The sequence below is a fragment of the Sesamum indicum genome, linkage group LG6 (assembly GCF_000512975.1).
Source record: "Sesamum indicum cultivar Zhongzhi No. 13 linkage group LG6, S_indicum_v1.0, whole genome shotgun sequence".
Lineage (NCBI taxonomy): Eukaryota > Viridiplantae > Streptophyta > Magnoliopsida > Lamiales > Pedaliaceae > Sesamum > Sesamum indicum.
In genome coordinates, this window is record NC_026150.1 from 4,863,094 (window position 1) to 4,934,254 (window position 71,161).

General features: G+C 34.5%; 7 protein-coding genes across 15 annotated transcripts; 3 read left to right on the forward strand and 4 right to left on the reverse strand.

Annotated features, from left to right (window-relative positions):
• On the forward strand, positions 1,646 to 9,513 carry LOC105163756. Of its 3 annotated transcripts, none has more exons than XM_011082207.2 (6): positions 1,646 to 2,203; positions 3,469 to 4,745; positions 5,215 to 5,286; positions 7,593 to 7,807; positions 8,078 to 8,292; positions 8,576 to 9,513. In XM_011082207.2, exons 2-6 carry the CDS (start codon positions 3,551 to 3,553, stop codon positions 9,258 to 9,260), a joined length of 2,382 nt encoding a protein of 793 aa, XP_011080509.1. In that variant the 5' UTR covers positions 1,646 to 2,203; positions 3,469 to 3,550; the 3' UTR covers positions 9,261 to 9,513. The 3 variants fall into 3 exon arrangements, with proteins under 3 accessions (XP_011080509.1, XP_011080510.1, XP_011080511.1); XM_011082208.2 differs by having other exon boundaries at positions 3,482 to 4,745; XM_011082209.2 differs by having other exon boundaries at positions 1,646 to 2,037.
• Positions 12,770 to 13,819, reverse strand: LOC105163758 (NDR1/HIN1-like protein 13). Its single transcript, XM_011082210.2, has one exon. It carries the CDS (start codon positions 13,716 to 13,718, stop codon positions 12,906 to 12,908), a length of 813 nt encoding a protein of 270 aa, XP_011080512.1. The 5' UTR covers positions 13,719 to 13,819; the 3' UTR covers positions 12,770 to 12,905.
• Positions 19,344 to 24,059, reverse strand: LOC105163759 (probable inactive receptor kinase At5g10020). Its single transcript, XM_011082211.2, has 4 exons — positions 22,238 to 24,059; positions 20,985 to 21,893; positions 20,358 to 20,900; positions 19,344 to 20,149 (listed from the first exon to the last, which is right to left on the reverse strand). The coding sequence occupies exons 1-4, from the start codon at positions 23,142 to 23,144 to the stop codon at positions 19,560 to 19,562; spliced, it is 2,949 nt and encodes a 982-aa protein (XP_011080513.1). The 5' UTR covers positions 23,145 to 24,059; the 3' UTR covers positions 19,344 to 19,559.
• On the reverse strand, positions 30,173 to 33,873 carry LOC105163760 (protein ETHYLENE INSENSITIVE 3). Its single transcript, XM_011082212.2, has 2 exons — positions 33,681 to 33,873; positions 30,173 to 32,805 (listed from the first exon to the last, which is right to left on the reverse strand). Exon 2 carries the CDS (start codon positions 32,651 to 32,653, stop codon positions 30,803 to 30,805), a length of 1,851 nt encoding a protein of 616 aa, XP_011080514.1. The 5' UTR covers positions 32,654 to 32,805; positions 33,681 to 33,873; the 3' UTR covers positions 30,173 to 30,802.
• On the reverse strand, positions 40,093 to 41,478 carry LOC105163761 (inactive protein RESTRICTED TEV MOVEMENT 2). Its single transcript, XM_011082215.2, has 2 exons — positions 41,277 to 41,478; positions 40,093 to 40,876 (listed from the first exon to the last, which is right to left on the reverse strand). The coding sequence occupies exons 1-2, from the start codon at positions 41,380 to 41,382 to the stop codon at positions 40,209 to 40,211; spliced, it is 774 nt and encodes a 257-aa protein (XP_011080517.1). The 5' UTR covers positions 41,383 to 41,478; the 3' UTR covers positions 40,093 to 40,208.
• Positions 43,359 to 57,174, forward strand: LOC105163762. 7 transcript variants are annotated; one of them, XM_011082216.2, is made up of 14 exons: positions 43,359 to 43,659; positions 44,501 to 45,175; positions 45,778 to 45,984; positions 46,080 to 46,388; positions 46,875 to 46,999; positions 47,172 to 48,263; positions 49,189 to 49,330; positions 49,400 to 49,559; positions 50,223 to 50,386; positions 50,703 to 50,764; positions 52,354 to 52,453; positions 54,053 to 54,114; positions 54,759 to 54,918; positions 56,364 to 57,172. In XM_011082216.2, exons 1-14 carry the CDS (start codon positions 43,489 to 43,491, stop codon positions 56,538 to 56,540), a joined length of 3,606 nt encoding a protein of 1,201 aa, XP_011080518.1. In that variant the 5' UTR covers positions 43,359 to 43,488; the 3' UTR covers positions 56,541 to 57,172. The 7 variants fall into 7 exon arrangements, 6 of the variants coding, with proteins under 6 accessions (XP_011080518.1, XP_011080519.1, XP_011080520.1 ...); XM_011082217.2 differs by having other exon boundaries at positions 47,175 to 48,263; positions 56,364 to 57,171; XM_020694855.1 differs by having other exon boundaries at positions 43,542 to 43,659; positions 44,509 to 45,175.
• On the forward strand, positions 59,873 to 69,096 carry LOC105163763 (indole-3-acetaldehyde oxidase). The gene is made up of 10 exons (XM_011082219.2): positions 59,873 to 60,336; positions 61,407 to 63,098; positions 63,832 to 64,079; positions 64,194 to 64,403; positions 64,761 to 64,979; positions 65,467 to 66,432; positions 67,239 to 67,334; positions 67,558 to 67,656; positions 67,843 to 68,032; positions 68,426 to 69,096. Exons 1-10 carry the CDS (start codon positions 60,162 to 60,164, stop codon positions 68,641 to 68,643), a joined length of 4,113 nt encoding a protein of 1,370 aa, XP_011080521.1. The 5' UTR covers positions 59,873 to 60,161; the 3' UTR covers positions 68,644 to 69,096.

The following is a 71,161-nucleotide window of genomic DNA, read 5'->3' on the forward strand; positions in this document are numbered from 1 at the left end:
AAGAGGGTAATTTGCTCATTTAGGGGTTGCTTACATTTTTTCCTATTTTATTGTAAAGGGGTTAAAGTGAACTATATATTGCAATTAATAGTTGCAGGTATTTTGGTCCATATATTTTGAATTCAATGGATTATTTAAAAGATAAGGGTCCAATTGAAATTTTTTATAAACCTGTGGTGATAATTAGTGATATTGATATAGTTCAGGGGTGTAAATTGTATTTAATCCTATAATACACACAATGATAACTACTCTTTTTTCTTACATTGGGTAAATTTAAAATTCACCCCCTCAAGAAGTAGAATTTTCAGCAATAAACCCCCAAAGAAAAAATAATATTAGATGTGAATCTTTCATATCTTTCCCCAAAACACACACACACACACACACAAAAGCACTTTAGAGAAAGGGGAAAAGAATCCCCTGGATGCTTCCATTCTTGGATTCTTTTTTACCCATTGGGATTTTAATTAATTTATTATTAAAACCCTGACCATAAAAAATAATTAATATATATATATAATAAATATTAAAGAATCTTTATAAATTAAAAATATTATTTTGGTAGACCATGACATGTGTTGGTGCTAAAGAATCTTTACACATTAAAAATATTATTTTGGTAGACCATGACATGTGTTGGTGCATGTTGGATAAGTCACTTTAATGTGTAAATATATAATAATTAAGCTCTCTATAATTAATAAGTTTATTAAGATATATTTTGTACAAAAATATTAATTGAAAATAGAATATATATTTTTTTAAAAATATTTTGCCTTTTCTTAACATGTAAGTACTGATTGAATAAGGAGTTTAATTTCTAGAGATTCCTTCCCAAAAGTGTCTTTTTCATTAGGTCATGTGATGGTTATAGATGAGGAAATGTTAGGGAAATTAAATTATAGAGTAATTATTGTTATAGACAAAAATTAAATATGAAAAATGATAACTGCACTTCTTACTTACTTTTAAAAATTTTGAGAAGTAAAATAATAAAAAGAGTACAAGAGTAAGTAATAAATATAAATATATGTATATAAAAATAATATTTTAGTGTTTGGTGTGATCCGATGAACTGAATACTAGCTTTTTGAAAGAACGAAATCTGGAAAGTTCAGTTCGATCTCGATATATGTCAATTTTGTAGTTTCGACTCGATTTATTGAATTATGAAGATCTTTAGTCAAGACGTTAAAGACTAATACAATAATTAGGACACATATTTCAAAGATAACAAATAAACAATAAATTCCAAAATTGTGTTTATGGAAAAAGAGGATACATATTTTTCATTACAATATTGGCTTTTAGCTTTATTGATAATCTAATATTTCTACGTACAATTCAATTATTATTGAAATAGTACAGATTATTTCAGTTCGGTATTCAATAAAATTTATGGTGTAAGTACCAAATTTTTTATTTATTAAAATTTCGATTCGATTTAGTTGGGTGAACCCTTCAAACTAAGGCATAAAATCCATGAATCCAACCATGACCTAATAGAAGAGGAATTTAGGTTAAAACATAATATTCTTTGACTATGAGTTAAGAAAATCTGATGGTCCCAATATTCATTCCAACACCCAAACGAGGCTTTTACAAGAGTTGTAACGTCTTTGAATTACTGCGAATAGAAGGTGTGTGGGTGGGCCAATCTCTACTCTTGATCCCTCATTTGCTTGCGGAGGAAGAACAGTAGGAGAGATAGATGCCGATTGCCGCCTCCTCCGCGTAAAAGTGACGCCTTTTCTTCCGTTATTACTTTCTTCCTAGTGTCTTTTCACGTTCAGAGGAAAGCCCTGCTGCAAGAATACAAGAATATTTAATACAAACCACTGCACGGAAAAAATTAACACAACACGACGAATCAAGATTGGCATTTTTACTGGGGGTATTTTTATAGTACTCAAGAGGAAACAGTACAAAATTCCATTACTTTGCTAAGTCAGCGAGGGCCCACTGACCACGCAGCTCTATTGTGTCTCCGTCTGCCCAAATACCCTTTTTTCATTACCATTGCATGCAAACCTGGTACATCGCCCTCCCCTCTATCCCCTCATCCCTGATTTGGTCTGTCACACACTCGTACACAGTCCCCTAAACGGGTTTCTCATTGTGTGTGAAGAATTCTTGCACCGAAATCCAGGACTTGTATTCATAGCCAATTTGAGTTCAGTTTCTGATGAGCTTTTATCAGGTAGAGAAAGGAAATCTTGATGGCCTTGGAGTTTTTTTCTTGATTTTGTAGAATTCTTGGGTTTTCTGGATGTGGCTTCTGTTCAGTCGACTTGCTTATGAATCTATTTGGGTTGGACTTTTGATTGTGGTTTTATGGTGTTTTTGGATGTTGATCGGTTTCTGTGGATTAAAGTTAGGATCTTTTTCATTTCATAGCTGCTGTTTGTTGAGGGGATTGTGTGAATTGATGTTGGACGGTTTTGAGAGCTTGAATTACTTTCTGATCTTTTTACTGGTTTTGGGTCTCGTATTGAATTTCTGGGTTGTGTATTCTTTATCCTTCTTTCTACTGGGTTCTAGTTTTATGGGCACGGCTCTGCTTTTCTTTTTGCCTTTTCCGATGGGCTCTTTATGTTCTCAGATGGATTTATTTGTTTATTCTTCTCCCAATTTGCTTCAGGGCATTGGTTTTGTTTGGTTTTGGTTAACATTGATGAGTTTATGAGGCAATGGTATTTTGAAATTTCCAAGATTTATGTGATATTTTGAATAAGTACCCTTTATGATTTCAAAAGCTTTTGGTTCGAAATAGAGGATGCTGGATATGTCCTTAGCCTCCTTGTTCATCTTGATAAATTACTTCCGTATTTCAGGAATCCTAGGTAAATTTTTTAGGATGGTATGTAGATCGCATTTATCAGATGGCTTAAACTGTTATTAGTCTGGATATGGCGATCCTACGATGTAGAAGGATTACTAAAATCCCCATGCTCTTGGATGGCTTTCCCTTTTCAGCTAAAATTAAGTTCACAGAAATGCTGTTTATTGCAAATGTATGTATCATCTTGTCAAATCAGCTTTTTACTGTGTCCTGGAGATAGAAATCTGGAGAATTTAGTCTGTGTTAACTCTATATTTACCATGATACTGTCTTTTACTCATGAGACTACTTTTCATCAAAATGTCCATATCCTGTATGTTTTCCTTTTCCATTCTAAGTAAAACGTGGTCTTCTCATTTTGGATCCTCAGTTCTTCTCGAACTTTTCATTATAAGCATTGGGTGGAATGGGAAAAGGTGCATGTGTTGGGGAAGCATAAATTTCTGGTGGCAAAGCATATGATTTTTCATGCTCAACCAGATAGCAAATTGTTATTTTGATGCCATATCAGAGCGAGTGTGCTGCTTCTTCGCTTGTCTTTATTGAATCAAGTCATACCATGTTTACTCTTAAAAACTTACCTGATCTCTGCAAACATGTTTGAGTGACTCATGTCATTTCAGTTACATGTTGTAGGACAATTTAAAACGAAGGAAGAAGTCTGTATGCTGAATTGACGGTTGAAAGAAAACCCTGATTGCATTAATGGGAGCTTCAAATTCTAGATTGGAAGAAGACAAGGGCCTGCAGCTTTGCCGTGCAAGGAAGAAATTTATCAAACAAGCACTTAACGGTAGGTGTTCTCTTGCTGCAGCTCATATTGCATATATAGAGGAACTGAAAATTGTCGGAGCTGCTTTAAGGAGATTCGTGGAAACTGATGCTCAAGTTGAAACTGCCGTATATCCTTCAAGAAGTCCGACTCCTGAGCCACGTGCTTTGACAGAGAATTCTGTCTCCCAATTATCTTTGTCATCTCGATCTCTATCACAACATGTGGATGCAGCAACAAATATCCCACCATCTCCTTCAACCCCTGTCTCAATTAAATACCAGTCCCATCATATGAAATTTAGAGGTACATTTTCCAGGAAAGTTGAAGAAAAGCCTCCTGTGCCTGTCACTGTATCAGTTTCTTCAACGACTCCTCCTAGCACCACTCCTCGCTCCACCGAGGCACCGGAAGCATCGTCATTTGAAACTCCTTCTATCCCACCAGAAACTCCACCATGGGATTATTTTGGTCTTTTTCATCCAATTGACAATCATTTGTCTTCACAAGAAGGAAGGGAATTTGATCAGGGATCAGAGAACTCTGATGAGACAAGACATCTTAGAGTAGAGGAGGGAGTTCCTGAAATGGAAGATGTAGAAGACAAGCTCTCCTCTCATGGAATAGAAGAATCTCAGATGTCAGAAGATGAATTTGATGAACCCTCCTCAGCTACCCTTGTTCGAAGTTTTAAAAATGTCAACAGGGAAAATGTTGCCAATGGTGATTCACCCCTTATATCTTCGGAGCATAGAACATCAGAAACCAAGTTTGCAAAATTTGAAAATGTAAATGAAGAAAAAGAAAATCTCATCAGTGGAGATTCACCCATTAGGTCATCCGAAAGTGTAATATCAGAAATCAAGTTTGTGAATGGGAAGAAAAACAACTCTCCTGATTTATCACCGTTACGAACTGCATCCTCAAGATTTGTGCAATTGAATGATGTGAAGATAACACCAATAAAACAAAGTGAAGTTGAAGATAAAGTTGTACCTAAGGACTTCTTTTCGAGCATGAAGGACATCGAACAGCTTTTTGTTAAAGCATCTGAATCAGGAAAAGAAGTTCCGCGGATGCTTGAAGCAAATAAATTCCATTTCCGTCCAGTAGTGCCTGGAAGAGAAAGTAAGCCCCCACACCCCCCACCCACCCCCAAATCAGTACAGATATAATATTCTTATTTACCATGCCATAAACTAGCAGTTGTTCATTTAGGGCGTTCCGGAAATGAAACTTCTAACGAAACTTTGAACAGTGTGATTATATCGCACTTACGCGTTCCGTCATAGAGAGGCCTAAGTCTCGGTTTTGTTCAATGAATTTGGGTATGACAGCATGTTTTAGCCATTAAGGGAGTTGGGGAATAAAGGAAGCAGTTAAGTAACAAAGTTAAAATTAATATAGTCTCAGTTAGTAACTCATAAGTATTTTCTATTTATTGGAAACAACAAATGGAAATACAAGTTGAAGGCCTTTTAATATTAGTGACAATAAAAACGTTTTTTACTCTTTAATATTATGCTTATCTGGATATTGTTGTCTTTCTCATGTGAGGCAGAAGACGGAAGTTAATAGATAATTTTTCTTTTGGCAGGTGGATCAGTTACCTCATCATTACTGAAATCTTGTTTCTCTTGTGGGGAGGATCCAAGTGAGGTTCCACAAGGTAGGTCTTTTCATCTTTCCATATTTTTAAGCAATTGATTAGGCACTCCAACCTGTGAAAGCCAACCTTATGCTTCTCTTGATGGAAAGGACATTAATAAAAGAATTAGTCACACCCACAATAGCTTCTTTATCGGTTTTATGAATGAACAAGTTGCAACTCTTTTGGGATCTTCTGTGGAAATAGAGGGAAATGGACTGGGGAATGTGAAGTATGTTTATTCTTTTTATCAGGAGAATTTTTATCATAGATGTCATCTCATGTAAGTTTTTGACAAGATAAATGGTGTCACTAGATGTTTGCAAGTGGCCCAGCAATCAACCTGGAATATTCATGCTATTGATGTAAGAAACTAACAAAAAGCAGTGACACAAAACTAGGAAAAACGACCAATTCATACGTGAAAGAAAAAGAAACCAATTGCAGCGGTTTTCTACTTCTTGAATGCCTACTCCGATTTACTTGCCTTTCCTCGTGTTTAAATACCATGCTTCAGATATTCCTTAAATAGAAATATTCCTGTTACATTTTAAACCGTGAGATAAAATTCAGCAGAATTCAGGTGAATGAAGGTTAAGACAGATAAGACATGACAACCTTTAACTTATCATAAGAAATGCGAAGGATGGATGTTGACATACTTCGTTTCCATATTTGATATTTATTGTCTCATATTACTTGGACTTTTCCAGGGACTTGTTTTATGAAACTTGTCAAGTTGTAACTCAAAAGTTCAATGTGCTTCACCACATCTTTGTCCTAGTAAATTTAAAGCATCGGAACAGGAGTAGAAAACATTTTATTGTGTACTGGTTTGGAAATGAAAAACCAATTGGATACTTTCAGAAAAAGGATTTGTTGAAGATGTGTTTGATGCTTTTTCTTTTTTTTCAATACTGTTAAATTTGATATCATGTGTCATTTGAAGTTGGGTCAATGTGAACTTACTGGTGTTAAATCATTAAGTTAGTGATGTGTTAATACTTTCAATTCGATAGTGATTACATGGATCATGATATAAGACAATTATTTAATATGCGTTAATAGTTTATTACTCCCTCCCGTCCTAAAATAATGGGTCTAGTTTTATCCAACAAGGAGCTTTAGATGATAGTTGAAACTTTTGAATTTTTGTACTATTTTTCTTAAAGTAAAATCGAGAGTTGCAGTGTCATATCATTACCTTAATTGAGATACTTTGGGGAAGAACAGCTCTTGCCCATAAGCTTGTTTGGCTGACGGTCACATTTCCCTTTTGTGTTTATCATAGATCTTAGTCTGAGATGAGAAAGACCTTTCTACTTTCAAGCGCATATCATCAGCAACATTAGTCATAAATTGATATGAGATGATTGTTGATCTTCCAATTTTATGAATTTGTCTACGAACTTTTCGGACAACTATTGGAAATAACTCTAAGTAGCTCAGTCTTCACAAACAAATGCTGATAGCTGGATGTGGTGATCTGGAAAATGTTTTGTTTAGACTCATTGAGCTTAAGAAACAGTAAAATTTTGCATTAAAAATCACCTCATTCTTGGATTCTTTGTAAGATTAACACTGATATTTCTTGGGATTAACTATCATTTCTTGAAGTTGATTTACACATGTATATATTGCCTTTTCTAAGGTGCTTTATTATGATTACCTGTTAAAATTAGATATCTGCAATGTTGCCAGTTGTCCCTTATCGCCTTCTAGTCACATTGCATTAAACACCTTAAATATTCCGTTCACTTCAAGTTTCCAGAATTGTTTTCTACAAAACTGCTCCCATCTCAGATAATTTGTACAGATACCTGAGCTTGCCTTTTACCTCTTTCTTCTTCTTCTTTTAAAGGATCTGAACTCATCCGTGTTAAACATCAGACATAATCACACAGGCAAAGATATAAAATAGTAGAAGCAGCAGTGCACGATGTGAAAACGAAATTTCCAATATTTTAGAGAAACTTTTGAACAGATCTCCTTGCTTTGACCATTTCCATTGGTTTTCTCTATCTTAACTTTGTGAAAAAAGATGCTTTTGAGAATGGATAGACGCTATGCTAAAGATTAGTAAATAGTGTCCTAATTTCAGTCAGCAGATTGACACAATAAATAAGCTTGTTGAAAACTGAAGATTAGCAACTTATCGTGTGCTAACTCAAAACTTGTGCAATTAATGGTTTCTGATTGGGAAACTTATCGTAGCAACACACTTTTTTTTGTTCAAGTTCTAGTAAGTTTTTCTTCTTATCATATGATTACTTTAGTTATTGTAGTACAATCATGAAGTCGCTCATTTGATTCTTATCTCCATTTAGAGCCGACTCAAACTTCTGTCAAGTACTTAACTTGGCATCGGACAACATCGTCTCGTTCTGCTTCATCTCGGAATCTTCTAGGTGCCAACTCCACTGATGGTGTCGATGATCTTAGTAATAATCTCTTTGACAACTTCTGCATGGTCTCTGGAAGCCATGCCTCAACCTTGGATAGGCTTTATGCATGGGAGAAGAAGCTTTACGACGAAGTTAAGGTATGTGCAGAGCTTGCTTCTGCTTTACTAGCACTATTTATCTTTGAACTATTATTTGTTTTTGTATTTGTAGTTACTGTAATATTTTGTCTCTGAAGTTTTCTCCCTGGGGAATCTTGCATCATCTTCCACAGCATTTAGCCATTCCGTGGTTGTTTTTGAATGGATTTCAGTTTTCTTTTACGTTATTTATACACAAACTTTCGGGTGCATCTCATCAGCATCAACTATAATTTCTTGATCTGATAGTGGGCGTCCCTCCTATTTCAGGCTGGTCAGGTACTTAGAAGCAATTTTGATCAGAAGTGCAAACTTCTTCGGCAGCAAGAATCACGGGGAGAGAATACCGACAAGACACGTGCTGGAGTGAAGGATCTACATTCACGGATCAAAGTAGCAATTCACAGAATCGACTCCATCTCAAAGAAAATTGAAGAAATTAGAGATAAAGAGCTTCAACCACAACTCGAGGAGTTAATTGAAGGGTATGTTTGTATTTCTCTATTATTTTTGTCGGTTACTATAACTGGGATGATTTCATGCTGCCCATGCGGATAGTAACCTGCATAAGGTATGAAAATGTGAGATTATAATCTGATGTCAGAAAGTGAATGATGCATCCTCATATATGATGTGATGGTCTACACCTGAGTTGGTTGCCAACCACAACTGATGCTTGTTTGCAATGTGTATAACAAATGGTACATTCGTTCTTTTGCATAAAAAAGTGGCTCCTCAAATGCTTTCGTCTCTTGTTTCTGATGACAGACTAAGGAAGATGTGGGAAAATATGCTGGAATGCCACAGCCTTCAATTTCATGTCATATCCGTATCTCATACCCCCGCAGGTGCTAAAATCACTATACAGACGGACGCGCGAAGACAGATCACCATCCACCTCGAAAACGAACTGAGCTCTTTATTATCCACCTTCACAAAATGGATCGGTGCACAGAAACTATACGTGGAAACTATTGATAAGTGGCTTTTCAAGTGCGTCTCTCTTCCGCAGACCACGTCCAAGAGGAACAAAAGGATGAAACCTCCGCCTCTAAGAAACTGGGGTCCGCCAATATACATGATATGTGGGGCCTGGCTGGAGATGATCGATGAACTGCCAACTAAAGGCGTTACTGATTCTATCAGGGACTTGGCAGCTGAGGTTGCTCACTTTCTGCCCCATCAAGAGAAGAACCATGGGAAGGCCGGGAATCAGTCTCTGAACGGGCCATCCCTAGCTGGAACCAATGATGACTCAGGTATAAATTTGTTGAGAGACAACGTTGCTGAGGACTGGATACCTGCACTCGATCGTTTCAGGACGAGCTTAGCTGGTTTTCTTGGGCAGCTGAACAACTTCGCCGAGTGTTCTGTGAAGATGTTTACCGACCTGCAGAAATCCATCGAGGAAGCAAAGAATAACTATGAACAGTTCAAATCCCAGCAGCAGTAGTGATAGATTATACAGGTCAAGATTATGGGATAAAATCAGAGGGAAATAAAGAATGAAGTTGATATATAGGTATAGAATGAAGGATGAATAGTGGTATTTGTACATTAGGTGTCAAAAAAATAAAAGGGTATTTGGTATACATATGTTAGTTAAATAGGTTTGAACTTGTGTTGAATCTGAGCTTTTGTGTAAAGCTTCAGACATGGACATCAATTACTTTCCTTAATTTATGCTACATTTTTGTTTTGAGTTGTGCGTTTTGGTCTTAAGTGCCCGTTTGGTCCTGCAATTGACATCCCAAATTTGTGTTTCGTGTGTAAACGTCCCAAATCTGTGTTTCGAGTGTAAACGTAATATTTTATTACGGGGTTTGGTCTTTTTTTTCCTCAAAATTAATTTAGGATTAAATTCTATTATAATCACTTTTTTTTTTAATTTATCAAATCTACTATTTCTAGCTTTAATTCCCATCATAAACATGTCATAATCACTTTTTTTTTTAAAAAATTAATTATTTCAAAATCAATTTTCGTATAATTAATTATACAACCATTTGGCCAAATTGGACCTAAATTGTGTTGTCGTGACATTGTTGCCCTATTGCAACAAAAATAAGTGCAGCCATGTTTGGCATTGTGATTGAACAGTTCGAAAATGTATTTTGCACACAAACGCAATTTCTTGTATTATTTGATAAAAATTATAATTTGTAGTTTTTAATTATATTGCGATTATCTTTTACCCAATAGTCGATCATGTCCAATCCACCGAATAATTTTTAATTTTTTCAAAATAAGGATAATAACTTAACTAATAATCCACATTTGCTTAATTAATTATGAAATTACAAATTCAAATTTTATATATAAATATATTTTTAAAATTAAAATATTCGAAAATAAATTATTTCATTATTAATTATATTATAACAGATTATGCAACTCTGGAGTCATGTTGAGCCAAACTCCAGATAATGAGATCTTGTACCAAATTCTAGATTTGACGGGATCAGAATCAACCAATTTACAATCATTTTTTGTTTGAGTTGTACTCGATTGTAGACTAGAATTTCTCCTTAGGACATGGCTTCGCACTTAAAAAAAGTGTTTTTTTTTTTTTTTTTGGTTTTTAACTCTAAAAAATATTTTTAAGGTATTTAAGATGTCAGCTCCCGCTTTTAAAATAATTGAGAAAAATTCTGTTAAATAAAAAAATAGAAGCATTTTGAAGGTACATTCAACTATTTTGACTATTTTTTTAAAAATAAATTTAACTTCGTCTTTGACTGTTTTATCCTCATTATAATTATTTTAATTTATTTTTATTATTTTTAAAATTGTATATTTAAAGTTGATATTGGAGGTTTTAAATAATTTGAATAATTTAACAATAATAAAAAAATGAATGCTGGAAATTCATTTATCATAAATTAGAATTTTGTTTTTTTCTAATATTAGTGTCAATATAATTATATCCAAATATCAAATTCTAATAAGATGTTCAGATCAAATAATTCCAACATATTTGATGCGCCCCCATTGAATAGCTTAGCAGGTCAGACTTTGCTAGCCCATGAGTAAGGTATTAAGCTTATAACTTGCTTTATCTTTACTAATTTGGCAGACCCAAATAACGAGCCCAATCCAGTAAGACGAGTCAGCATACAACAGGGACAATCTATCAACAGGTTGCTGACACTTTAGGATACATCATCCTAAAAGACCTCCAACTAACTCCAAGTAATCTGGCTAGAATTAACTATTTAATCAGCAAGGAACAGATTCCCCAATTTTTGGACAAGATGGCCAAGCTTCAGTCAAAAGATCATATCTTCGTGTAGATAGTTCAAATCACGAAAGATCATATCTTCATATAGATAAGTTCAAATCACGAAAGATCATATCTTCATATAGATAAGTTCAAATCGCGAACCTTTTTTCCTATTGAGTAGTTGACATATGCTTTTCAAGTGGTGTATAATTCACCGTAACCATTTTTCCAATCTCGATCTGAGGTCGTCTATAAGTGGACTTTTTGTGCAGTCATTTTGGTAACATCTTCCATCACACTTTACCTGTCATCATTGTGTTTGGTTTGTTTTTGGCCCATCTCGTAGATGGGTCAAAACATAATTGATTCTCTCTTGGTCTCTAAGCTACTTTTAGCTTACTTTGTTCACTCCACACGAATTTTCTTACTTTACTATCATATTCAATCATAGTTTTCATATTGATTCAAGTTTTCCCGTTATTTCTATAAAAATATTACTAACTTAAGCATCAGAGTGTTGTCTTCTATTTTGCAGGTTAGTTCCCCATTAATCTTAGAATTTTTGCAAAAGTTCTTTAACCATTATGGTGCTGCTGAACTCAGGTACTTATCAATATTATAAATGATCATACTCAAATATATATAACTATGAACTTTCAAGTAACATATATGCCCTGAAAATACAAACCCGAAACGGAGCCCAACATGAAAAAAACTTAAGACGAATCCAAGGTTATATGGAGTCCAAGGAAAAAAAAAACCTTAACCCCTAAACCTCTCAGGAGAATCCTCTAAGCGAAGAGGCCCAGGAAAGCTTGTAGGGAACACAAGAAGGTGGCAACATGAATAATGTTCTCTAATATATAGCTGAACCTCAATCGGACAACTAGAGGGGGTGACAGTTGCCTTGTCAAAGAGGATGCCCAAAAATCTAGAAAGATTGTTGGACCCTTCTCTTCTTAAGAATTAAGAAAACTTATTCCCCGAAATACCTTATCTTTCTAAAGGATAAGCCCATATCTATTGGTGATTTGAAGATCTTTTCCAAAATAACCAAGCCTATCGCTTGATAACCACATTCTCTAGTCTTTAGAGGACTAGACTCCCTCGACTGAAAAGATATAAAAACTATAAGAGCGGGATTTACCACTTTTGTATATGGAATGTTTTTCTTTAACATTCATACACACGAACAACTAGGTGCTCAAAGCACTCCTGCATTAGATGATCTATCGATTCATGCTTTTTTAATTTTATTCTTAATTTTATTATTATTTATTGACTTGAATATCGTAGTGCTACATATTTTTTCAAATCTCCTATTCAAAACTTGTAAAAAGCCAAACTCAAAGACTTTCTACGGGGCGTATATGAAGAATCAATTGTTTATTCACAAACATAAAATTCAAATCAAACAATTCCAATATGTTATAAGTATCATCCCCAAATACATATAAATATAAACTTCCAAGTAACATATATGTCAGTAAATGACAATAAATAACCCATGAATATAAATGTATCAGATGTAGGATTTTTTTAAAACAATGAATCTTTTTTTTCTTCTGAATTTTTGTAATATTTCAAGAATATCCCCTAAAAAATTTAACATAATATGTATTTTTATCTTTTCTAAAGAAATAATTCAAGACATAAATTGTTTTTTCATGAATTTCTATCCATGTTTTTGAAATTTGATAAAATTGTTTGATCCACCTGAATTGTCAAATAAATCAAGATTTTTGAGAAAATTAAAATATCTTGTAATATCTATTGTATTAGTATATCCAAATCACATACCCATCAACAACTTTTGGTCTATCAAAAAATTGAATCAGAATCATCCTACACCAAAATCACACGGTCTAAATTGCACTACCACAATCTCACACTAAAATCACAATCATGGGACACAATCTGAGCCTTCTGATTCAACCCATCCACGACGATGTCGCATTTCACCTTAACGGTGATTTCCCACGTCTTAACGGACCCCACCTCTATCTTAACGGGCGCTTTTGTTTTAACGAGGAACGGGATCCTCCCTTGATTCTGCGCGTTTCTTAACGCCGTCTTAACGGTGCCGCCCAGTACCACGTCGGATCCGGTTAACGCCGTTTTCAGCACCGTGACGTTCTTCCTCGGCTGGTAGAATGCCGGCAATACGCCGTTGCTGAGCTTCACGTCGTTGTAGAAGACGTTAACGGCGCTGTCTTTCAAGTAGTGTATGCCTACCTTGCTGTTAGGGTTCTCCGCTCTAATGGTGACGTCAAATCCCGGCGAGATCGGCGCCGCAGACGTCAGATTCATCCCCTTGATCGCGAGGTGAGTGACAGTATACTTGGGTGATTTGAACCGGAAAACGAGGTATAGCACTCCGGCGGAAACGGCAGCGGCGATGACGAGGAATACGAGCAGGCAGAGAGTGAAGCAGCAACAGCGGCGGCAGCAGCTCCTACGGTTCTTCCGGCGGGTTAAGGCTTGGAATTTCCTAGCGTTCTCAGGCGGAGGGTAGCGGAGTATTTGTTCTCTGGGGAGCTGGACCACATAAGTCGCCGGGGGAGGGACTGGCTTCGATGGGGGAGGGTTCGGCGGGATGGGATGCTCAGTGGAGTTCTTGGGTGATGAAGACGAGGGCGGAGGCGGATGGGAGTCGGCGGTGGTGGGATGAACCCGGGAGTCAGCCATTCTTTCTTCTGTAGATCACACAACAATCAAAGCATGAAAACGGAGTGAATGAGAAGTGGGTTTGATGAATGTGGAGATTTGCTGGCTAATTTGTGCGTGTTGTGTGTGAATTTAAAAGGAAAGAGAGAGTGTGTGCGTGTGGGTTTTCACTTCACAAACGCGTTGATGCGTTAGGCGCTGCGCAGCGTCAAGAATTGCTTTACAGTTGTTAATTTCAAATTTATATTTATTTGCCTTTTTCTGTATATATGGAAATATTAGGGCTGGATTAATGCCTTGATTTGGGGGGAATTAACACCATTCTTGTTTTTGTTTTCCTTTAAGTAGAAAATACGTCTTCCAATTTTGTGTGAAAAATTAATTAATAAAATTATATCCTATATTGAACTGTAGTGTCATATCAATATATTTCTAACGAGAACGCGCATAAATGATATCTTTTCACTTTAATTACCGTTTCAAAAAATTTTAAACAAAAAAATATATATGTTAAAAAACAAGTAGTAAAGAATAATATTTACCGTACGAATAATCAGGTAAAGAAGCTTATATCATCCTAAATAATAATAATTAAAAAAAAGACATTTCATTAACATGATTTAGGATGCTCGAACACTGTAAATAATAGAATTTTATGGTATCAAAATTCAATTTGAAATTCTGAAAAAGACATTATTATTATTATTAAATTAAATAGTATAAAAGACACATAACAGAATATATAATTGTGCCGGTGGAATTACAATAAAACAGTTGAAAAGGTTGTTGGTTACTGACCAAAACAAACCCACATAAATGCAACAACTAAAGAAAGCAGCAGCAACGGAATACTTCAAATTAAGATAATGACATAATTACATTTACGCTCCTAAGTTACAGTTTATTTTTTTGCATAATTACTGGAACAATAAAAAAATATGAGTAATTTATGTAATAATGATAATATTTTTTACAAATTATGTGTACAATTTGTAAACAATATTAATAATTTATATTAATAATATCGATGGTTTTTACAAATATGTATGAAATTATTAAACAATTAAAAAATTCTTATATAAATAAGAGAATGTAAATATAATTACTTACCACAACAGTTTTTGTTTTGCTCAATAAGACAACATAAGCAATGTGTTGTGTCGGAAATGAAAACAAACAGCAAAATACTAATAAAATGTTTATTTCGGTGGCTTTTGTGCAAACATCTGCGAGAGCTTATTTTAATAGTTTATTCAACTTTATCTAATGTCATTTTATCTTTATTTTATTTTTGTGTTTCGGCCGTTTCCATTTTCGGCCCGTTGGAGGCGTCAACACAACCAGCCAAATGGTAAGCTAAAATAATGTAATAAGTAAATTACAACTGACTTTTTTTTTTAATTTGTTATAATTATAAATATTTTAAAGGATTTTTTGATAGTTTATTGTAAGGGATATTTGTTAGACGATCGTTAATTTTAAAAAAATATATATTTATATTTTTTTAATAATGAGAAAATATTTATAATTACGACAAACTTCAGAAGTAATATTTTAAAATCCAGTCTGGACCGATAAAACCGTCATTCAGTTCGTAAAATAGTTTCGTCTAATTCATAAATTTGAATTAGCCTCAAAATCTTTTTCTTTTTTGAAAACGCTCGAACCATTCGTTAAATCGATGACCCATAATTAAATTAATTATATATTAATAAACGAACAATCTCATTAAGCCCATAATCTAATTAAAATCTTATCTCCTACTATTGCCTAAGTTGCTAAATAAAAATTAAAAAAATATATATGTAAAAATCATCCATCAGCCCTGTAGCATGAATATAATCCCCATCTAGTTTGATTGACACACTCATAACGACCGCAAACTAAACTTATTACAAGTTCACGAGCATCGATTCCCTCATCGTTCTAATAACGTACTAAAATTCGAGATAAATGATTTTAAACATATACAAATATCGACATAAATGAGAGGCACATAAATAATATTAATTGGTAATTGAAAGAAAAGAAAAAGAAAAAGAAATCATGGTACCTGAAATAAGGTGGTGATGGGCGATGGATGCTATCTTGGACAAAAATGGTGGATATGTTAGAAGATTGAGAAAGATGAGGGTTTTGATAGTGTGGGTTTGAGAAGAATGAGTCTTTATATGATGATATAATCCATTTCTTTTTTGGTTTTTTCCTTTTGTGGGTTTCTAACATTTGCATCTAAAATATAATTTTCAATAATTTAATCTATGAATTGAAAATTCAAACCATACTTATGATATATCACTACAAAAAAAAAATAATAATTATTAAATAAGTGCGAAAACTTAAATTTTAGCTACAATTAATTAATATTTTGGCATAATTTTGATTATGACCAGAATATTTATTGTGATTGTCAGTTATTATTAATGTTTTGATTTTATCTGAAAAAATAACGGCTAAATTTGTCATTGTTAGTAGTATTGGTCGCGGTGATTTTCTTTTTTCTTTTGTTGTAATAATGAGCTACAATAAAAAGTTATATTATTTTAAGGTAAATTGCAACTATATTTCTCGAGATTTGACATAACACGAGTATTTTTTTGTTATTTGAGAACTTACAAATACCCACATCAAACAAAAAGTAATTATGTAGTCCCTAAATAGTGAGGTAAAAATTACTGATTTATCCTTGCTGGATTTTTTTTTAATTTTTATTTTAGGAACATTTGGAAAAATATAATAAAATCTGAGGATGTGTAAAGTAAATAATTCACAAATCATATTGTTCCACAAAAATATTTCAAGAAATCTTAAAATATATATATATATATATTATAATATATAATCTGAAAAGGTATTTCGGTTAATTCACTATAAAAATTATATGAAAACCTATCAAATGTTAACGAAATGGGTTCATTGTTAGCCGACATTAAAATTAGGAGAAATATTTATAATTTTTAAAATAATTATAAATATGTCAAATATCAGATAAAGTCATTATAGTTTATTATTATTATTATATTTATAAATATATACAAAGTGTAGAAGGAGTCAAGGCAAACGGCTTTCTTCATGTCTTAAAATTTGTGATTAATATAATATACCAAATGCATGGAAAGAGACAGTTATTGTCGGATCTTTTTATTTAAATCTGTATTTCACAATATTTTCCTTAAACTGAGGAAATTAATGTAATAAATCAATCTGGAAAATAGAATTGATTAATGGTGTGTCCGGCTAAGCAAATTGTGATGCCTGCAACTGCAAGACTATAAATTAAATTAAAATACTCTTTCAAATATAATATTCTATATTTGTTTTTATTTATATATTAATTAATTTAAAAAATTTAGACCTGGCCATAGTTCAACTTGATAGAAATTAGTCAAAAATATTGAAAATAGCAATTCCCAGCTCTACAAGCACGACTACTTCTTCTGATGATGTAAAAGTCTGGCCATTTTTATTATTGAAAAAAAATATATATAAATATTAACTGCCCTTTGATTTTTTTTTTATTATTAAAAATATATAAATATTATGTCGTCAAAGAAGTTATATGTTGGTATTTATTCTTTTATCCACCTATTTTGCCATGAACAAATGTCGGCATTCATAGCGAATCTTGTATCTATACTAATATAAAAAGAAAAGGGACTCATACTCACAAATGACAGTTAATGACACTGTCGTACCAATTTTTTATAAAGTCAAAAATGTCCTTCAACTAATAAGATAACTACCTTATTCAATTTTTTAAAATTATATTTAATCAATAAATAAGTTTTTTTTTTTAATGTAATGTTGTATATTTTGCTCTTATGCATAATATATTTTAAAGCGTAAAAAATTATTTATTATATACATACAGAAAAAGAGTGGCAAAACGATTAGTGTCAATAATGTACATATCAATCCACATGGCATGATTTGCAGCACCCCACCATAAAAATAAAAATTATTACAGACATGCATCCCCTAAACAAACATAAACCTAAGCATCATAACTGCATATATATATATATATATATATTCAGTTACGATAATTATGACTGGTTACGATAATTTTTATTTTTATTTAATTTTATAATTAGGAATTTGTCTGATTTAGTTGATGGATTCTACGTGTCTCCGGCCAACCATATTAATTTTGTATTTATTTAGGTGTTTGCTATGAATTGTACAAGGAAATTTAGTTTTTGAATATGACAAAAATCTCAATCATCTCAATTTTTCAACTACTTTTCTTTAAATGCTGCCAGTTGGTAGGAGCCCTCATTTCAATCTTAAAAAAATTAAATTTTATTTAATTAACAATTTTTTATGTTTTAAGAAATAAAAAAAAATCGACAATTGTAAGGCCGAGGCTCCAAAACTCTTCGTTTACAAAAGGTTTTAGGTTCAAATTTTCACGTCTACATGTAGATGTATTCTATTTGTATGAATCAATTGATCATTTCTACTAGGGAAAAAAAGTTGGGTTCGATATTAATTTGTTGGATATTAGGGAAAATTTCAATTTTTCATCTTCTTCGATCTCCTTTTTTTTTGTGTGTGTGTGTGAAAAACAAGCACATGAGCTTGTAAGAAATTCCATCGTATTGTTATTACAATAACCGATGTAAAATAGGATAAATATTGATATTTCGATTAGATTTAAATCCATAACTTTAAACTTATTCATAAAACAACAAGTTTGACACTAGGAAACAAGAGACTTCCACTTTGTTAATAGAAGAATGAAGTGTGTGTGATTCCAGTTCATGATCTGGTGTACTCAAACAGTTGCTTGCAAAATACCAGTTGGTGCTTCCTCACTTTGTCAATAAAATTTTCAGACCTAATTGATGGGGAAGCAGTCAGAGATTCTTTTTTTGTTTTTTTTCCTTTCTTTCTTCCTTCTTGTCTAGATTAAGACATTAAGCATTATCATTATTATTATTATTATTGTAATTACTCTACTTATAAAACAATAAAATACATAAATATGTGGGGGACTCCTGTCCAGCTTGTAAAATATGGAGACAAATAATGTTCTCATGTGGGGGACTACATTTCATATTTGTCCTGCACCTGCAGTTATTAAGACACCATTTCTCCTCTTATTTAAAATTCTTCTTCATATGATTTTTTTATACCAGACTGACATTTGCATTTATTAACATAAAGACTAAGTTTTTCTAACCTCACAGCGCGTACCGGTATTTATAAGGGTGAATTATCTTCCAAAATTTGTCATAATTATAAATATTTTTTCATTATTTAAAAAGTTACAAATAATCCACTAAAATTATAAATATCCCCTTCACAAGAGGATATTTATTAAGATAGTTGTAATTTCAGAAAAATATTTGTAACTTTTTAAATAACGAGAATGTACTTGTAATTATGAGAAATCTCAGTAAAGCTCGTTGTAATTTACCTTATTTATAAATATTACAAGTTCAAGGCGAGTTTTGGACAAGACCTAAGACTAACTCCAAACCCGTATGTCCTCCAACATAGACTAGACAGGAATTCACACCATTCGGGACGAATCCGGGATCTACCCGCCCCAACTGCCATTCCTACTGAACTATGATAACACCCAAGAACTAATATGCTGAATCATTGAAAAGAAGAGACAGAGATTTTGTGAAGCACAAATAGTCTAGTGATTTTACAAGGAGTTGAAAGAATGATGGAAAGTAACAATGTACAAGAATAATTTGGTGTAATCGTAGGCCAGATGAATTTTGTCCCACAGCCAACTACAAAAAGAATGAACTAGAGATAACATGATGATAACTCTAAACATCCTATTGATGAATCCCAGAGGATTTGCATTCAAAATCTTGATTCCTAACCTTTCTGAGAGAGCTATCACACTTGTATAGCAGAAAGCTCTTCGAATATCATTTTCATGTCGGGCCGTTCTGCGGCCGGAAGTATACATTTCAGAGCAATCTGAAGCATGGAATCAAGACCCTTTGGAAGGCTCTCTCTGCTTTCTGTGCCTAAAATCTGCAAATCAAAGCACTCAACCGCACGATTCTCTGCAGCCATTAAGCTCACCCATTCTGATAGATCGACTACTTCAGGGTTCCCTGGAACGATATCGGCTGAACTTCTTCCGGTCAAAAGTTCCAGAAGAATAACCCCAAAAGCGTATACATCGCTCTTTAGAGAAGGGCAAGGTTTACTTGTGCTGGTGAACTCAGGCGGCAGGTAGCCAAGAGCACCGGCGTTCAGCACTTGCTCGGCCGTTCCGGCTGATGTCAGTAGACGGTGAAGACTGTAATCTGTCAACAGCACGTTTATGTTGGGAACTTCGATCAGAATGTTAGTGGATTTCAGGTTGCCATGAGGTATGGCACTTTCAGTGTGTAGGTAAGTAAGGCAGCAAGCCACGTCGAGAGCAACCTTTTGCCTGTCTGCGAGAGACAAAGGAGGGAGTGCTCCTTGATCTGTCCCTGTGAATCACATTACAGCATGCATTGTTAATTCAAAGATTTAAGAACAAGAGCCTTAATGGTAAGTGCACAACAAATGTAAAAATTACTATATGCCAGGATACCGTACTAGACACAAGTCTGAGATTACTTCAGTAAACTAAATCCAAATAGGACTAACAGGGGGTAGTTGCTCTCGGGAAACAGAAAACATAGGCTGGAATTATACCATGAAGATAAAGTGCCAGACTCGGAGCGTTGATATACTTTGATATGATTAATTTCTCATGTTCCTTTGGACCCCAGTAGAAGCCCTGAAGTGAAACCAAATTTGGATGTCTAATATTGCCAAGTTTCTTTGCTTCTCTAGCGAATTCCTTTCTACCTTTAGCTATCCCTTCTTTAAGCAATTTTACTGCCAGAACATGACCTGAAGAAAGCACAGCCTTATACAGAGTGCCGTGGCAGCTCATACCGACGGCTTCTGCAGGTGCAGAAGATAGTTCTTCAGGAGTGAACTTCAAGGAGTTATCAAAGAGATGTAAATCTCCCGCTAGTTTGTCCGGTGAGCAAACTTTCAGTGCACTTGCATTTTCTGACTGATGCCGGAGCTTGGCAGGTGAGGTGTTAACTGATGGCGTCATTGATATAGGAGAAGATACCACATCAACTTTTCTTGTTGATTCTGGATGGTCGCGATCTTTAGGACTCGGTACAACTGATGACACAGTCGCTGGCTGATTGCCGGATTCGATATCGGAGGAAGACAGAACTGTAGGAAAACAAGTTACTTTAACTGCATGCTTTCACCAGTGTGATGACAAATCAAGAACTAAAAGAAATCCATGATGTTTACCTTTCTTTCCACCGGTTTCAGTTGAGATTGCCTTGTTTCCTTCTTGATGGACTCGGAGGTAGATCACTAAAGTCAGTATAGCTATAACTGACACGCCACCTACCACACCAGCAATAAGGGCTGCCCTGTTTGCAGATTTAGTATGAGAACCATGATCCCTAAAATTTAGGTCGTTACCACCTTTTGGGGAAGGTGCCTCATTTGGGAGAACAAGCAAGTCATTTCCAGGATGGAATGATGAAGACGGGAATCTCTGCAAGCTTTGGGGAACAACTCCAGACAGATTATTGTAAGATACGTTAAATCCTGTGATTGTGTTTGGAAGGTCGTTGGGGATGCCACCTTCAAGAAGGTTGCTCGACAGGTCAAGATATACAATGCCTTGGAACCTGCCCAATTCGGGGGGCAATGGGCCCATAAATGCATTATGCGACAGATTGAGAGATAACAGGCTGTAGTTTTGGCGGGTAATTGCATCAGCAGGTATCGTCCCGGAAAAGTTGTTCCAAGACAGGTTAATGTTGGTCAATTTTGTCGAGTTAAAAAGGCTGGGAAGGAGGAAACCACTCAACTTGTTATGGCTAAAATCAATCACTTCTAGCTCGGGATATGTTCCAAGAACATGTGGAAGAATGCCCTCTAACAAGTTGTTGGAGATCCTTAATGAAGTAAGCCTCAAGAACTGAGATGTTTGGTTCGGCAAGGATCCCGTCAGCTCATTTGAGCTTAATTCAATAACTTCCACGTAATTTCCCCAACTCTGAGTTCTTGAAAGGTTTCCAGTGAACGTATTATTACTGAGATCTATGACGGTACAGTGCCCTATCCGAGCCGGCAACGGCCCAGAAAGCCTATTCGAAGATAAATTTAGACTCCTCAGATTCACAGAACTTATGCTTTCAACAGGACCTGTAGAGAAGCAAATATCAGTAACTTAGTTCAGCTCTGAAACATATAGACTTGGGTATAAGCTATAGAAACTACATCATTCTCAGAAATGTCCACAGGCGCATTACTGAAATCGTCTCCCTTTACCATTGCCATAAAAGAATTTAAAAGCTCTTCTGCTGTCCTAAAAGCTACTTTGTTTAACATAAAATCCAAGTTGTCAATTTTCTCTTTCTATGGAAAAATTAGTAAGAGCAAGATAATTTATCTGTAAACGCTTCAACAGATTCAGGCAAAACTTCACATTTAGATAACCAAAACAAGAAAATGAAAAAAGGTTGCAGTAATGCCTCAAATCCGCATACCTTCGAGCTGATTATGGCTTAGATCCAACTCAGACAAGATCATCGAGCTCTCCTGCAAAAGACCCTGAGGCAACGCTCCCGACAACTGGTTGTTGCGAAGCTTAATAACTCGGAGAGAGACTACAAAACTGAATGAAGGCACATTTCCAACGAAATGATTGTCACTTGCATCAAACACCTCTAGATTGTCGAAATACGGTATTCCATCATGAGGGAAGAGAGGCCCCGTCAAGTTATTATTGCTGATGTTGAGATACTGAACTGAAGAAATAAAATCAGGATTTCCTATTCCCAGGTCCAAGCTTCCAGAGAAACCGTTGCAGCTGAGATCAACATACGTCACGTCTCCTAACTGAGCCAAAAGGCCCATGACATCTCCCACAAAACCATTGGAATGCAAATCTAAGTACTTCAACAGCTTCATACTACCAAAACCAGAGGGGATTTCTCCTTCCATTTTATTCAATGAAATATTCACAAGCACCAAGTTTCTTAAACTGGTCAATTGAGAAGGAATTGACCCACCAAACAAATTGCAGGAAAGATCCAAACTTTTTAACGACTGAAGCGAATCAATCTCTTTTCCGATGGTGCCGTTGAACTGATTATTGGACAGAGATAAGTTGAGAAGCATTTGGAGCTTGGAAATGGCAGGAAAGTTGAATTCTCCAACTAGGCCTAAACCATTCAGTGTGATTGAAGTAACATGGCCATTACTACAGCTGATACCATACCAGTTCTTGGGGCAACCATCAGATGCCAAAGAATTAGAGTCCCATGTAGAAAGAACTTTACCAGAAGTGTCTGTCTGAATACCCTTTTTGAGTTCCAAAAGTGCATCAATGTCTGATTCTCCTACTGCTAATTCTACAAGTAATAACAGTAACACAAAACAAATGGACCGCATTCTTGATACTGTGTGAAGAATTGCAAGTGAAAAGGCAAAATTTTACAATGGAAAAGAAACAAACATAACTATAGAAAATTGAGGAGATGGGATGCAGCAAGAAGACAACTTAATTACAATAACAGACAAAATTCAAGCAGAGTTGAACTTAGATTCCAAAATTTGCCATAAAGAGAAGAGAAAGAACAATGAACAGTTAATTGGCAAGAAGAAAAGTATCCCTCAGTCCAGCAGCCAATTAAAAGCACATTATAGCTGAAAATACTGCCATCATTTTCAACAAATCATTGCATTGCATAACCAAAAGACTATTCTACTCAACTTTTCAACCAACCCCAAAAGCAACATATGAAAAAGGGTTCTGCATTTTGCATGAGAGTCAAAAGGCCTAAATCTCAAGCAGTAAAAATGACACCAACAGTTTCACTGAATCAAGCTGAAATCTAAGACAACAAAAAAAACCCAGAACTATTCATTAAAAATAGGAAAAAAGGAAGCTTTTTCTTGCCCAAAAATCAAGCAAAAGTGAAAGCCCATAAAGCTTATCCAACCTTTTCTGACACTACAATGTAGTGGTATTTAATGTGTTGTTGAGTGGCAAGAAAATGAAAATGACAAGAGCAAAGGAATGGGCAGCTTCTCAAGGGAAAGTGGTCAACAGCATAAACAGATCAGTATCTCATAAGAATGGAAATTTGGTAGGTGGGTTCAGTTATTGACTGTAACGAAGAAGAAAGCTATAGAGTAAAATAAAAAAACAAAAGAGTGCTACATTACTACTGTGTGTTTCGTGAGTGCTCCACTTCCACTATACAGTCTCTCTATCTCTCTCTCTCTCTCTCTCTCTCTCTCTCTCTCTCTCTCTCTTCTCAGTCTGGTTTGGTGTGTTTGTTTTGGCATTGTTGTTCTTGTGCAGTAACAAGATTCAAGACAACAAAAACTGGGCTGGCAGTGAATGGGTCACATTTAAAGGGCTTTTGTCCCATTTGAACAGAATGTTTGATATATATTTAAGTCAGGACAACTCACATGATCAAAGATCCTAAATTTTATAACTCTTAAAAGGGTGTTTTTCTCATATTAAGACATTGATTACAAGAAGACAAAATCTATCCGGACAAGAACTGAGAATTATTTATTTTCACAAAATAATGAAATGGGATCTCACTGAGTGCCTGGACTCAGTGAGATCCAAGTGTGAAACTTTAGAATATCATATCTTGTTCATCTCATTACATTCTTATTAAAACTCCACATTCGATTCAAAAAGTTGCATATAATTTGTTCAACTCACCACATGTATAGCTTATCTTATAATTGATTTGTGAACAACCTAAAAGCGTAAGCATACTAAATATCTGTTCTTCATTGAATACAGATCTCCAATGAAAATTCTTATTCACTTTGTTTAAAACATGAAACCCCTAACATGTTTGATCACGGACAGCCACAGAAATTTCCATCTCTTGTAAGACCATCAAAATTCGGCCCTAAACTTGTAGCCCAACCAAGATTTGGGCAGACTTTACTGTAAATGAGCCCATTAAGACTGAAGCCTTATCCAAATTTTACAATGCTCTATGGAATAAACAATTAATAACATAGTTTTCGATTCTTTATGGGCTTATGTATTGGGCCAATATTTTTATCAAGGATTATAGTTTCGTTCTATTAGGCCTAATTAACTTTTAGGCCCATGGATCTCATTAGCTCCAATGCCATATGCTAATTGACCCTAATATCAGATTCTACTTAGGGTCCATTTACTTTTGTTGAATTAGTCTAGATATCCAGCCCAATCCACCTTAATACGATATTTTTTACATGGCCCATGATAGTCACCCATTTAGCTTGATTATTTATCTCACCTCCACTTCTGGGAGTCTTAATGTGGGTTAAGACCTATGGGTTCGATCCAACCAAATTAATTTTAGATTGTTGGATTTATTATAATTTGAAATTGATTGTTATGGGCGGGATCTAAATAAAATTATATTTTATATGAATTTTTAATGGGCCTAATATGAGTTGATTAGGCGTTCCATCCATAAAATAGAAGCACAAATAATAAAAATAAAATAAACACACATTATATTTTTATGTGATTTTATTATTTCAAATTATAAATTATGATTTTAAAGATGATGAAGATGAAAATTGTCTCTAAACAAATATGAAGAGTTTGATTGCACGGTTTGGTGTACATTTAAGATAAGTATTCAGAATTTTGTGAATTGTTTTAATAAATATAGTATTTTGTTTGATAATTAGTAGAGCTTTTTAATTTATGATTAATAAATGAATTTTGATGTGCATGGTCATTAGTCACAAACGACAACGAACAAGTTTACTCGTATTACATTACATGTAGTTACGTTTCAAATAGTATCCTTCTTTTTCTTTTCACTGTGTGAACATTTTTAAATTTTTAGAATTAAATTAATAAAGAAATATTCATAGTAACTCAATTCAGTTTGGACCCGTTCATTTCGATCCATTGTGGACCTCATCCATTATGATCCAAGCCAACCCCCTTGCCACCCCTGGAATAAATTATTTAGCCCAAATTCTTCTATCGAAATACTTAAAAATAAATAAATTAAAATTAAATTGAATCTCATATAAATATTTATATTTAAAAGAATACATTTAAGAGTAAATAAATCAATGATATGATTTATAAATAAAAATTATGAATTTAGATTCAAGAATAGACCTATCTGAATTTTATGTTTTGAATTAATGTCCCATTTTATGTTTTATTCATATATACACATCACGTGTACAAAATTCATATTATTTAACAAATTATCATCTTTCTTTCTATAAGTAATTATCTAATACTTTGTTTTTTTTCTACAATTAAAAAATAATAAAAAGAAAAGGATGGTTCCATTTTTTCTTGACATGTGAACAGAAATTGGGTGGCGTGTATTATCTAAATAAAATTCAATAAATTATTTTATTTTACTAAAATAAATATTTTATGCAAATAAAACAATAAACAGCTAGTATTGACAGAGCGATGGGCATCCATTGAGTAGGCCCACTCACAAGAAAATGGATTTAAAAGTCAAAAAAAGACAAGTTTATTTAATTTAATCAAATAAAATCAAGCCCACTATTGTACTAAAAAAAATAATTAAATCCTTATAAAAAATATATCGCAATTCGATGGTTGTCTAATTAAACTCATTGATAGCATGACACGTGGCAAAAAGTTGCTTGAACGGTATCAAAATCAGATCAGAGAAGAGTTATCGTCACCACAAACAAACACCGACGAACACGCAACAGTTCATGTCAGTCAGTATATTAATCTTCCATCGCTTATTCCAAAAAAATTATATATATATATATAGACCGATGCAATATATTGCACTTCTTTAATATTTTCTTTCAACAACTTTGTTAAATAAAAATAATACACGATGTACAGAAACAATAACCGACATCTCAAACATCTATTATTAGTAAAATAATTTATGATTAAACTCTAAATAAATATTCAAAAATAAGATAGAGACTTAGGTCCCAAAAATCCAAACTTCTTGAAAAAAAATTATATTTATATAGCTGTAATTTAATTTGTCGTAAGTTGAAAATGGTTCTATTGACAACTCAACTACGTGCTTGCACTAAAAGTTTGAATTAATTAATTGTTTTTATTACAAAAAAACAAATCTACACATATAGATCTTATGTCTCCATTCTCAAGTCCCAAAAATAATATAAAATTAATTTCCATTTTTATCTCATTAAGGGTTATAACCCCAAACACAAAGTAAGAGGACAAAGGACAATAATTACATTAAAAAAAAAAGAAAAAAACCTTAACCAATGAGGGAGCGCCACGATAATCATTGGGAATCATGTTAGCCACGTCATTACGTCTGAATAGTACAATGGTTCAACGCTTTGGTTTCGGGGCTGTCTGCTCTGAATCGGACACGCAGTTCCTATACAGCATAACGAAGGCATCTGTCTCCTCACCAGAAGGTGTTTAGGATAATTAATCAAGGATTAGGAACGACATTACGGTTAATATGGTTGGGTTATTATAATGTGTGGATGTATCTTTATCTCTTTTGTTATTGGATTGGGTGATGGGAGGGGGGGGTGTGTAGGTAGGTGCATGCACCTACTGCTCATCCACAACGGCTTACAAGAAGCCTTGCATGTTCTCTTGCCAGAAAATGTTGCTTCGAGGTGTAGGTGATTGCCCCCCTGCCACCCACTTATGCCCACAAACAACTACAAAGCTATTTCAATAAAATGACCGAAATACCCTTCCACGAATCGGTTCGGGGATTGCGCCAATTTGAATCAGTTACATGATAAGTATAATACGCTTGTCATGAATTGGATCATTCTTTCTCTATCGTGCACTAATCACAAACAAATATAATTACAAAAATGCCCTTGAGCGAACCCTACCCTTAACCCCCCCTCCCCCCATATATATATAAAAAAGAAAGAAATTCTATCTAATGAGGAAATTCGATAAGATCTAAATCAGTTATATGATAATTAAATATAATACTCTTGTCATGAATTGGATTGCTCTCGTTGTACTGTGCATTGATCACATGATAAGTGTAATATGTGGTTAGTTCAGTTCGACTAAATCTAAGTTGAATAAAAAATTTTCTCCGTATCAAACCAAAAAGAAAAAAGAAAAGAAAAAGATTAGAGTTTGTAGGTATGACTATTTTGATTTTTTTTTTTGTGTGTGTGGTATTTTGGTAGTTGAAAGAGTTGAAGTCAAATAATTTGATATTAGAGGTATCATTTTCAGAATGTCTTTAGTGGAATTGAAGAGGTGTGACCTAAGAAACACTATTTTAATCCCTTAATTATTAGGGTCAACTCCAATTATTCAAACTAAAAAAAGCAAAATAAAAAGATATATTTATTTATTTATTTATTTTGTAATATTTTGATTTTATATGTTAATTTCACAGTTTATGAAATGTAGAATACCATAATTTGAGTAAATTTTATGAGCAATCTTTCTTTTTTTTAAAAAAAAATTTTGTTCCCATCCATGGGGAAATTAGAGTTGATCCCTTTGCTTAGTCCTCTTCCCAAGAAAAGGTGGAATTAAGGCAAAGAAATGAAGTCATCCCCATAAACAAGAAAGTGTTTGTGCAAAATAATTGGCAACAACAAAAGCAATCAAAGAGAAGACTACTGAAACGAGGATACTCGATGCATGTGTATAATTTATTTTTTTAATTATATTTATTTTTAATTAAATGAAAAAATTAATGCGTATTTTGGGCCATTCATATTTTGTGGGTCGTGATGATTACTTTAAGGGTCTTCGTATTAATAAATAGTGCATATATACATATTTTTTGTCTGATTACGGAGATATTGCAACTCAAATAGAATTTGGTCGGATTCAAACTGATTGAATCATATAACAAGTGTGTTGCTATTGTCCATATGATTTTCTTGATCTAGGTAAATTTGACATGAACAATTCTTATATTTGTTAGTCGATCGGTTCGAGCGCTTCAAATTTGATATAAAAGGTTCTCTATACTTGTCATATGCTTGGTTCAGTCCGGCCAAATGAACTACTACACTTTGTTGTGTGACCAGTACAATCGGATCAAATCTAATCTGAAAAATTCTTATAGTTGTTGTGTAACGGGTTTTGTCCAGGCAAATATAATACGAAAAGAATATGATTCATTTAATTCAATAAAATTTGAATTAAATAAAAATTTTACAATAATACTCTCTCTCTCTCTATTTATTTATAAAAGTGGTAGTATGTGTGGAGGGGGCGGCTGCAAGCAAAGTTTGTGAAGAAAAGAAGACAAAAGATGAGAAGTACAAGAAAAAGAGTAGTTGTCTACTCTACTCGAGATCAGAAGCCTCCACATCAATATTAACAACATTATCTTTATCTTAATAATCAAAGGCCTCTTGGACACTTCCATGGGACAACACTTTCACCACCTAACCTAACCTTTCATCCCCAAAACTTATTGTAGTAACAACAGTAATAGGATTTATTACAACCCATTGTTTCGATATTTGTCATAATTATAATTTTTTTGAAAAAAAAATTATAAATACTTTTTAAGTTAACGGTCGTTTAACAAATACTCTCTTTCCATAGGTTGTAGCAAGTGAGTATTTGTTAAACGACTGTTAATTTTAAGAGTTTATAATTTTTTAAATAACGATAAATTATTTATAATTATGATAATTTTTTCATTATAATGTACCCATATATGTGGAGTTACTGTGGTTTAAGATTAGGATAAACATGAGGAAAATGAAACCCCTTCTTCTAACTAATACAAATTAATTAAGAAAAAATAATTGTGTATTAGTACCTGTTTTTGATTGTTTAATGTTCATACCCAAAGTCAAATGGGAGAACATGTGCTGCTTAATTCAATGGGTTCCACCAGCTTTTTAATCTTGTTTAATTAGATGAGATTAGTAGTTTTATTAAAATAATAAACGACAAAGTGATGGTTTGTGATTAACTTTTAATTATAATATGATTGTGTATAATTATGTTGTCTGAAATATTTTTATAATTTTGAAAAATATTAATTATTATATTTTATAAGACGAGAGATTTTTCATAATCACGAAGAAGAGTAAATTAATAAAAGAGTAGGGGTCTATAGGATTAATAGTAAATTTTCTTCTAGTGCACCCAAGCGATGAAATCCCTCGTCCCACCTTTTTGAGAAATAGTTCCCGACTAACCATGTCATAAGCCGTCGATTGTGAAAGTAAACATGGGATTACGTTGGATATCTTAGCATATCTGGTAATTATATTTTAAAACAAAAAGTCTTTTAAAAATATTTATCATGATTCTTAACCATGTTGATGCTTTGGCATCGTCAGTTAAAACAACAATCAATAGCCGTTGCACGAGTGTACATATGTCCAAATTTCATCTCTCTTTCTTGAAACATATAACACATGTATTTGTGTAATAAAAGATGTTAACATTTGTATTCAGAGACAGAGAGAACATAATGCACTGATGCAAGAAAGATTGGGAAATGCTTGATTCATAAACAGGTACAAGGGAAGGAGGAAAGAAATATGAGTAGGGTAGAATGATAAGGGAAAGGGAGTGGACCTCATCATCATCATCACTCAGGCAAGAACACTATGTACCAGCAATTCCAACCTCAGTGATGGGACAAGAACCCTCCTCATGCATCCATCCAACTACTACTGTTCTTGCATTACAATACCAAACAAAAGCAAATGGGGGCAAGACAAAAAACAAACTCCTTCTTCAGTCAACAAAATACGGCCACCACCAGACACTAACTGGACACCACAATGGACTCTTATCAACCTTAGCCTGTTGCTGTGGCTGTCCAAGAAAAAACCAGGAAAAAAAGAAAATAAAAAAAGAGGGGGAATTATTTATGTAACATCTATAACTCTATCCATTCCAGCACAGCATGTTAAGATGTCTGAAATGGGACCATAGCATGCTCCCACTTTGCTTATTACAACCATGCCTAAGCCCTTTTTCTCAAACTCTACAACTACTACATTGGTGATTAAGGAGGAATTAAATACCATATATTATGACTAATTAAAGATGACATAGGTGAAAAAAGGTCCACCTGATGAGGATTTTTCGTGAGGGTGGTTGTCTAATACCAGATTGTAATGTCCTGTTTCGGCAGGTTATTTCTTGGAACTCCGGGGAAGTTCTCGGTGTAGTCAACCGGTGGTATATTGAATGGAGAACTGAACATCAACTGGAAATTCTCGGTGGGGTTGGGGTTGAAAGGTGATGTTATAACCTTGGAGTGGTCGAACCGATCGGGTGGACGGAATATCGAGAGATTGTTAGGGATGGTTTTGTCTTCAAATATGTTACCCTCCAACACCAGTCCCTGATTTTGAAGGTAACCGTCCTGTCGGCTCTGGGCGCTGTGTTGCTGAAGGGATTGCTCTTTTGCATTTGCAGCGTTGCCGGTATTTGAGTTCTTGTTTCCTTGAACGTTGTTGTCGTAGAAGGACATGAGCTCATTGATCATCCTTTGCCCTTCTTCTGGAACTCCGAGTCCTGATAGGTCAAATGATGGTGGAGTTGGATTGACAGGCAGAGCAGATGGCTTTGGCTGGACAAAAGATTGAGGAAACACTACAGGCTTGATGTCGTTTATATTGAAGTTTGAAACACCAAACTCGGAGGAGTGCTTGTAAGGGCAAGAAAGCTGATGGTTATCCCTGGAAATTCGGTCCTGAAACCCATGACGAAGTTCATTATGCGGGCACTGAAGAAACTCGCACGTGTATATCTTGTGATCCATCATTACATTGAGTTCACTGCCTGGTTTTCTCTTCCTGGGAAAATCGAAGTTGGCCATAAGTTCATCCTTGATGGCATGAGATTGTTGTTGAGCCGGAAGCCTATCTTGGAATCTCTCCATCCCGATATTCAATAAACCGAGGGTATTAGGCTTTTGCTCCTGAACGTCAAAATTAGATTCATCATCGGCCACTTCAACATCATACTCACTGCTATCACTCACAGGAAATGTTCCGCTGCCACCGGGTGAGGACAGAGGCGGGCAGCGGTCAGGATAAAGTTCTCGCGCCAAGGCTTCCTCTTGGTTGATGATGGCCAGCCAAGTTGCGCTCTCTTTAGCCGTCATTTTGTCCTGCAGACACTTTGACTGCCTTACAAGTTTCCGAATCTTGGCGATATCCGGGGACATGTGCTTGATGACAGCAGTTAAAACGCCCACCTTCCATGCTTTCTTCAGATCATGGGGCTTCTTGTAAGGAGGAGGGCCTTGATCCTTCTGCAGACCCAACTGATGCCACCATTCTTCCTTCCCACTCGGCCACCATGGAGGCGGGACACCTTTCTCTAGCGGGAACCGTCTCTGAGGCGGATCACAGTGCTGCATCAGAGCAGATAACAATGAACCAAGGGTTGTGTCCTGGAGCTCCTGCAAGGTGTGAGGAGTTGGACCCACAGGGTTGGAGCCCTCATTCTTTCCAGGAATTGCGTTATCCACTTGGTACTTAGCGATGGCAGCCGGTCCGTTCCGATCGAATCTGACCTTGTCCTTCCACCATTCCCTGAGATTGTCGGATGCCCCGCTCACCGGCTTCCCTTTCTCCGGAATAATTCCATAGACGAAACCTTGAGCCTTGCACACTTCCATCATCTTCAACATGTATTTCAAGATCCCGTCTTGAGCCCTCGACATCTTCTTCCTCCTCGCCTGCTCTTGGGACTGCCGTTGTTTAGCGGCATCAATACCTTCTTTTCCCTTGTTCATTTCCTTCAGCCTTTTCAGTCGCATCTTGTCCCTCCACATCCTCCTTTCAAGTTCATCCACATCAATCTCCTCATCACTATAATCATCCTCCACAACTGGCTCCGGCTCAGCAGATTGCAGGGGACAAACATCCGCTTCCTTGATAGAAGCAGACGAAAAGAAATCAAGATCCCCACAAAATCCCATATCCTCAAACATCATCATCGTATCAGGAAGCACGACTCTGCAGTATTACAAATTGCCTTCAACTTGAAGCTCCAGAAATTACCTGTTCCCCTCTCTACTGAACACCAGATTTAGCAAAGAACAAAAGCACGAAAGCGGGGATCACTTCTACTTCTCCATGGTATTCCCACCTGCAAAGAACAACAGAGCGAAATTTCAGGATATCTAAATTAAAATTGTTCCCTCGAAATCAAGGTGCTCTTGTCAAGGCAAAAGGAAAAACTTCAAACAGTAAATATTCCAAGATAATAAATTAGAATAAGATACTCACAGTTCAAAAACAATACACAAACCAAGAAAAAGAATGGTTCTGGACCACTTTGATCACATAATTTTTTCCTAGCATCTGTGACATAGTTAAAACTTACTGGAAAAATACACATCACAGCAAGCACATGAACTTTAATTGAGAAGGTGAAGGAAAAAGAAGCCCTTTTTGTTGAACTACTTAGATCCTCTCATCTGTGATAACAAAAGCTGTCATCACAGGAAAACATCAGATCTGAGCAGACTATGCAGAAAACCTCCATAACCCCCGGGAAAAGTTCTGTCCCAAAACACCTAAAATCAGATTATTCACAGGAAATTTACAAGAGAAGGTTTCCAAATTAATGCATCTTTTTGCTAGTAATCTTGCTCCATCCAAAGATCACCCCAACACCCATTTAACAACAATGAATATCCAAATCACCGAACATGTAATACTGTCAAGACCCTGTTCAAGAGAACTAAAATCAACAAGAGAATCAAAAAGGTTGAGACTTTGAACAAGAAGTTATAAAATCTCTACAACCAAGTACCTATTCTTGAGCAGCTAATTCAAACTACAATCACAAAGAATAAGAACCAAACTTTAGCCATCAAACACCATGAAAATCCCCTACCACCCCCATCCCACCTCAAAGAAAAACAAGCAAATGATTCAAAACACAGTCCCACAAAAAAAACCAACTTGGAACAGGAAAAAACCAAGAAGATTTCCACTTCTTTCTCTGTTAGGCTTTACCTCATACAAGAGTCTTGTTGTGAGTTCTTGTTCCAACCCTCTTCCCCTCTTGCAGAATAATTGAGGACCCTCTACAGAAATAGGAAGCCAAAGAGAGGCAGCCGGGGAAAGAATATGATGGCAGACTTCTATGTGGGCTTATGCATATTTATATCTCTCTCTCTCCTCTCTCTCTTTCCTAACTCTCTATATATAAATTCATAACAAAGTCTAACATAAATTACATATATAAATATATATATATATATGAGAAGTATTATGGGGGGTGGTGTATGGGGAGATGAAAAGTGTCGGCACTTGGTAAAGCAAAGCCACAGAAGAAAAGGATTAATTACAGTATGTGTGTGTGTAAGTGTGAAGATATTTATTAATGGAGTGTTTTTAGGTGTAAATAAGAGGATGGCAAAATGACAGATGCAGAGGAGCAGCAGTTGTGTCCTTTTCTCTCTACGTGGGTGCGATTGAGATAAATGTTTGTGGGGGAGTTTGAATTTTTCCCATTTTATGACATGAAATGAAACTCTTATCCACTCTCAAATTAATTACCGAGCAGTAAGTACAAAGTGTAGATGCATTTAAGACACATAGTTTGTGTGCGTAATAATGGTGTCTGGGCTGTGTGTAATGGTAGGGCCAGAATATGAGTGTGTGATCATATGTAATTGATCACTTTTTTTAAATTATGCATCAATTTATCCAATGAGTATAATGCATTTTATATGTAAGTATATATTCTTGATATGCAACTGATTATTTTATAGATGGTATAATTAATTCAATTTCAATTTAAATGTATAAAATCTAACTGTGTTTTAAAAATCTGCTCGACCCCCCTCTCTATTTTAAAAATAGACAAAAAAAAATTATTTCTATTTTATTAAATGTAGCTCAATCGTTTTTTTTCGTTAAATGTAACTAACATCGTTAATTTTTTCACAAAATAACAGTTATACCCTTACTTAATATATATTATTTCTTTATTTTAATAACCTTTGAATCAATCTATATTGATTATACCATATTCGTTAAATCTAATCAATTAATCGTAATCGTTGAATTTTAAATTTATAAAAAAAAAAAATCAAGTATTGATATTTTATTGATTAAATATATCATTTGAAAAAAAAATTAATCCCCCCACCCCCCATGCCGTGTGGCTGGGGAGGGGGAAGGCGATCGAGGGGTTACACAGTTTTTAATAATTATAAAAATAAATTTAAATTATATTTTTTTATAAAATGATAAATTTATAAATAAAAAATGATATTTTTGAGTAAATATATATAATTTTGTTTTTAATGGTTAAAAATGCAAAAAAAAAAATCACACAAAATAAATAAAAATATATATACATGTTCAATATATTTTTATTAATATATTTTATGCCAACAGTGTATTTGTATCATCGAATACGTATACATATACCATACTCTAGAGTCTGAATTTTGATAAGGGGAGAGAAAAATATGAAAAAAGATAAAATATTAAAAGAGATACATTTCAAAATAAGATAGATATTTGTTCAATATTTCCGTTCAATATAATATATTGAAACCTCTCAAAGAATCAATTTATAAATTTTCAAAACCCTAATTATAAAAGGAGATGTAAAGGTATGCACTAATTAAAGCAAATCACATTTTGCAACTAAGTTGGCCCCAATTCAACAATGGTGGTGGTACAACTAACATACCAAGAAGTTTCCAAGAACTACAATGCCAACAACTGGAGATACTTACATACTGGTTTAACCGCGACATCTTGTATTTGTACGAAAAAATAAATTATGAATTCATTTTTTATTAAAAATAAAATTTGAAATTATACTTGCACGATAATTTTTTGTTTGCAAAGGTACCCCTTCGATTAGGGTTTGTAAATTTATTTTCTAAGAACTTTGTAATTGGATAAAAAACATTGATTTATGAGAACAACTTAGTCATGTTATCAATATTCTTTTTTTTATTCAAATTATTATTTTTCGTTCAAATTCTGATATAATTGTAAATGGAGTATTTTTCAAAAGGGTGTAAATATAATTTCAAAAAAAAATAAAAAAAAAAATTGTAGTAATTAATGCTTATTTACTATTTTAAAAATTATATATTGTTATTTATATAAATTAATTATAATACAAAGTGGCACGTCAATTTGTAATAAAAGATTCGAACCGTATATATTGAGATTTTAAAGTGGGCTATCAATTTAAGAATATTAATGTACAATATGGTGGTAGGGCATTTGCTATAAATAGGAAATACTTATTGAATGGAGTTGTGCTTGTTATGTAGGTTATATTTAGACATTAGATCTTTCATCAAGAATAATATTCTAAAAAGAACATTTTTATCGCATTAAAATTTAATACCTTAAATTACAACGAGCCCTCGTGATATTTTTTATAATAATAAGTGTTTTTTCGTTGTTTGAAAAATTACCAATATATATATTTTCACCTTTGACTTATGGTCTGTTAATACAAATCACCTATACTTTTTGAAAAACTATACATACATTTTAAAAAAACATCAGCATCACATCATTACACAAACTATTATACTTTTCGAGTTTTATAGGTAGTTTTTGTAATTATATAAAGGTTTAAAGGCAATTTTCGTCCCCTAACTTCAAGCCATTCTCGTTTTAGTCCCTTAAGTTACTAGGGTTCCATTTTGGTATCGTAAAACTGAAAAAAATTCAATTTTGATACAAATTTGGTCGGAAAGTTGAGTCACTCACCGGAAAAAATTACATGTCAGGCATGTGACTTTTTAAATTGAGGCTTGCATTGTGATTGGCTGAAAAGATGATGTGGTGAAGACATGGCCTAAAGTTAAGGGATTAAAATGAGAATGGCATGAAGTTAGGGGGACGAAAATTGCCTTTAAGCCTTTTAGGATGGCTAATCACAATGCAAGCCCCAATTTAAAAAGTCACATGCCTAGTATGTGACTTTTTCCGGCGAATGACTCAACTTACGATCAAATTTGTACCAAAATTGAGATTTTTTCAGTTTTACGGGACCAAAATAGAACCCTAGTAACTTAGAGAACTAAAACGAGAATAATTTGAAATTAGGGGACGAAAATTTCCTTTAATCCTTATATAAAATATTTTATATAAATAGATCAGCGAGCTGTAAACGTAATTATCCCATAAAAATAATGATAATTCCATTCGAAACGTAATGCATGAGCCATTACACTGTGGAACTCTTTTACTTTTCTTTCTTAATGCTTTGTCCTAATTGCAATTTGCATTAATTAATGAAGATTAAGAGGAGTTGATAATGACATTGATACAGTAACATAGCACGTGATTAGTATGGAATAAACAAAGAATCTGATAATTAGCACTTGATTAAGACTGTTCTCGTAATTAACTTACAGAAGATACCATGATGTCCACAATTGTTTTTGTGTTAATTATCAAAACCATACTTAATTATTATCCTAATTAAGGGTCTTGTTGCCACATAAAATTATTTTTAAATTTTAATATCAACATCCTCTTCCTTCCTTCTTTCTTTATTTCTTTTTTCTTTCTTAATTATGAATTTAATAAAGTAATTATGGTGGTGGTAGTCTAAATAAAGGACAAATTAGAAAAGGTTTTCCTCAAGTTTGTGATTTATTTGGGTAAATTACAACGGGTTCTTTTAAGGTTTGCTATAATTATAAATATTTTATCATTGTTTGAAACGTTACAAATACTTTCTGAAATTACAAGCACCCTAATAAATACTCCCTAGTGATAGCTCATTGGAGGAGATATTTCTTAGAATATTTAGAGGTATTTATAATTTTTCTAACAACGATGGTTATTTGTAAATTAAGATAAATTTTAAGGGAGCCCATTGTAATTTACCCTAATTAGAAAAATTACAAATATTCACTGAATTAATAGTCGTTTAACAAATGCTCGGTTATAATAGGCTGTCACGAGGAGTATCTATAATTATAACAAACTTCAGGAGAGCCCGTCGTAACGTACCCTTTTAATAAAATAAATTGTACATTCGCGATATATAAGTTAGGAAAAAAAAAATTATTCGGATCAGGTTTGGTTAAATGAAACCAATCATATAACATGTGCATCACACTTGCTATGTTATTTGTTACTTTCTTTGAACTATACACCAATCATACGAAAAGTATATCATACTTGTCATATGACTGATTCAGGTTTGACCGAATTGGGTTTAGACTATAATTTCTCTATAAGTTAGGATAAATTGCAAAAAAACTCCTGTCATTTAAAAACTCGGCAAAAAAGACCCATCTGATTTGAAATAGGTAAATATCCCCCTATATTTTATAAATTCAACTAAATTGCCCATCTCTATTAAATATAACTAACAACATCAACTTTTTTATATCCTTACATATTACATATTGTTTATTTTTTTTTTAATGATCGTTGAATCCTTATTGATTAGACGAGAGCAGTTAGATCTTAAATTTATAAAAAAAGTTAAGAATTTAGATTTATTATTTTAAATATATATTATAAAAATATTTTTTTTTAAAAAAAAAAGAGAAAACTACTCTTCCACACCTCGGCCCAATTTGGTGACGTTGTCCAAAAAAGATAAGGAGGGCGATGGCCGAAAAAAAAAAAAAAAAAGACAAAAGACGACAACCAGGCGACGGCCGCCAACGAACGCTAGATCTAGGCGGTTGTCGCCCTCTTTGCGTTCTTTTCTTATTTTTTCTTTTTCTTTTTAAATATATAATACTAACTTAAATATAAATATCATATATAAAAAATAATATAATTAATAAAATATTTAACCTAAATAATAATTCAAATTAATTTATAAATTATAATTGTTTTAATTATTTAAGATTTATATTTATGTACATATTTAAATTTGAAAAATAAAATTTAGTATATAATGTAATTCTTTTAATTTTTTTGGTATCTTATATTTGATATAAGTATATTTTAAAATAATCTTAAATTAAAAATTATAATGTATAATTTTTATAATTCATTAATATCCATATTTGTTAAGACATTTAAATTTTCTGTTGTGATTTAATTTAATTTTTAATCTAAATTGTTAAATATTAAAAAAATTATATAATATTTTTGTACTTTTAAATAAATATATCTAAAAAAATTTAATTTTTTATAGAGATAAAAATTAAAAAAAGAATACTCAAAATAAGTTGAAAACAAGTAAAAAATCATCAAAAACTATTATATAGTCATACAGGGACATTTTAATCATAATGACAATAAAAAAATCATTTAAAGATTCCAAAACAGTTCCCAAATCGCACCACTCGCACGTGCAATGTACGCTCCATCAATTCCTGAAGATAGGTTTTTTTTGCTGGAGTTTACAAAACACGAGCACTTACAAAACACAAGCACTATGTTTGTTTTCATTTCCAACTTATTTCCGAGACAAGTCAAAACATACCCAATGTTTGCCATAATTAAAAAACACCTTATTTAGGTGTTTTTAACTGTTTTAGCATAAAAATATATATATATACACATACATATATACATAAATATATATAAAAAAAGTATGATTTGACAATAAATAGTAATTTTTTACTTATAGGTTTTGTCTCGAATATGCCACACACGGCAGTTTGTGATTGCCCATCTCTTTTATTTTACCTACTTCCCCTTGAAACATATGAAGCCCAAAGTAGTTTTGAAAGACTATTCAGGGCCAATTAATTTGGACTCGAGAATTTTAGATTAAAGGTCACAATTTTGCTCAGGTACAAAATTATATTTTTTCAATAAAATATGAATTTTCGTTATAATTAAAAATAAAACATTATAGTAAATATGAATTCGTTAGAGTTTTACAACTACATTTGTCGTTGTTTTTGAAAATAAGGTTGAAGCATTATTTATAGTTACAAATTATGATAAATATTTTTATCATAACTAAAGTCATGGTAGAACTCGAATTATCATGGTCAACACTTAAATTTTTGCACTGATTTGTTTGACTGCGGTCAAAAGTATTAATTTAGCATAATATAATTAAATTCAGATTACAATGGAAAAAATGCGAATAACTCCTTTGTGATATTGCAAATTAACAAATTACCCTTCTATATATGAAAAATAAAATAGCAATTTACCTTCCTATATTTTTAAAATGCAGCAATTTACCCCCTTATATTTTTTAAAATAAAATAATTTACCTCCTTAAACAGAGAGGTAAATTGCTTTATTTTTAAAAATACAAGGAGGTAAATTACTATTTTTTTTATTAATTTGATCATTTATAGTATTACAGAGTTTAAATTACATTGAACCCTTTTTCTATTCGAAATTCTATTGTACCTTCGGCATATATATAATACTTTTAAAAAATAAAATAAGTATGATAATCTTTATTCATGTATTATTAAATGAAATAAAAAAAAAAGCAAAATAAAAAATTAAAATCCGCATTGTAGTACATTTATTCACATCAACAAGTTGAAATCACATACACGTCAATTAAGCTGATATGATCCATTACAAAACAACAAGCAGCTTAGTTACAATTCACTCAGCTTTTCCTGAAAACCAATTCATCCTGCTAATATAGATTCCAAGTCCAAAAGCAAAGACAACGGCCAGAATCATCATCACCGTCTGCCTCGCCGTCCTCAGTTTGGCCGCCGGACTTCCCGCACTGAGCTTATGCTCATCTGCTTTCGCTACGCCACCGCCGTTAGTCGTTTTATTCCCCAACTGAGGAGCATCAGCTTGCGCTGCAGTCCTTTCATATTTATCGTTCGCGGACGTTGTTGCTGCGGCTTTCTCTTTCTCCTTTTCCTTAGTGGGTTTTGCGTCTTTTATCTGAGCTGATTCCTGGGAATGATCTGCAGCTTCCTTATTGGTGCTAGTCTGCTTGCTTTGTTCATCGTGTTTCGGTGCTTGATCGATCTTTTGAGCCGGTGGGGGCTCGTTCGTGGGCGTCGTCGTCTGCTGGGGCTGTGGGGGTGGGGTTTTGTTGTCTTCTTTGTCTGCGGGAACGATGAGTTTTGGCTGCCTGACGTAGAGTATGCCGCCTTCGAATTTAGCGCTGATTTTGTTGGTGTCGCAGTTTGCGGAGACGGGGAAATCCTTCTGAAAGCTGCTCCACTTGTTGTCCCCAACTGGCCTTATTCCGCTTATCTTCAGGATCCCTGATCTTGTTAGCTGAACTCTCAATTGTTCTTTCGTGAACCCTGTAATGCGTTGGCCGCTGTCGTCAGAGTTACTAAATATTGAATGATTCCCCGTTCTATATATAAACTTAAACTAAACTTTCAAATGAAGGGCTCATTCAATATTATGGTATTAGAGTCTAGTCAAATAAGATATTTGGTGATATATAGTATTTTGAATTTTTTGACGTGATGATCCATGATAATACGCATGCATAGAAGTGTTATTATTGATGCAGCATGTGACAAGAGGGACTCCCTACGCCCATGGAGGTTTGTTTTTATGAAAACGCACCTTGTTAGGTAGAAAAACCATTAAATTTGAGACTTATAAGTCATACACTCTAATATTGACATAGAACGCTTGCCAGCATTAGAGAATAAAAGAACAGGAGGTGGGAGGAGGGTATAGCCAACATACCGGGAAGATACAAGAGGAGGGTATCGCATTCTTCCTCATGTATCAAATCGGACGATGGTTCGAAACTGTTGGTAGCAGATGCGGCAGCCCCAGCACTTGCGTCCATATTGTTATCGATCTTTTATCGATTTTCTTACTATATAATATATTTTTTTTTTCTTTTTGGGGCTTGCTCTGTTGATGAGAGATGGTGAGTGATGAGGATGGTAGTGTGTGTATGTATGTTATATATATATAGCATTGTGTGTTTGTGTGTGTGATTAGACATAGAGTTTCTTTGAGAATAGATATACCTTTATTAGAATGCAGGCTTTCTTTGCATTTTGGACTTAGTTCTTGTGGAATATTTCCTTTTCTACATGCAATCAAAGACTCCATGTTGGCTTATTCTCTTTAGTTTAGTAGCTTCCTCCACAGGGAAAGAACAAACTTCCTCCTTGTGTTTTTTCATGCTTATTTAACTATTTCTAAATTATATCTCCAATTTTATTATAAAATTATAATTATTTTTTATTTCTTAAACTTTAAATCTATACTTTTATTATATAATAAATAAGCACCGTTGTCGTGTCTTCTTGTCGTTTTTCATTTTTTAGAAATTATTTTATTAATCTTCATTTTCTCTGTCTTTTTTCTCAGCTTCCGCCACTAGTTTTGATTTTATATTTTGGCATTTCTCGAGACAAGATAAAACACATCCAATGTTTGTTCTTATATTTTTTTACACCTTATCTGTGTGTTTTTTTATTTTTCAACTTTCTATATATACATGAATTGATAATGAACAGTGTTTTTTGTCTACCAAAAAATACAACATTAAATATGCAATAATTATATATATACATATTTACATATAAAAATATATATGTTTGACAATGAACAATGATTTTTGTCTCCCAAATCCCAAAATCAAACCTATACCACTTATTTTAAAATATTTTAAATTACCTCAAAACACAAATTTAAATATATCATCTATCTCCAGCACACACTTATTTATTTCTATTTTTCTCTCTTTATCTTCAAAACACCAAAACAAAACACTTAAAACACAAATCCAAACACTATGTATGTTTCTTTTCTTTCTCCCCATCTTTTTTTCAATAATTTCTCATCAATTTCTTTAATTTGTAGTTTTTCTTATTTATCCAATAAAAAAATATACTTTTAAAATAATCATTTATTTTTTTCAAATTTAAAATTAATTATACACACATTTGAGTGTGTGGTGCACATTGGTCTTGAGTAATGTTGCCCTAAGATAGGTTGGAATTATATGGGTAAAGTTTGGATCATTTGCTTTAGACCCAATTTCATTGTCCAAAACCCATACTCATCAAATAAAAATTGAATGAAAATTCAAATTGATATAAATTTAGGCCCATTTTCATACTTAATTTAGCCCACCGGTTATTAAGTTTTTTATTCTTGTCCCGTATCTGTTTTCGTTTCAAAATCAATTAATAATGATCCATTACTTGAACATATATGACATAATTATTTAGATTCAACTTTTTAACATTAAATCAATATATTAATATGACTCAAATTATAAACAAATTTCATTAATTCAATCAATATCAATATAATTAAGAACGTATCAATTATAAAAACGCACGTAAAGTGAGATAAATATCCATATATTTAATATGATTTGAACTCATGATTTCGAACTTGTTCATGAACTTTAACTCTACCCTTGGCCACTAAAGTATAACATAATTAAGCATGGCTTAAATTTCAATGATAGTCAATTTGCATCGGTTAAAAAATCAAAATAGATAATATTTAACAAAAAATTAAGAAGAAATAGACAGATATGAGTTTCCCCAAAGTCGCTGCTCACTCTTAACACGACTTTGTAGCTTTCCTTTTTTTTTTTTGGGTAATTATAATTATGTTTCACTTTTAAAAAATCAAAATAGATAATATTTAACAAAAAATTAAGAAGAAATAGACAGATATGAGTTTCCCCAAAGTCGCTGCTCACTCTTAACACGACTTTGTAGCTTTCCTTTTTTTTTTTTGGGTAATTATAATTATGTATTATTTCACTTTTAAGAGTGTACTGAGCTCACTGTAGAGAATGAAAAAGCTGAAGAATAGCTCCATTTTTAATTTTCAATTTTCCCTCTTTCTAGTTTCGACTTCACTCCACTCCGGCTGAGTGCGGGAGTTAGCAACCGTCTGCCGCCGGCGGTGGTGCGTCCTAATGGCGGTGCAGTCGTCGACCTCCGTAATGGATTCTTTGTTGGAGAAGCTCAGGCTCGAAGACCCATGGGTCCCACCCAGATCGTGGGACTCCCTTCCTTCTCAAGCCGGCGCGTCATCTCAGCCTTCTTCTAACTCGAGCCCTGCTCTATATACTACTTCAACTGTCTCTGTAATCTATCCCTTTCTCTCTGTGTCTAAGTATGAATACTTGTGAATTTCTTGATGCATACATGTTTTGTATGGTTTTTATGTGTGAAAAATGGGGAATTCAGTTGGTTAATGCTGGAATGTGCATGGATTGTGATTGTCTAAGCAATATGGCAATTCATATTGTTCAGATTTTTCGTTGCGCGAACATGTTTGGAGGTTTTAAGTGATTACTGAATAAATGCTTATTTCAATTAACAACGTGAAATTAGAAAAAGGAACTTGAATGTATTAGGTTTACTAAACAATATTAAAGAAAGGTGTTTTTTTGTCCCTCAATAGTTGTTAATCTAGCTTTTCCTCTGAATGCTTCATAATTTTGAGTCAAGAATCAAATATTCTATATATGAAAATGCATGTCTAAGGCAAATAAACCTTCAATGCTAGTACCAATGAAAAAATCAATTTTTAAGTGGGTTTATTGAACCCTCACAAGATAATTTGGCTATGCCTTTGTAAATATGGACCAAATACACACAGTTGACCCCATACATGAGTACATAAACTTTTCTGATTGTCCTATGCTTGTAAATGTGTAACTTATGAACCTGTTAAAGCATCAGATCAGCCTCAGCTGAAGAATCTATCCAGGATATGGACATGCTCATTATACAACACGTGAATTCAGCAAATGTGCAGTTTCTCTGATATGAATCCATTTTATTTTGTTAATTTTTCCTTGTCTTTGTGAAGTGGAATGGTTTTCTTTCTATGGATGCCCCTAATTTTGTTCCTTTCCTTGTTTTGTGGTATTAGTTTGCATCTATTTATCATTCTCTTTTAACTTTCTGCATTCGGTTTAGGAGCCCAGTTTGGTAAGATTGGCAATGAATGCTCTTCAAGGTGTGGAATCAGCTTTGATATCTATTGAAAAGCTCTCAGCATTACTTCATTACAGTTCAGCAGACAGAACATCTAATCGAATTCCTAGTTTATGGACCCGTTGTTCAAGTACTGCTGCTGTAGGAAATCTTCTTACTTCTATTGGCCAGTTTGGCTGCATAATTTTCCTTCTCCGAAGATTTGTCAATTACTTCACAACTCCAGATATTGGTGGAGTGGGAGAACTTGATGAAAACCCAAAAAGTGATTCCTGTGAAGAAGGAAAATACCCCCTGCACAATCTCACTCTGATCAATCAGGCATTTGCGATTTCTGTGGGAAAGATAATAGATGGTTATATATCTGCGCTTAATACCTTACCTGCATCTGTTAGTTTAAGGCGTTTCTCGAAGACTAATGATGGAGGCTGTCTTACTAGCATTGGGCATTCAGAGATTACACTCTTGGAGGTTTACCTTCACACAACGGGATTGAGGACTCAAATTGAAGCCCTTGGAAATCTTTGCAATGTTAATCATTTAACTGTTGGCTTTCCTGTGTCATCTTTGGAATACTTGAAGACTAGAGCAGACTCAGAGTTCAGTGCCTTCCCAAAAAGTGGTGCTTTACTCTCATTTCTATATGCTCAGCTGAAGGTCAACCTGTCTAAACGAGCTTTACTTGTTGTATCTGTGTGCCTAAGCTGGAAGTGATTGCTAACTCGTAGTTTCCTACTCATTTATCCTTTTTTTTTTTTTTTTATGTTAGTCTTCATTTCAGAGTAGCACTGCACATTTTCACATTTTGATATCATGTTTTCCTAATGTTGGGTTTATTATTTTCCCATGCTATTACAATTTATGAAGCACGCATTGCTAATACAAATGATTAACTTTGTGCACCCGTAATATCTCCATAACTGGACATAATTTTTTGAGATCATAATGCCCACACCAGTGCCTTGTACTATCCCACAGGAGTTTAAAGCATGGCTAATGACTAACAATGTCATGATACAAGGTATTTACTGGAAATTATATAATCTGTCTCAGAATGCATGATCTTTGATATAGAATGCAACAGCATGGATGGTTAGCTCATGGTTCTCATAATTCGGTAGTAGCCATGATTAATTGCTTAGAGTAAACATGGATAATTTTGCACGTTTTTCACTATGCGTACTTGTAAAACTGTTAATTCTATGTTTCTTTTGAAATGCTTGCATTGTCTTATAGATGCGTGCCTCAATTTCCTTTAGGTTGCTGATCCAGACCATTCTGCCCTCCTCAAGTTCCTCTTTGTCCAGACCTATGAACCGTATAGTGATTTTATTAGGTCGTGGATTTTTGATGGCTCAATTAGTGACCCTTACCACGAATTTATTGTGGAATGCGTTGACGAGCTTTCGATTTATGCATCGGGTGAAAGTGGAGTTGCGCCGGCTTCACCTTTGCCCACCATTAGGGTAATCCCACCTATTGTGCCCTATATGCGGAGACTCCTCAAATGCTATTAATTTCTTTTCCTGTAGATCACTGATCAGAGGATTGATTATCCCAGGTACGAGATGGAGCTGCCGTACCCTGTTTCCTTGAAGAGTGCCTGGTTCCACTTTGTAGAACTGGTCAGCAGCTTCAAGTGATAATGAAGTTGCTTGAGCTGTCTATTAGTGTTGGTGCATGTGATACTCTTGAAGAGATCCTTCCCTGCTTGGTTGGTTTGTCAAATGAACATTTATGGTTTGCATTTCCACTCACGTTTGACAAGGGAACTATCGAGACACTAGTGCTTATGAGAGCCAGTTATTACCAACAAATGCTGGAAAAAATTGAAAGCATTTTACTGAAATTTGATTTTACTTATCGACAGGTAATTTCTTGGTAGTCTGTTCCTTTTGATTTTATATTTTTGCAGTCAATCTAACATTCAGAATGTTGTTCTATGATGTCCATGTCATATCCATTTCCAATCTATTTCTTTAGGACAACTGTGGATATATCCACGATAGGGAGCATGCAATTATGATATGCTTGATAACTGATGGTGACATTGTTAGGTCAAGTTGAGCCTGAGGTAAAAATGAAGCAAGAACAATCCTTGACAGGCTAAGCATCAACACTAATTTTTCCCTTCCTTTTGTTAATGTCTTCTCTGAGTCCAATGATTTTATTCAATCTTGAGACTTTGCTTTTGAAAAATATCCGGTGAGATCTCATGGATAAGTTTCGCAATCTTGTCATGTATGATGATTATCTTCTTTTTTTGGGGCCTGTCACATTCAGGTTTTATCCCTTTCGAAAGCAGTGATCTTCTGCTCGACTTAATTTGTTTTTGACATGAAGATTTTATTTTCAGTCTACTTCTCAAAGTGCTTCACTAAGACTTATGAATAATTTTGGGAAGAATCCCAACCACCAAGCATCTTCTGTTGATGACGAAAGCATGAATCCACCTCTAACCGATAGCAAAAATCAAAAGATGTAAGTTCTTGCTCTCCCCCTTTGCCCATAATCTGATAAGTTCAGACATCTCTAATGTTCAGTTTTTACCTAAATAAGCTCCCTTCCTGTTCTTAATCATGAATTTTGATCTTTGGTGTCTTAACTTTTGCTGCATTTGCCATTGAGATCAAACAGTTCTCTATTTGATTAGCAGGCCTGAATGTATGGTGGATACTGAGGCATCTAGCATTACGGATGAGTATTCTTATGCTGAAGATCTCTTGGAATCATCTGAATGCTCATCTTCTGAGAGTTCTGAGGATCAAAATGAAGCTGATAAACTGATTTTTGCATCTCGTAATGTGGAGCCAAGTTATTTATCTGCTTTGGATTTCTCCTCGAATTTGTCCAATGACAACACAATGCAAAATCTGTACCCAAGTGAGATTTCATACCCTGTGGAATATCTTCCATACAAAATAAACTGTAAATCTGGTTGTGCTGCATATGATTCACACAAGGAAAATTATCCTGTTAGTAGTGAGCAAAAACTCTCACAAACACCTCAAACCCCAGTTACAAGTAACGAGCAAGATTTATGTCTATTTGATGGTCACCTTATTGCTAGGGGGACACGTAGTACATGGTTGCATTCCCCTGATCATGAATTGGAGCTGAACATGGGAACTTGTGGATTGCTGAACACTGACTTAGATGTGTATGAACATGCTTCCAAGGTCAATACAAGCAATAAGAATCAACTTCTGCTTGAAAACAGTTTGGAAAAGCTGAAATATGATTCTACATTTTTCAGCATGAATCCAACACTGAACAGAGGTTCTTTTTTTAATGCAAGGACTGTGCTCAGTAAAAGAGGCCCTCCAAATTATAAGTATTCCTACTCTGACTTTACTTCTGTTAAAGATCCTTTGAAGGCATTTGCAGTCAAAGTGGCGGGCGATCATGGACATAAAGTTCGGCCTGAACTTTCAGTTATAACTGAAACTCCTGCTGCTGGTATTGATACTAGCAATCATCTTGATATTGAAGATTACGGTGATAGTACCATAGAGAATAATGCCAAATTGTGTCCTGTTAGTCCCCCGCCGAATAAGATGACAAGCAGTAAGGAACATTTACTGCTGCCAAATATTTCTGGTGGCAGTACTTGGGAGAGCATGCTTGCTAGATCTGAAAATGTCAACAGTTCCATAAGAGATCACAGGACTAAATTGATGGCTGGAGCTGATATGCCGCTGGATTTTGTGATCAAGAAATGTGTGTTAGATGAGATTTTGCTTCAGTATCCTTATACTTATCTTTGATGGTTAGATCACATACTAGAAGTATATCTTATAACTAATATTGCAAAGTTTTCTTTTTTTGAGTGGCTAATAGAAACTACAACATTATTTAATGCAAAGAAAATTGCTCTATCTACTGTTTTTGACAACCTATACATTCCTTGTCAGCAGGCTATTTGCACTATGTGAGTCCCTTGACTTATGAAGTTTTGCTGTCTTTTAAGCTTTTCATATGTTTCTTGTCACTAGTGAGATTTACAGATATTCAGACAACACTTTTGTATGACAGCTGTAATCTACAATGTTCTTTCAGACCACAAAGTTTCAGTATTATTTTTCTTTGTACTTCTTAATATCTTAAGATAATCCAAGCTTTTCCTCTATATATGTCCTTAATAGGAGCCCCTTTTGTAATCTCTGAGACCGATTCTTGTCTTATCAGCAAAAGCTTTGGCCATTGTCTATGCACTCAGGTGATTCCGTGATTGAAAGATAGAAGTATTTCAGAGGTATATATATTTGTGCCGGAGGCTCCCCCTCTTTATTTGACCTGTAGGTCTTGTCTTCATGTTTTAGTTTTATCAGATTGTTATCTTGAGCTTCTTAGCTGTCTGGAATCCTGTTCTTGGAAAAAGGTGGGGTATTGGTTCTGGATGTGGGTGTATTGGTTCTGGATGTCTCCCGATTGAACATTGAAATTGCTATGTCTCAGTCTGACAGGCTTAAAGATTATTTTCTGGAAAGTGAATAATGTGTCAATATCCTATCAGTTGTTTTGCACTTTCTCCAAAGATCATTTAAATGTTATTTTTCATTCTTCTACTGTAAAACTAAAGCATGATGGTCCAAAGAATGATAGATGGCTCAAGGTCTTGTATTTATTCTTGAGCTATTTTGCTTTTATGTCTTTCCTTCACCTAGTAGATACAAATATCTAAGCAAGTTGACCATCAAGTTGCTCATAGAAGGATACAAGTTGCAAGAACATTTGCGGGCGTTGCGATGCTATCATTTCATGGAACTAGCAGACTGGGCTGATCTGTTTATCATGTCTCTTTGGCCTCGTGTATTTTTCAGTTGTGTATCTGACTCTGTGCATTGGACTTCTTACTGATCCTTTTACTTGTCAAATCAGAAATGGCATGTCAATGAAGTCGATAAGAGGATCCCAGAGATTCAGGGGGTTCTGGAGCTGGCAGTCCAAAGGTCTTCATGTGAAGGAGACCCTAATAAGGACAGGCTATATGTGTACCTGAAAGGAGAAGGCGTCACACATCTATCAGCTTCTGCCATGGGTATATTTTGTATTTGAGTCAGTGTTTAGGCAAAGGTGTTTGGCATAGCGTTTCCCATGTGAATTGTAATGGCTTGCAGCTTATGCCCCATGAATATTAGTCTTTCATTATAAAACAACATGCTGTTGAAATATAAAGATAAGCTAAAAATTACAAAATCAGTGTGAGGAAGATTGTAAACTAGTAAGTAGGCTCTACATACACAAGTATATGTATAGCTCTTGAAATGCTAAAGTAGAATAGGAAAATTGCTTTAGTAATATCAACATAATCATATGAATGAAAATAATTATATAACAATGACATTGCTGTAGTAAATTTGAACATAGGGCATCTGGACTCCCAGAGTTGTGAAAAACCTAAAACTTTCTAACTCCCCACATTGTCTGTGGCATAGGGCCATAGGTTTTGTCACTTGGGGCTCTTGGTGTGTGAAGGTGTACAACCCCAGATGACCAAGCATGTGCCTCATAGAAGAAATGATACCCTGTATTGCCTCAAGGTGTTTGGGGATTCTCTCCTCAGCACTCCTGCACCTCTCAAAGCACTGACGTGGAATTTGATAATCTAATACCATATTGTATTGCCTCTGTTGCTCAACAGATGAATGTGGTTTGACCTCGGGCTTTCTTTTCTGTTTACTGATTACCTTACATTTGGCAGGAATCCACTCCTTTGATTTCTTAGGTTTGGGTTATCGAATTGATTGGCCAGTCAGTATAATTCTGACTCCTGCTGCATTGAAAATATACTCTGAGATATTTAGCTTTTTGATACAAGTGAAGCTTGCTGTTTTCTCACTGAGTGACGTATGGTGCTCACTGAAGGTATTTTCTCAGAACTGACCTATATTTTATACTGTTTTAAGTTTGGATTTACATGCACCTGTCTATGTATTGCACCTTGTGCTTTTTAGTGTTTTGGAACTTTTTTTTATGAAGTGAATGACTATAATTTCAAGTTCTGCATTATAGTCATTCGTAGGAGTGTAAAAGAATCATAGCATTCGCTTTATGCTTCATAACCCAGGAGTAATCGATTCTATCACTTCTATCATAGATGGGAACTAATAAAGAGTTGAGTCTTTCATTGACTAATATTTATATGATGCTTCTGAACTACTTCTACACGATTTCCAAGCAGTGTTATCGTTTGGAGCAACACAAAGGAGAGGTCCACCAAATTTCAATCTTAACTGAAACAAGGTAAGTTCGAGTTCAATCTTTGGCTGTTGTATGATTCGATTAAGAAAGAGGAAAAGAAACAGGTAGGAAGCTTCTATTGATTTCATAAATTGATGTATGAAGTCTTTCTACTTCCTCGTACTAAGTTCATTGACTGTAAGTTGTTTTCCTTGAAAGTTTTAGGCCATGTTTAGTAAGCATTGTGGTATTAGTGCATATTATAGTCTTTTGTGATTAATAGCTGTATAAACCACGATTTAATGTCCAAGCAACCTGTTTACTATTGCCGTAAACATTTGGGACAATCTTTAGTTGACTCGTTTTAAAATTCCAGGAAAGGGGACAGTTTCATTAATTACTGTCAGAAACACGACCGAAATTAACGCCAAACATGACTGCATTTCAGGGAGAAAAAAATTGAGCTGATGGACCAAAACTGGAAGTGAATTTTCAATCCAGCAAAGAGGGACCCATGGGGTTTTTAATCCTGGGCAAGTGGTATGGATTGGAATCGGTGCCCAACCCCAGCCAATACCGGGCCCTCGTGCTTAATCGTGGGCCGCCAAATATGCTAATAAACAGTCTATTGGGCTGGATTAAGCAACATATCCCACCAAATAAGGCCTACTAAACAAGGCCTTACTGTAGTGTTAAATCCCTGAGGAAGTGGGCATGTTTATTAGATAGTAAGACACTTCCTGTCTAATTGCTGAATTTTAGAAATCCCATGGCATTTGTCTCAGATGGTGTCAACACATGCATAAGAAAAGAAGATTAGCTTACACCCTCTGAAGTTGCTACACCAATTCTGGAATTTGGTGTTCCATCATTTCGTATTACCCACCATTTTGAGGACTGTTGAAGGTTATAGAGGAGGTGAGAAGCATGTCATCTTAGGTATTGATTCTATCCTGGTTACTGAGATAAATAGGATTTCTGTGATATCTGAGAAAAGCAAAATGGGAAGAGTCATTTTCAATTAATGTTTTTGGGAAGGGTATGCTTCTACTTTAGGAAGTTTCCTCCTTTGTTTTTTTATCCCTGCAGAGATCAGAACAGATAACTTATTAGGCCTTGTTTCTTGATCTTGATGTCGCATTTTGGGCGGATATTGTCACAATCACCTGAAAAATGGTGCATTACACATTATGGGTAGTAGACTTACCATATAGATCATAGCATCCGTTGTCTATAATTTTTTTATGTTTGTTTTGATCTTTGTTCTAGGTCGGTCTTTTCTCCTTCCTGTTTCTTTGCCCAGATCTGTTCCTAATTCTGAGGTTTGTGGTGCTAAGAACAGCTAAACTTTGCTGAGATGTGTAGTTATGGCTCTCTGTTGGCCAATTGGGATAAAAAGAAACATTATACATGAACTGATTTTCTTAATCAACGGGGCGATTATCTTAAGCTCAAGATTACTTCATGTTGAATGTTAAGATTTCATTAATTTTTTCCTGATCCTTGCCCCTGCAGGGATTACTAAATTATGCTACAAAAGGTTGCATTTACCTTTTGTTTGGCTGCTTGTTAGTCATGGTGAATATATCCACACGCTTCAACAGCATACCTATGTTTTCTGTTTTCTGATTGTTTGGCTTCTTTCACTGCAGGCACAAGATTAACCATTTTGTGTCTACGTTACAGCAATATGTACAATCACAATTATCCCAAGTATCCTGGTATAGGTTTCTGCACTCTCTTGAGCGCAAGGTTTGTTGTCTATCTAGATCATATTTCAACAGCAGCAATTTTTTTCTCCATGTTAAGTTATACTCAGCAGCAACATTTCTTTTCCGTTTCAATGTAAGCTAATGGTCCACATACTATATAATCTCCTTGTAATCTATATCTACCAATCAAGTTTCTGTGGTATTAATTTTAGTGCCTCTCCTTTAATTACTTTGAGTTTCTTTAGCTTGTATTGGATTTATTGTGAGATTTAACTTATAAAGGGAAAGCAGATTGCAGATTCGATAAGAAATAAAAGGTCACAGGCACACTAAACTGTATAATTAGTGCGTCTAGAAATGATGTTCGTAGTTGCTTCTTTGTAAACCTTATTCATGACCATTAGTAGCTCAATTTGGTGACAAAATCTGTGGAAGATTCTCTACCCTGATATATAGTGACGGATTGGATATTTGGCCAGAAAAGCCCTTCAAAACGCCTACAGAAAGAAAAGACATTTTCCAGAAAGATTTTGAGCAATTAATTAGATTTTTGGGATAAACATAGTTATGCCCTCCTGCAGATTGATCAAATTATAGGAGCCACCTTCATTGTTTACATAATTACATTAAACCCCTGTCAGCTAGTTTCAGGCAAAAAATAGCTAGAAAGTGCAAAATGGCCTTCTTGTCCCTATATTATTGGGCAAAAAGATGAAGACTTAGTCAAAAAACTAAGATGTTGCATGAATAACAGTACCCTTCAGTTTTCAATTTGAAAACCCATCTTATTTCTTTCTTCCCTCTCCTACATAGCTCTCTGAATAATCCACCAAACCACACACAAACATGTATGCACATTACATATATATAAACACCACAGGTATAATATATATCCATATATACATATGCAATCACATCCACATGCACACCATATATACAACAGATGGACAACATATACCAATTTTTAGTTTGGAGTGGGGATTATGTTTGGGTTGAAAAGAGGGGTGACGGCGAGGAGGGATGGGGCAAGGGGTGGAGCTTGTTGACTTGTTAGAGAAGAAGATAGTAAAAAAAAAAGAAAAAAAAAATTAAATAGGAAATAGAAGTCTACAAGAAAAAAGAAATGAAAGAGAAAATAATATTTTATTCTTTTCCCACCTAGTTTCCTTATTTAATTCTTATATATTTGGTCATATAGTTAGGTTATTTTATAAGTATTCTTATGAATTATTTGATAAAAAATTATTTTGATTTGTTTGTTTAGAAAAAAATTATTACTCAAGCACAGGCTCGACCCTATTAGCTTGTGGTTCAAGCCTATTGACCTAGGGAAGTTTCATTATATATTTTGAATTGCATTTTCAACAGTATGATAATCACATTAAGTCACTGATGTGACATCCTGAATTAGAAAAACCCTTGAACTCGATTCCGGGAAACTGGAAATTGACTTCAAACTTAAGTGAGCATGCTCAATTCTGTTTGCATCCTCGTTAATATTAGCCAAAGGGTCATGTATTCATGTCTTTTGGGACAATTCTGCGAATTCTGCTCTCGTGCTATTGTTAAGGGAAAAATGTTTCTATGAATCAAGATGTCTACGAATTTTTGTGAATTTCCATTGGACTTATGTTTCCAGGTCCAAGATATGTTGGATCTCGAGTCGGTGCATATGGCATATTTGACCGAGTCGCTGCACATGTACGTCCTCTTTCTCTCTCTCCCTCAGACACCAATACATGAATATACTGTACCAACCTCACCTCACTTTCTATGCCCCAAAGTTGCTCTGCGAAACCTCCAGTTTTTATGCTATTCCTGGTAAAACAAAAACTGATTAAAATTCCAGCACAACCATTAAGACCACATTTCTGTGGCGAAGAATTCTTGTTTTAAGTTTTCCTGTCATTTATATTTATTCTTGGGCCAGATCAGTGGACAAAAAGGATTGGATGCTCTTAGAGTGCCAAACCATTTCAATTTTGTGACTAATGTACGCATTTCAGATTAAATATACTTAAAACCACATAAAGTCCTCTTTTTCTCTCGAGTTAAAAAAACAACATAAAGTCCTTTGGTAGCAACTTCTGAGCCATGTTTCATTGTTTCACAATATCCCTACTTCTCACTGATTGCTTTTGTTTTCCCTAAAAGATAATCCATATTACTACCAAATGATTTATGGATTGTTTACGAAGCCTAGGCACTAATATAGAAGTATAATTTGACTGTATGGACCTGAATACAAGAAACTTGTAGCACTGGTGCACCAATTTTTGGCCCATGGTTGCTTTTTTACGGAAAGGAATATAATGCTCGGTGAACTATTGATTGCAAACTTGCAGATGTTTTTTATCCAATGAAACACGACCTATTGCTGGCATTATCCAGAACATCTTGCAGTGTGCAATGGATTTTCGATCTTGTTTGACTGGAAGCATTCTGGGGGCTGTATCTAGTGATGAAACCTTGACCAGTATATTTTCTCAAATTGACATTTCACAGGTGATTCTTTAACAACCCTCACATAGAATATATGCTTATTCAGCTGTATATAATGGTAGGAGGGTTCAACTGTTAACTATCTTATTGAAGCTGAAGTATCAACATACGGAATGTGCAAGATAATTTTTGGTAGAAGCACATAGATATGCATATTTTGCATCTTCATAGTCAGTATTCTAGAAAATTGAAAATCAAATGGTTTTCACTCATACAGATCTCGTAGTCCACCTGAGATCAAGTATTCCTCGATTATTGTGATCTATGAGTACTATAAGGGACAGGTCGATATAGTGAGTGAGTTGCTATTTAAAAATAAGGGCCATCTGAAGGCAGTAACCATGACAAGGTAAAAGCGCATCATCAGCAGTAGTATGCTCATTCGAACTCTTTAAGGAAACTTGAAGTTCATGAATGCTCATTCTAACTTGTGGAAACAAATCTAATATGAGCTAAGACCTTTAAGCCAAAAATTAGTCCCTAAGTTTATCTGGTTCATAATTTTTGGTTTAGGATAAAAGCTTGGTTTCACATGAACCCAGAGTGCTAAATGCATAGGAGATGCATCGAACTTGCAGTTGCTCGTAAACTATTGCAGTGGTTGGAAAAAAAGATTTAAGATTTTAGTGTAATTTGGTGATATCGTGTTGGATGCATCCTCTATGCTCAAGTATGATTGCTATGTCATTGTAGAGGAAGGTATACTATAGACATCTAGGGAAAGCTAGCTGTATGATGTTGTGAGTAATAAAGAGTGCGTGTCAAACTATTTCACTTTGAGAGCCACCTCGGATCATGCTTGATTATGATATGAGCTCAAATGGATATCACAAGTATTAAGACTCCTTTAGTCCTTCTTAATGCTATCCACTCTTGTGAGGAGCTGGACGGAATCAGTGTGCTAGTAGGATTTTACTAATAGCATGGTGGAGATGAGTAGCGAAATGAATGTGTATGAGATGTGGTCAAAAACTCCCAAACTTGATATGATATTGAAGCTTTGGGATAAAGTACCGGCAATGCATGTATGTTACTATTGCGTATGAAGTATCATCGTGGAGTATCTCTTAATTGATGTGGGTATGCTCTGGCTAAGTTATTTGCAAACAAGATTCTGGCACACTAGTAAGGAGACTAAGGATCTGTTGATTAATGGATTTCTCTAAAGAAAGAAAAATGCTAGGACAAAGACGTACAAAATCTCAAGTTTATCTGGTTGTTGATGAAAACACTCGAGAAGGAGCGGGAAGTAGGGAGGTGATAAATGTCTAGGAGAAGGATACAAGCCAAGTAGACTTACTCTCATTTTCCTCACCTCTTTATCAGAAGAGAAAGTTCTTTCCTTTTTGTAGTATTTCCTGTGGCAACTAGAGAAACCAAAAGCATGTTCTCTACCATTCACTCCAACTCTCTAGAAAACAGAGTGTAATTATTCTACTTTTTTGCAGGTTCACACCATAAGAAGAGCATTCACCAAGAACCTCAAGGAGTTATACTTAATTTACCTCCAATCACCTAAACACGGTGAATTCGGACTGTCGCGTTTCTGGGATTACCTTAACTACAATGATTATTATGCAACGGTTATGAGTAGACAAATGGGGCACTGTATCTTCTATTCATAGAGCTGCTGGCCATTTGACCGTGACGATAAGTGTTGCTACCTAGATGATTCTGCTGCATTGAGGTGGCCATTTAATGCAAGATTTGGTGTCCTTCACCGCTACTACCAACAAAATCATATTCTAATTGCTTATTCTTATCTCCACGCCACCTCAATTTGTCATATTGTACGGCTGCTGCCTAATTACCCATATTACATAACATGTACATATCTTACATTTATTATTTTCCAGGAAGGATGTTGGTAGAGAAGATCATGATATAGTGATTTACATATTAATAAAGACTAAATGTAGATAGAGATGTGAGAGGCATGTGGTCGGTGAGTGATATTATATATATATCCTCTTGATCTATTCTAGTCCAACTTTTGTATTTTTTAACTTCTAATCTTTTGGGTAGTTCTGTATGTATCACATCAGCCTTTAAGCATCGTTACCCTTCTATTTTTGGAATTCTATTGTATCAGTGGTATGGGATGTATTATTTCGTACGTAAATTCTATGCTACGCCATTGCTCTGTGCATTGCGTTTGAAAGATAAGTATGCGGCAATCATCTAACTGTTGAATGTAGTAGATGTGGGATTTAAAAGACCTAATTTGGGATGGGAAAGTTGCATGAAGGGCCCCTTGGAAAGGTGGTATTGATGAAAATCCAGCAGTATGAGTCAAATTGTAAGGTCAGTGTCCAAGAAATCCGAATCAACAGTCTTTTTCCTAGAGAGGGAATATGAAAATTGTCCATTGGTAGAGTATGAAAAGGGGAAGCTGGCTGTCAGTATCAACCTTATATTTTATGCAATTCATTACCTAAGAATTTTGGACAGGAAAAGTTGAAGAGGAACTGGCATCAATTCCAATTCTTCTGTGCAAGAAAGAGCGGAGAGAGGTTGCCAGAAGCAAACCTCATAAGGATTCCAATTTTTTTATTTCTTTTCATGTTTTCGGTTAAAGATATACTATCAATCCTTTTTTTTTTAGAAATATTTATATTTTACTCAAAACCCATACTTCATTTTTTTTTAAGTTTATTTTCAGGGACGAGGTTGCTTTGAATGGAAAAAAAGAATTCTTTTCTTTTTCTTTTTTATTTTAAATATAAGATAAAATTAAAATCAGACTCCGAATATTTGTACAAAAATTGAAGGGAATTTTAAAAAGTAGTTCCAAAATTTAAAGGTCATCAAACTATTACGACTTGCCAACTACTCACTTTTTTGTAGTCTAGAATTATTGAAAATTTTCAACTTTATTAGCCGAATATTCGTCGACTGGAAATGGTGAAGTTAAGGAAAGGAGCGAGTTTATCAGGTTAATTGTTCTTGCTACACAAAATGTGAAATAACTACTTATTTCATCTACATACAACAAAATCTCTTTGATTAATTTCATATTTTCTATTCAAGTAAACTTATTTTATCAGTTTTAATCAATTAAGTGTTTTAGTTTTATTTGATTAAATATGTATAACAAAAATTTAAATTAAGTATACATATTGAGTGTGTTGTGACTGCTAGTCTTATTTATTACGAAAATCCTTACAGCAACCAACATGGTCGTTGCTAAAACATAAGTTGTCCAAAATGCCATAGTTATATATTTCTTTTGGGTTAAATGCAATTTACCCCCTTTTGCTAATATAAATGAGCAATTTAGTCCTTGTGAAAAATAAAACACCAGTTTATCCCACTGTATTATCAGGATAGAGCAATTTACCTTCTCGACGCATTTCGTGAATCACACGCACTTTTTTAATTTAAAATTTAAAATAATATTTATGTCCTTATTTAATAACCGTTGGATCTTGATCAATCTACGATCCAAATACAACTCATAAATCAACGGTGTAAATTTTCTTTAATTCAAAAATCAACGGTTTAAATTTATTAACATATATATACTTTTATAATAAAAACTATTTATATATATACATGTATTTATATATAATCCAGATAAAAAAAGGATAATTACACTCTCCTCTCCTGAGGTTTAGTATAATTACACGTAGACCACATGTGGTTTGAAAAATTACATCTAGCACCTCTAAGGTTTGCTTCATCTAACAAATAAGTCCCTCCGTTAGTCAAAATTCACCAAATTTATTGATATTAACAAAATATATTGAATGAAAATTAATTCTACACTTAATTGACTTACAACTAACTTATTATAGGTTAAACAATTATTTTCGGATGAAACTATCCTTATAACGGTGAAAATATACCTCCTCAATGTATTAACGTGTGAAGATATATGAGGATAATTTGATTATACAAAGATTTATTTGATCTGCTATAGGTCAGTAATAAGTTAATTAGGGGTAAATATAATTTTTTTTTATTAATATCAGCAAATTCGGTGAATTTTGACTAATATGAAACTTATTTGTTACATGGAAGCAACCTTTAGGGGTGTTAGATGCAATTTTTCAAATCACAAGAAATCCACGTGTAATTATATCAAACCTCAAGGGATGAGAGTGTAATTAGTCATAAGAAAATTTTATATATATATATATATATATATATATTTGAGAAAATGATAATATGTAACAATTGGAGAAAGATAAAAAAAGGAGGGAGAGATAGAATAGAGAAAAGGTGTTAGTCCTTTTGTTTTTTTAAAATACATTCGAAATTAACTAACATACTCTAATAATGTTAAATATACAATATATCAATATTTTTAAATTAATTAATAACTTCAAAGTAAATAAATACTATTATTAAAATAGATTAAATACTTATATGATTCGAACTCACGATGTTTTGATTGCAAAAGGAAAAAAAAAGGAGTATTGGTCAATTACATATGTACACAAAGTTTTTTGAGTAAATTATATTTACATTCTCTAAAGTTTGGCATAATTGCGAATATTCTCTCGTTGTTTGAAAAATTACAAATACCCTCTCAAATGAAAAATAATTACGTAGATTCTAAACGGTAGAATAAACACTACTATTTTACCCTTGTTAAATATGTTAAAAGATAAAAAAAATTAAAAAATATAAAAATTGAGGACGGGTAAAATAAATAATTTATAGAAATATTAGTTTCCGAAACTATTTTAAAAAAAATATAATTTATAATTCTAAAGAATATTTTAATTAATTTACTATAAAAATTGAATAAAAATTTAATTGAGAATAATAAAATTGACTCATTATTCAACAATTGTTAAAATAAAAAAGTATTTATAATTTTTAATCAGTGAAATAGTATTTATAATTATGCGGGAGCCGATTGCAGTTTACCTAAGTTCTGATTTTGACTCGTGTCCCTGAGAGAGTTCGAGAATTATATGCTTAAATACATTGCAACAATAATTAACACTTTAAATTATGATTTTCTTTGATATTTAAATAGATTGCAACAATTAGATAGATGCGTTGGTTGAAGTCACTCTCCACTCATTTACAAATGATTGCAACTCAGTGATTAGTAAGAAACAAGAATCTATGGCGTCAGTTATATGCATGTTATCCAGACATTTGAGGTTGTAGTTTTCATGTTGTTTGCGTCTGTCCCAGAGTAGACATAGCCTGTCCGTCTGCTCATTCTCCTTTCTTGTCACTTCTCCAAGTACCATAAAGCGGCAGGCTTAGGAGCTTTAGAAGAAGAGATGGAGGCGAAGCAGAGTTCACCACCGCCGCTGCCGTCAGCTGGGGATGACTGCCTAGTCTTTAAGGTCAATGGGGAGAGGTTTGAAGTCACGGAGATTGACCCATCAACTACTTTGCTGGAGTTTTTGCGCTCCAAGACCCGTTTCAAGAGTGTCAAGCTTGGTTGTGGTGAAGGTCTGTGTTTCTGTGGTTTTTGATGGGTTTTGGTTCATATGTGTTTTTGGATTTGTCATTCTTGAATCTGGGCTCGCTCCTTTGATCACTGTAGTCTTCATTTATAACAGATTATCAGTGTTCCACCACAGGATCCGTCATCCTCCTTACTTGCCCTTTAATAGGAAAAGGGTGTTTCTGTTATTTCAAGTCTACTGTTTTCCACTGATTGTTATGCAGTTTGATCTTCTTCTTCTTCTTCTTCTTCTCTTTGTTTTTTTTTTCTTGAGATACGATTTATGTGAGTTTACCTGAATGTGATTATTGGCTTTGTCATTCATAAGATGTAGACTTTGACTGCTAGTATTGATGATATAGTTCTTTTGGATGAATAGTCCTCTAGGATGATTAGTTTCTGCTCAATCAGTTTTCAGTTGGTACTAATCTGTTCTGAAGGTTTGGATTCTAGGGGGGTGTTTGCAAAAGGGCTTGAATAAGCTTCTATCGGGTTCTTGCTGAAAATAAGTTGAAGAGTACTTTTATTTTGAAGCTTTTCCTTTTGAATTGCTAAATTTAAGTTGATTTACCCAAAAATTATATGCAGCTTCCTTCTCTACCAACTTCCGCAGCTTATTGGTCAAATTGTAAGTATTAAGCTGTCCTAACATTTTTTCACTTTTTAACTTTTGTTTTCAAACACTAGTAATTAATACTGCTTAACTTACAACTTTCTCTACAACTTATTCCCACCAACAAAATAGAAGCTATTGCAAACACCCTATAAGACTCATAATTTTAACTTGTCGGCAACAAAAAGCATGGACTAGCAAAGATGACATCATATAGATTATATTGTATAAGAAGTGTGTCTGTTTAATCTATAATCTTCAGCAATATACTTTGGTGAGTTTGAAGTTTAATTATGGAGCGGTGATATTTTATCTTTATTGTATTTTCAACTACACACAAGACCAGTACTGAACCAATGTATCTGTAAATGACATGCAGAATTTGTTCATTGATCGCATGCTCACTTTTGAAGCCTTGTACTTTAGCTACTCACTTTACATTTTGAAATTGGATACCTTCAGGTGGTTGTGGGGCTTGCGTTGTGCTGCTGTCGAAGTATGATACTGTGAATAAGAAGGTTGAGAATTTCACTGTGAGTTCATGTCTTACACTTCTTTGCAGCATAAATGGCTGTTCAGTTACAACAAGTGAAGGCCTTGGGAACAGTAAAGACGGCTTCCATCCAATCCATCAAAGATTTGCCGGATTCCATGCTTCGCAGTGTGGCTTTTGCACTCCCGGAATGTGCATGTCACTTTTCTCAGCTCTTGCCAATGCTGAGAAAACAAATCAGCCACAAGCTTCACCTGGATTCTCCAAGCTGACAGTTTCAGAAGCTGAAAAGGCTATAGCAGGTAATCTTTGTCGATGTACGGGTTATAGACCAATAGCTGATGCCTGCAAAAGTTTTGCTGCAGATGTTGACATGGAGGATTTAGGGATCAATTCTTTCTGGAATAAAGGAGATAAGAAGGAAATAAGATTAAGTAGATTACCATCCTATAATCCAAAGGATCATACGTGTCCATATACTGAAGAACTAGAAGATGAGTACAAGTCCACAAGGCTTTTGAATTCTGAAAAAAATTCATGGTACAGTCCAGTAACTATTAAGGGACTTCAAAACTTGTTGCACTCTGATATGGTTGAAAATGGTACAAGGATCAAGCTAGTTGTTGGTAATACAGGCAATGGCTATTACAAAGAAACAGACATTTATGGCAAATATATTGATCTGAGGTACATCCCCGAGCTTTCAATGTTCAGAAAAAATCACTCAGGTATTGACCTTGGAGCAGCTCTACCAATTTCCAAAGTTATATTATATTTGAAGGAAAAAAGTAAAGCCAATGAATACTCAAGTGGGGACCTGCTGTTCACCAAAATTGCTGATCATATGGAAAAGGTCGCTTCAAGCTTCATTAGGAACTCAGCTAGTCTTGGTGGTAATTTGGTGATGGCTCAGAGGAAGTATTTTCCTTCAGATATTGTTACTTTACTTCTTTCTGCAGGTTCAAGTGTCAGCATACTGACAGGTCATAAACATGAAACAATGACAATGGAAGAATTCTTGAGCAGACCACCTTTGGACCCCAAAGATGTGCTTTTGAGTGTCCACGTTCCTTTTCATGAACCAACAAGAATTGATGGTTCAGTTCATACTAATTCGAGGTTGTTTTTTGAGACATACCGTGCTGCACCACGGCCTCTTGGAAATGCATTGCCCTATTTAAATGCTGCCTTCTTGGCTGATATTTCTTGCGATAGAAATGGAAGTTTAGTAAATAATATCCGGCTGGCTTTTGGTGCTTATGGGACTAAACATGCGAGACGGGCAAGGAAAGTTGAGGAATATCTGACAGGAAAAACTCTTAGTCCCAGAGTTTTGGATGAAGCAATTAAATTGGTAAAAGGTGCTGTGGTATCTGAAGAAGGGACTTCATATGCCGCTTACAGGTCAAGCTTAGCTGTTGGTTTTCTTTTTGAATTTCTGAACAGCTTGTCCAGTGTTGCTTCTGCAATATCTGCTGGTTCGTCTGAGGAATTGAGTGGTTCAGTTCTGGAAGGAGCTGCAAAAAGTAGCAATGATAAAATTACTCAAACGGGAAAGCCACCGTTGCTGTCATCTGCAAAACAGGTTATGCAATCTAGTAGAGACTATTATCCAGTGGGTGAACCAATGCCCAAGTTTGGTGCTTCCATCCAAGCTTCTGGTTTGTTATGCTCTTTTCAGTTTTTATTTTTCAACTTTAGGTTAAAACACCAATGGCTTTTATCAAACTTCACATGGATTTCACCAGTTGCTCAAACTTCATTGAAAGAAACTGTAAAGTGTGCCCAATCTTCTGTTTTGTGGGAAAATTTTTATTATGATAGTTATTTCTTTCCTTTCTTTTTGAGTGAATTCATTATTGCAGATTATTTTCCAATCTTCTCTGGAGAAGTTAAGCATGTGTATCTTAACAATTTTGTGTGTAACTGTTATACTGGTTTTTAGTGCCCATAAAATATTACCACATTCAGCTTTCAAGGACTTCAAGTTCTCCCCTCTGTCCACTATTTCTAACCGCTGTTGGTAACTTAAACTGAACATACTGGCTTGCAAACTGCCTGAGTAATTCTGGGCATTCTTGCACCATTCCGTGACATTAGTTGATAAAATTCAGTAGTTCATTCCTTTTCTACTTGGATTATTCTCCTCTCCTATATTTCCATGATGCGCTGCATTACTTGTTCTTATATCCTCCTCTATATTCAAGTTTGGGTTTTTTTGTTTTCTTTTTAGTTTTTTCCTTGATCAACTTTAAATTGTCCCACCCAGCCCCCAAACCAAGAAAACAGAAAAAGAAAAGAGAGAAAAAAAGAAAGAGAAAAGAAAATAAAGGGTCCCATGTAGTTGTGTAGCCAGAAACTTGTAAGCCACAATTTATAATCTGCAATCTGCAGGTGAGGCCATGTACGTAGATGACATTCCTTCACCCCCAAATTGTCTGTATGGAGCATTTATTTGTAGCACGAGGCCTGTAGCTCGTGTGAAGAGCATTTCTTTCAAGTCTAACCAACCAACTGATGTCATCTCTGTCAAAGATATCCCAAGAGAAGGGGAGAATATAGGATGTATGGCCATGTTTGGTTCTGAACCTTTATTTGCTGATGATCTCACTAGGTTTGCTGGTGACCTTATTGCTTTTGTGGTAATCTACACTTCCTCATCTGCTGGGAATTGGAAACTTCCCCTTGCAACTATAGTTTCCTGCTCTTAAGTTTGTAATCATATGAGAAAACTAATATCTTGGAAATCTTTCTAGGTTGCAGAGACACAAAAGAATGCCAATTTGGCTGCAAAAACTGCTCTAGTTGAGTATGATACAGAAGGCTTAGATCCTCCCATTTTAACTGTTGAAGAGGCTGTGGAAAGATCAAGTTTCTTTGATGTTCCTCCTTATCTATATCCTCAAGAAGTTGGTGATTTTTCAAAAGGAATGGCTGAAGCTGATCACAAGATTCTCTCCGCTAAGGTACTTGTATTTAGTCTGCCCTTTTTAAACTTTCCTAGAGGAGGCTTATCAGCCCTTTTAGTTTGAAACATTTTACACTAAATGTTCAAGAAGTTTAGCTTTTAAGTTAAATCATTTTCTGTAGAACTTCTATGTGAACTGGTGCTTTTATTAGCTCTCCCAGAATAAAACTTTTTGCAAAATTATATGCCATGTTTTATCAATAACTTCATCAAATTAAAAGAATATTTTGATCTACAAAGCTGAATTTTCTGATAATGGCTTGTCAGTTAATAACTTTTTCCTGTACTGTACATGACAAGGTAACTACTAATAAAAGATGTTATTTCTTTATTGATTGTGAAATGGGATTTCCAGATAAAACTAGGTTCACAATACTACTTTTATATGGAGACACAAACTGCACTTGCAATTCCCGATGAGGACAACTGCATGGTAGTTTACAGTTCAATTCAATGCCCTGAGTTTGCACATAGAGTGATTGCAAGATGCCTTGGTGTTCCTGAGCATAATGTCCGTGTTCTTACAAGAAGAGTTGGTGGAGGTTTTGGTGGAAAGGCACTAAGAGCAATGCCGGTGAGTATTAAAATATATCTGTATCTTCCTCTCTACTTATTTAGGGTAAATAGATTAGTGCCATATTTTCTTAGGTTTATGCAAGATATGATCTGAATCTTTCCAGCCAAGGATAAAAATAATAGTTAAATATTTATCCACCCTTATTAATGCCTACAAAGACTTTTGGTTTCAACTGCAGTTAATAAGATTCACAGAAAGAATATCTTATGAATTAAGTAAATCATTACTATTGCTGTGATCTTTGGAGAAGCACAATCTAATATCTTCTCGTATCTGCACTTTACATGAAATGTTTTTGATATATTGTGTGCTTGATAATTCAAAGAACTGTATTACTGAACACTGACCAACTGATATATGACATAGCAAATTCCTAAAGTTTATCTCTTCAATGAGTACAACGTATTCTTTTATGGATAGTTAAATTAAAACATATTATTCATTCAACAATATGGATGAATAACAAGTAAGTATGTTTTTTCAGATTGCTACAGCATGTGCTCTTGCAGCTCATAAATTACGGCGTCCAGTCAGAATTTATCTAGATAGAAAAACTGACATGATAATAGCAGGAGGAAGACATCCAATGAAAATAACTTACAGTGTTGGATTCAAATCCGACGGGAAGATCACAGCTCTGCACCTCGACATATTGATAAATGCAGGGATAACTGCAGATATAAGCCCCACAATGCCGAGTAACATGATGGGTGCACTTAAAAAGTACAACTGGGGAGCTCTATCTTTCGATATTAAAGTATGTAAGACAAACCATTCTAGCAAATCTGCGATGCGGGCCCCAGGGGAGGTGCAGGGATCTTTCATTCCTGAAGCTATCATAGAGCATGTAGCTTCCGTGCTATCAGTGGAAGTCGATTCTGTGAGGAATAGAAATCTTCACACATACGAAAGCCTAAAATTGTTCTACGGGAGTGCTTCTGGGGAATCCATAGAGTTTACTTTACCTTCTATATGGGACAAGGTGGGACAATCATCAAGCTTTGATGAAAGGATTTCTATGGTAGAACAGTTTAACCACTCTAATATATGGCATAAAAGGGGAATTTCTCGAGTGCCAATTGTGCATGAAGTGTTTGTAAGATCAGCCCCTGGGAAAGTAAGTATACTTTGGGATGGATCTATTGTTGTAGAAGTGGGGGGAATAGAACTGGGACAGGGGCTCTGGACGAAGGTTAAACAAGTGACGGCTTATGCTCTCAGTTCAATACACTGTGATGGAATCGAAGACTTAGTAGAGAAAGTGCGAGTCGTACAGGCAGACACCTTGAGCTTAGTACAAGGAGGCTTTACTGCTGGAAGCACAACATCTGAATCGAGTTGCGAAGCTGTTAGGCTATGCTGCAATATCTTGGTTGAAAGATTAGCCCCCCTTAAGGAAAAGCTTCAGGAGCAAATGGGTTCTGTGAAATGGGATGTTCTGATTCTCCAGGTTTGTTCTTCTTTCCGCTTCTATAACTATGCATTATAAACTGTGAGGTACTTGGTGGATTTCCCTCATTCTTGGTGATGTAATCCAAATTGTTTCTCTCCTCTCTTTCAGTAAATTACTTTTTATATTTACTATGTGATTCAGTTTCATATCACAGAAGTGAAATCTGTTTTCACAAAGAAAGACATTAGGCCGTGTAATATCATAACAGAAAATATTGAAAGTGAAGTTTGCTCGTGGAGCATACTTTTTGTTGGAAGAGAACACCACATTAGCACTGTCTGTTCAATGTTTTTGTTTGAGCAGTTGGAGATGTTTGAGAGTAAGCATTTTGAGAAAAACCAGACTTATCTTTTGTACTTTAAATAACCCAAAACCATGTGGATCTTGGGTGTTCTTTGTCTTTAGATTATACTTCTCCATACTGTAACTGCAGAGCATTACCAAATTCATTATTGAAGATAAAGGTAAGTATTCCCTATTAGACAGGACAATCCCAGGTTCTCCTGCACTCTCAATTCCTTCGTGCAAGAACTAACTCATACAAAATTGCTCCAGATGCACTAACCAAAATCTCCTTGATGTGCATGTAGAGGGGTTGACAGCAAAGTAATGCTAGCTTAGCAATCTTCATCGCAAATTAAGATTCAGAAAACTTTAAATTTAAACCATTGGAGTAGTCGACATAGTCATTTCTATGAGAAGATTGATTAACAATATGTGGATGGGTGCTTCATCTCGGATAATTCTTGAGTAGATTGTTATAATACTTTGTTATCAAGTCATTTACTCTATGGATGCTGCAGGCACATTACAAAAGTGTAAACTTAGCAGCACATTCATTCTTCGTTCCCGACTCCAGTTCAACAAAATACTTGAACTATGGTGCTGCAGTAAGCGAGGTAAATCTTTTTCGTTTTTCTTCCCTTTTTATTTGTGAGTGTGCGCGCGCGCGCGTGTGTGTGTGTGCGTGAACCTCCTCTTTATTCTTTGTCCTCCACAATTATGTATATGCATGTTGGGGTCAGCTACTTCTACCATTTTTGGGGTATGATAGCACTCCACTAAGCCATAATTCTTATATATTGGACAAATACTAACAAACGGATATTAATTACGTTTCAGGTAGAGGTAAATATCCTATCAGGAGAAACCAGAATACTGAGAACAGATATTGTGTACGATTGTGGCCAGAGCATGAATCCGGCAGTGGATTTGGGACAGGTTCATATTTCAGAAACCCGTTGTTCGTTTTTATTTGTATCATTTCATGGATTCAGATTTATGAATGTCACAATGTTAAGATTTTGACAGATTGTTTTCTCTAGATGCAGCTTTCATTGCATTTTATCATTTTCTCTAGCTCAAGGGGTTTATAGCTACTATGCCTCTGGTATCTGTCTTTTGCAGATTGAAGGGGCTTTTGTACAAGGACTTGGATTTTTCATGCTTGAAGAATATCTGACTAATTCCGATGGATTGGTGATCGCGGATGGCACATGGACATATAAGATCCCGACTATTGACACTATTCCGAAAGAATTCAATGTTGAAGTGCTCAACAGTGGACATCACCAGAAACGTATTCTCTCATCCAAGGGTATGTTTCTTGTGTTTCAGACTTCAAGATAATATAAGGTTCATTTATTAGAATATTGCAGGACAGGTTATGAAATTGTACGAAGATAAGTAGGAAAACAAAAAACAAAACACGCAGACTTTTTATGTTGCTCGGTTCATAATTGTTCAAATTTCTCTTGTTATGATTGATTTTCCATACCAATCAACGCTGGACATACGAACCTTGACATGCAGCACTCGAAATCTTCCTTGAGGAAGATAGTTTTATCACTCAGCTTCGCCCGTCCTGCAAAAGTTCATCTTTCTATATGTAACTGTTCGTAGTTCTTGCAGCTATACTGTGATCCCGATAGCTCAAAGTCTCTCTTTGTCTCTCCATCTTGAGAAATAACTCCATTGCTATTATCTACAGCTTCTGGTGAACCCCCACTACTCCTGGCAGCATCAGTTCACTGCGCCACAAGAGCAGCCATTAAAGAGGCAAGGAAACAGCTTAAGTCTTGGGGAGCTATGGAGGCTACCGATCCAACGTTCCAGGTTGACGTTCCTGCTACGATGCCTGTTGTTAAGCAACTCTGCGGGCTGAATAACGTGGAGACGTACTTGCAGAGCTTGCTCTCTAAGTCATGAAGCTAATCGTTGTTTCTATAGTTTTGCCTGTGGAACTCGATGGATTAACTGACAACTGCAAGACGAGGTTACAGTATTTGTGTGTGTTGAAATCTTGAAATGAACACTTCAGTTGATAAACGTATTTGTTAGAAGAATGTCGGGAAGGAAGTTCATCTTGCTGTTGTACATTTGGAAATAAAAGATAGGAAGAAATCAAACAGTGGAATGGAGTTTGTGTTACAGCTGAAGAAAGCAGCAAATAAAACCTCATATCGTCTCTCACTTCCGTAGCTAACTTTTGAGATAAGTGTTCTTCAAAGTTCATATCAAATGGTACAAGAACCATCCGCTACTCCTCCCAGTTGCAATCGTGAGGCATGGATGGTGACGGTGGTATTGCAGAGTCCGACTAGGACTGGATTAGACTAGCGCACGCTTGTCTAAGTGGATGTTAGTGCAGGTATTGCAGTGTTCATGCACAAAAGGCATAACGATTTGGGCACTGTCTTGGAGAGAGGCTCGATGAAATATATATGTTCATGAAGATGCGGACTACCTGGACTCGGACAGTTCAATGCTAGGACCTAATCAGCTATCCCTACGTGAAATGGTTGTAATTTTTCAAACAACAAATGAATATTTATAGTTATAAAAAATTTCAAGAAAGTCGTTTTAATTTATCCAATTTAATATTAGAGAATAACTTATTAAATCCAAAGGGAAGATCACCACTCTTTTTGGTGTGTGTCACATCAAGCTTACTTGTTAACAATTTGAACAATTGAGATGTGCTATTTTCAAATCCATGTAACATGATTTGCAAAGTTAGGGTAGCATTCAACTCTAATTGTGGCCTGCCCTGCCCTACTACAAAATTCAATTGTTTATATTTGGTATGTATTTTTTACTATAATTTTATATTACACTCTGAAAAAATATATATGCATAGCATGTACATATCAAGTGCAATATAAATTGGATAAATTATAGTCACCTTCCCTGAAATTTGACATGATTACGAAATCTCTTTGTTGTTTGAGATTTTACAAATACCTTTTTGATTTTAACGCCCGTATAACAATGAGCTCATTTTGTTAGTTCTCATTATATTTTCATCCAATTTTTATGATAAATTGATCAAAATTCCCTCTTAAAATATAAATTAAAAATTTTTTATATCCTTTAGAATTTTCTAAAATACTTTTATGCACTCATATTCCTTAGTCTTTACAAATACATCTCTTGAGGTCATCGTTGTAATTACAATTGTACTCCTGCTTCAAACGCAAAGCTTACACAAATACTCCCTGAAAACATTACACTAACATCCCTCAAGAAGTGTAGCTGTAATTTTATCCAAAAAAATATATAAATTAATTATATATTTTGATCTAATTTCAAGAAATATCGATATAATTTACCAATTAACTATAAAGAAGTACATGGCTGTTTAGATGAGAGATGCATGATTAACTGGAGAATATGTCTTTAGGGATTTGCCTAATCCTATTATAAAGTATTGGAAGGATCATTATTCATCATTCCCACTTTTGAGCCCTAATTGTTAAATGTAAGTATCCCAAGCTTTACTTCATCCCCTCAACATTTTTTAATTTGGGAATTTTCTATTCCTCTTTCTCTTTACCTATTAATATGCAATTTATATCATTAAATTTAGGGCTGCATAAATCATTATAAGTGCTTCACTTGTATTCTAAGAAAAAAGAATGATAAATTAATTGTCGCGTGTCGATCTGAATTAGATCTTCGTTCGGAAGTTATTAATATTATTACTATTATTGTTGTTGTTTCTTTCAGAATTTTTGTTCTATTCTTGAAATCCGATGAAAATACATAACAATTGAATGCGCGTGGATTTTGTTGAAATTCGAATTCAAAACCTTTAATTATAGAGTCTTGAGTTTTAAATTTCATAAATTACTTCACACGATAATAAAAACTCAATAAAAATCAAATAAAGATCATAAAATGATTATAAGTGGAACAATTGTTTTACAAAAGTTCACTATATTTCTAATAGAGGATAACAGATTGGGATTGCTGTTAGATTGGCATTAAAATGAAATGGTATTTGTAATTTTCAAATAACGAAAAGTATTTGTAATTATGTCAAAAATTAAATGAGGTGATTGTAATTTACCCTTTAGACAAATCATATTTTATAGAGCTTGGAGTCTGATAAATGCACGTTGAGATAATGATTCTTTTAGTATAGATTGTATCTGAAATTGAGACTGTAATCTCCCAAATACATGTTTGGATAAAGACTTTTGAGCAGATTGAGTTAAATACAGGTAAGGACATAACTGTAATCAAATAACACAAGTTCAAATATAAGTAGATTGATTACAACACTGATGTTTTTCCGAACTCTTTCCAAATATCCTCTCCTATATACTCTAGTTTCCCCAACTTTCCTCAAATATCCATTCTTTCTATATATTTTTTCTGTGTCTTTCCTTGGCGTATCATCTAAAACTCCGTAAATTTGAGGCGTGTAATTAAATTCATCAAA

What these genes read in the sequence shown, in the direction of transcription:
- LOC105163756 (XM_011082207.2), top strand. Translation starts at nt 3,551, where the DNA reads ATGGGAGCTTCAAATTCTAGATTGGAAGAAGACAAGGGCCTGCAGCTT. An exon ending in TCCAAGTGAGGTTCCACAAG is followed by an intron (nt 5,287 to 7,592) that starts GTAGGTCTTTTC and finishes ATCTCCATTTAG; the next exon opens with AGCCGACTCAAACTTCTGTC. An exon ending in AGCTTTACGACGAAGTTAAG is followed by an intron (nt 7,808 to 8,077) that starts GTATGTGCAGAG and finishes CTCCTATTTCAG; the next exon opens with GCTGGTCAGGTACTTAGAAG.
- LOC105163758 (XM_011082210.2), bottom strand. Translation starts at nt 13,718, where the DNA reads ATGGCTGACTCCCGGGTTCATCCCACCACCGCCGACTCCCATCCGCCT.
- LOC105163759 (XM_011082211.2), bottom strand. Translation starts at nt 23,144, where the DNA reads ATGCGGTCCATTTGTTTTGTGTTACTGTTATTACTTGTAGAATTAGCA. An exon ending in TGAAACCGGTGGAAAGAAAG is followed by an intron (nt 20,901 to 20,984) that starts GTAAACATCATG and finishes GTTTTCCTACAG; the next exon opens with TTCTGTCTTCCTCCGATATC. An exon ending in TCTGGCACTTTATCTTCATG is followed by an intron (nt 20,150 to 20,357) that starts GTATAATTCCAG and finishes TGTGATTCACAG; the next exon opens with GGACAGATCAAGGAGCACTC.
- LOC105163760 (XM_011082212.2), bottom strand. Translation starts at nt 32,653, where the DNA reads ATGATGATGTTTGAGGATATGGGATTTTGTGGGGATCTTGATTTCTTT.
- LOC105163761 (XM_011082215.2), bottom strand. Translation starts at nt 41,382, where the DNA reads ATGGACGCAAGTGCTGGGGCTGCCGCATCTGCTACCAACAGTTTCGAA. An exon ending in CCTCCTCTTGTATCTTCCCG is followed by an intron (nt 40,877 to 41,276) that starts GTATGTTGGCTA and finishes AACGCATTACAG; the next exon opens with GGTTCACGAAAGAACAATTG.
- LOC105163762 (XM_011082216.2), top strand. Translation starts at nt 43,489, where the DNA reads ATGGCGGTGCAGTCGTCGACCTCCGTAATGGATTCTTTGTTGGAGAAG. An exon ending in CACCTTTGCCCACCATTAGG is followed by an intron (nt 45,985 to 46,079) that starts GTAATCCCACCT and finishes TGATTATCCCAG; the next exon opens with GTACGAGATGGAGCTGCCGT. An exon ending in GATAGCAAAAATCAAAAGAT is followed by an intron (nt 47,000 to 47,171) that starts GTAAGTTCTTGC and finishes CTATTTGATTAG; the next exon opens with CAGGCCTGAATGTATGGTGG.
- LOC105163763 (XM_011082219.2), top strand. Translation starts at nt 60,162, where the DNA reads ATGGAGGCGAAGCAGAGTTCACCACCGCCGCTGCCGTCAGCTGGGGAT. An exon ending in AGGCACTAAGAGCAATGCCG is followed by an intron (nt 64,980 to 65,466) that starts GTGAGTATTAAA and finishes ATGTTTTTTCAG; the next exon opens with ATTGCTACAGCATGTGCTCT. An exon ending in GGGATGTTCTGATTCTCCAG is followed by an intron (nt 66,433 to 67,238) that starts GTTTGTTCTTCT and finishes TGGATGCTGCAG; the next exon opens with GCACATTACAAAAGTGTAAA.